The sequence below is a fragment of the Apteryx mantelli genome, chromosome 9 (assembly GCF_036417845.1).
Source record: "Apteryx mantelli isolate bAptMan1 chromosome 9, bAptMan1.hap1, whole genome shotgun sequence".
Lineage (NCBI taxonomy): Eukaryota > Metazoa > Chordata > Aves > Apterygiformes > Apterygidae > Apteryx > Apteryx mantelli.
Window position 1 is genome coordinate 16,144,522 of NC_089986.1, and position 70,743 is coordinate 16,215,264.

General features: G+C 48.2%; 2 protein-coding genes across 2 annotated transcripts; one reads left to right on the forward strand and one right to left on the reverse strand.

The window, feature by feature from the left end:
• Positions 1-509: 509 nt before the first annotated feature.
• Positions 510-24,174, reverse strand: LOC106485917 (D-beta-hydroxybutyrate dehydrogenase, mitochondrial-like). Its single transcript, XM_067302185.1, has 5 exons — positions 24,070-24,174; positions 18,936-19,046; positions 9,353-9,494; positions 4,583-4,735; positions 510-2,830 (listed from the first exon to the last, which is right to left on the reverse strand). Exons 1-5 carry the CDS (start codon positions 24,172-24,174, stop codon positions 2,349-2,351), a joined length of 993 nt encoding a protein of 330 aa, XP_067158286.1. The 3' UTR covers positions 510-2,348.
• Positions 24,175-24,246: 72 nt separating this feature from the next.
• On the forward strand, positions 24,247-43,008 carry BDH1 (3-hydroxybutyrate dehydrogenase 1). Its single transcript, XM_067301826.1, has 7 exons — positions 24,247-24,331; positions 25,742-25,873; positions 28,744-28,816; positions 30,278-30,388; positions 37,065-37,206; positions 39,959-40,111; positions 40,719-43,008. Exons 2-7 carry the CDS (start codon positions 25,791-25,793, stop codon positions 41,186-41,188), a joined length of 1,032 nt encoding a protein of 343 aa, XP_067157927.1. The 5' UTR covers positions 24,247-24,331; positions 25,742-25,790; the 3' UTR covers positions 41,189-43,008.
• The last annotated feature ends 27,735 nt before the right edge of the window (positions 43,009-70,743 follow it).

The window sequence follows — 70,743 nt, forward strand, 5'->3', positions numbered from 1 at the left end:
TGAATTAAGCACTCACCTTGGATATCAGCTTCAATATCCTTTGCCCTTACCTCCATGTGAACACCTGAGGAACTCCCTTGCCCTCTCTCTTCCTCAGTTCTTGTCCTAAAAATGGGAATAATACCCTCTCCTTTCTCAGTCAAAACTATTTGCACTCATCAGTGCCCCAAAACAGCCAACACAAAACAGCTCAGGTCACTCTGATATTACTGGTGCTAAGCACAGTGAGTTAAACTGGCTAGCACACACACGAACCACCTCCCATGTCAGGGCCCACAAGAAGCTTTGGCATTTGTGAGTGTGTGGCAGACAGCAGCTGTGTTATCCCTGCAGAGCCTGGGTCATGCTGTCCGTTCTGCTCTAGGCTGCTCTCACTGAACTTCCACAATCCCACCACACGCAGAGCCCACTGCCACACTCCTTAATCACTGAGCCCAATTAATTCTGAAGTCAGATTCAGAGGGAGAAAAAGAAAAAGAATGTAGAAATGAGCACTGGAAACATGGACATGTGCTTGACAAATCTCAGTTTATTTTTCTCTTTGTGCAAATCAGTGCTACTTAACTTTACTCACATTTTACAGTGCAGGGGACAGAAGCGATTACAACATTGTTCAAACAAACTGCAGTTCAGTGGGAGAGTGGGATCGTTCCGAGTCCTGAATCCCAGATAGTCTCCATGTGTTGACGATTTGCAATAAAAAAAGAACTGCACAGCCAGCATTTCCAGTAGTTATTTGTAATACATGCTATCTCCACAGCATCTCCAAGGGAAGCCTGCTTTCCTCCCCAGGCATCACAGCATTCACAGCTGCATCCAGATGCCAAGCAGTCACAGTCAGTGGCATATAAAAAGTTTATAAGACACAATTCCAAGTTAGAGCTAGCTGAGATAGACAAGAAAAGAGCAAATGATAAGCTCTTTTAAGTCACTTAATCTCATTTAGAACAAGATCTAAACAAAGCTTAGCAGTGGAACGGGAAGCTGGTCCTAGAGTGAGAAGGTAGATTCCTGGTCTGGCCAGCAGCGCCTGGAGTCAGTTTGCAACCACACCAGCAATCATCACTCGGAAAGAGGAAACAGGATGTGAAGCCAGGCAGTCCCAGCCCTTGGCAAAATGACTGAAAATCCTGGTTACGGCCAACAGGAGAAACCCTTGGGGATACTGTGCAAAACCAGCTCATATCAGTTGCCACAGTTGTCAGGAAGCTCTGTGAGGAGACAATCATGCGTGACATGGAAATTTCATTGTGTGATACTAAGAAAACGAAAGGGAGTCACTTAAAGCATCCACCCAGAGCACATAGTCACACCACACTGGCTGCACAGTGCCCGTCACTGTTCAAACGCAGAGCAGATGAATCCAAAAATATGGTCTGGGAACGCAAAAGCAGCTCCCCCATCAACAAGTGGGCATCTAGCAGTAGGCACCAATTTGGGGGCAGCTGGGGGGCTGCTGGACAGTGTCCGTACCACTGCTGAATGGTTCAGGAACTGGTCCCTAATGTAGCACCAAAGGACCAAATCTCCATTTGCTACATCGGATTCAAGTCTGCCCCACAAAGCTCATCCACAGGGGATGGAGAGAGGCTGCAAGTCCAGCATCCACAGGGAATAACAGAAGGAAAGTTCAGACTCGCTCACTATTAGAAGGGCTTTTTCCTGCCCAGTCTGTCTGCAGTTGCTGACTGCGGCTGCTCCTGGTCACAGTGCTGGGAGGGAAAAACCCTTCCCTGCAGAGATCCTGAACCTCCCCAGAGCTAGGTAATGAGGCTGTTTAGAGGCAGTGTTGCTGTTTTCTTAGAAAGAGCAGACAGACAAAGAGCAGCCAAACTTCCTAGCAGTATCAGGAAAACAAAGGAAGGCTGTGACTGACCCATTTTCAACAAATGAAAAACTCCGCTCTTGCTTCCCTTTTTAGCTTCTCCCTTTGAGACATCTCTTAGCAACAGCTTTGCTTTGCCATCACGAGGCTGTCCTTGTAAGGAAAAGTAAGAGTCCATTAATGAGCCAAATTTATCACTGGGGAAACTCTGCTGACCTAATTACACCAGCCACGTATTTGACCCATTATGTTAACCTTCCTCTGCTTCCTCCACAGTTAAAAGGAAAACACCTTTCAACTTTAATCAGAGCAGCAGAGAATACAAGGAGCAAGAATTAAGAAGGAGCCAGAAATGCCATACCTTTATCTATATCCCACAATACAAGACTTGAAGCCATAACCCAAAGTGAAAACACATGCACCTACAGGGGAGATGTATAAGTACTGGGTGCAGAGCAGCCCTGACTAAGCCAGCTTTAATCCATGCGTATGAGCACCAGAAGGATGCCTGAAGGACGTCCATTTATAGTGTGGCTCCGGGAATGTAAAGCCAGTCAGCAATGGCAGTGGGCAGGTGTGTCATGGCTTGCAGCCTCACCCACCAGTAGGTCTCCATGGGATTGTAGCGGTTGTTCGGGTGCGTGGAAGTGAGTGCATCAGTGATGTCATTCAAAACCAGAGACATGTCCTTCAGGCCACTGTTAACGAAGGACTTCATCAGGGCCACGTGGCGAGTGAAATATGCCCTCCCATAGTCCTCCCGCACAGTGTCACTGGCCCCGTTCCATAGCACCTCAGCCTCCACGTCGATGCTGTCCGCTGTCAGGATGCCCGTCGCTGCCACAAAGTTACTGGGCTCAATGAGGATGACTCTGACACCCCAGCGGTACATCTCCTGCCGGAGGCAGTCGGAGAAGGCCTCTACCCCGAACTTGGAAATGCAATAGCAGGAGCGAGACGGACTCACCATCCGCCCTAACATGCTCGTGACATTCACCACACGGCCTGGAGTGGGAAGAGCAGGGAGAGAAGATCAGTTGGCTGTTTTCAGCTAGGAGGTCAGGACTGGCTGCAGGGGAGCTAGCCGAAATGTCCCAATAAAAGCTGTTTTGTTGGATGATGCTGATTTGTAAAATCCGAATCTTCTGAGGGGTGTCCAAATCCCCTCTCAAGGAGCCCCTATGTCCTGATTCAAGCAAGCCTAGCTCCTGCTCTGACCTTCTACATGGATGGCACACATGCCTGCCTCCATGTCAAAAAGAATTTACAAAGTGTACAAGACATCCCCATCTTCCTAACTTCCAAGTAGGGCAGTACCCAGATCTTCTGATGCTATTAGCTGTGTACTCTTATCTCAGTGTGCCCCACTCCTCCATCTCACTGGGGAAGGGTTCAAGCTCACAACTAGCAGGGTTACAAGCTGGAAAGTGCATGACACAGCGTGATGCCATGCAAGCTTCCCGACTGTTTCTGTAAGCACGACAGCTCAGCTGCAGCCACTCTGCCTAACGTAGCTACACTGCTTCTTGACCCAAGCTGGATGGCAGAGGGCCAGCAGAGGTTTCCCTGAACCTGCAGCATCAGCAGTGCCATTTGTTCACCTATCCGGCCAGCCAGAAGTGCCTACAGAGTTATGTGGCTGGCACAAAAGGATAGGAGACGTAACATGCCGCTGGCTATGGGACAGCAAAAAGCAAGGTGTCCTGACTCCTGACAGTAGCCCATGTCAATCCAACTGCAAAGCTCTGGCAGCTCATGACAGATCATGCCCTCTCCAGGGGCAGTGACAGTAGTGGTTGCTCCTCTGTGGACACTCTGTCCTCCCCCAAGCCCAAGATATCTACAATTACAGTTTCAGCTGCATTTACAAACATGCCCTTGAAATCCCATCAGCTATTTTTGCAGAGAGGATTTTCACAGCCATGAGCACACCACTCTTCTAGAGCTTGAAATTTTAGCTGAGAAACAAGTGGGCGGCTCTGCTCTCTCATCCCAGACCTCTTAAGTGCAGCTCAGAGGAACTGTAAGAACCACATATTGACCTGATGGGTAAGTTGCCTTTTGTGCAACTTACCCATAGGGCTTATTTAACAGGTACTTACTTTCTGGAAATAGTATCTTGGAAATCCTCTCAGTGTAACCCCTTTCTGTCCTCACAGAACACACAGCTGTGCCAACATTCTCCTACACATGCTAAATAAAGAAGCCCTTCAGAGTTCTGCTCATACATGTCACATTTTTTATAAAACAAAGACTTGATAATACTGTCTTTCTGTAAGACAGCTAAAATGGCTCTGTTATTGACTCATTTATTCCACCACTACAGCTTGGCAATCAACTGCAAAATGAGTAACATGAAGTGAGTTGTCCAAATATAAGCACCTGGTGCCACTTTGGAGGCCAAAGGTATCATATGCCTGGCCTCCAATTACTGTTCCTAAAGGTCTAGGTGTCCCACAGGTCCTGTGTCATAGCTGCCAGCACTGCACAAATATTTCTGAGACCCTGGGATGTTTAAGACATCACCTGCTGTGTAGGTGCCTGGACTGCCCCCGAAGGTGACCATTAGCTCCACTGAATTCTTACACAGCATGTCAAACCTTGCTGTCTGCTTTGCTTGCATGACTCAGATACCAAACCCTCCCACACTGGGCTGCACAGGCATTCCCCAAAGTAGAATTTGATCCATAATTTTTAACCACTTCTTTGTTGCACTGCAAAAGCTCTCTGGCTCTTGCCACGCTGCCCAACATGTACCTTTAGCTCTGCGAATAAGGGGCAGGAAAGCCTTCGTCACTCTCACGGTGCCCCACAGGTTGATCTCTGCCACTTCCTTGTACTTGTCTAAACTTGTGAATTCCACCTCTCCAAAGGTTGAGACACCAGCATTGTTCACCAGGCCCCAGAGTCCTGCCAACAAACACATGGTTAAAGAGTGGAACAAGGAAGAACAGTGTCAGAGAGAAGCAGCTTTCCTAGTTGCTCCTAGTAACCCAACTCCTTGACAAAGAACTGGGCACTTTTGTAGAAAAAAGTAGAAGAGAAAAACCCAGCAAGCAGAGGAAATGGGCTCTGGGACACCAGAAGTGAAGCCAGCAGGGCTCATTTGGAGCTCCAGTGGTAGTAAGGGGGTCACATCAGCATTGCCTCCATGAATGCCTCTGGCCCTCAGGCCAGATGCTGTGCCGGTGCTTTGTATGGTTGAATCTGGCTGACCCTCTCCTATCCCTCCTGCAGGTCCTGGGTTTATCTTCATTCAGTGACTGCCATGGCTCTTACAATTCAGAGGTGTCTGGATTTTCCCTCAATTTCAAAAAACAGAAGGAAAACAGTTTTGAAACATCTTGAATTTCTAAGTCCATTTCACAGCTCTGGAGAGCGCATGAGGTTGATCCATAGGTTCACAGTCCAGTGAAGCCACTGCATGCCTCATCATTCACTCCCCAAATGGTCCCACAGGCATTTGCAGAAGTCAACAAAGGAGAAGTAACAAGGCGCCTGCACACCCCAGGACTAACCTTACGAACGGCTCCAGCTCAAGGCCAACCGTGCCAGAGACTATGCCTCCTAGCTTCGATCCCTTTAACAAGCAGCAGAGATAGAATAAAGGCACTCCTCTTGGGATGCCCATCAAGCTGAGGTAAGCTGTCTTCCTTAAAATAGAAAAGGTAAGAATAGTACTTTTTGGAAAGGCTTTCAACCTAGAAGTCTAACCTGGAAAACAACTCTGAAAATACCTCTGAAGTAGCAAGTCATGTCCTGATTTAAGAGCACCAGGTTAGGGAATTGGTCACCTCAGCAGCTCCTGGCTTAGCCCAGATAGTTGACTTCTCTCAGCCCTAACTATAGAAGAACACGGCAAACATACCAACCCTTAAAACTACTAGAATTTAAAAATGAACCTCTATTGTGCATGCAGTCCTGTCAAGATTAAATTGGCTGTACTTAGCAAGAGCTTCTGCACTGAGCCCTTTACACGCCTAGAACGCAGCAGGCCACTGAGGATTTTTTTTAATCACGTTAAAAGTGACTACTGCATGAGTCCCAGCAACAAATGCTTGTAGGACCGAGTCCATACTTTGTTGAAGCTGAGGACTATACAGCCATGAACAGCAGTAGGACCAAACAACAGAAGAACCAGAACAAGATATCAGAGTTGCTCCTCATTAGATGTCCAACCATACACCTTTGTTGTTCTGACTGTGCAAGTACTCAGTCAGAATCAGGTCCCTTTCTACTCTGTGACCTTCTTCTTACCACTGAGAACATACAAACACAGGACTGGGAAGGAGTCTTCAGGGAGTTCTGATGCTGCTATCACAAGTACCCACGTCATGCCATCCTGTTGATAAACTTATCAAGCTCTCTCTTGAAGTTTCTTGGGCTGTTTGCCCTGCCTCTGCTTCATAGCCTCCCTGCTCTGATGTCTGGAAACCTTTTAATAACTTCCAACCTAAATTTATTTGTGATCAAATAATAACCATATAGTATACCAAACACGGTCCTATAGGCAAACTGCAGCTTTCCACAATGGCCAAATAAATACCAATGGAATTTAACCTCCTGGTGCATTTAAAAACACCCATGTGCCCTTGCTAGACTGGCTGTCCACTCTCATGATGGCCCTAGTAACCCTGCTCTGCCCTGTTCCCAGATGAGTTCATTTTCCCTGAATGCTGGTGGCAAGCAGTGTATAATGGTCTGGAGAAGGTCATGCCCTACCCAGTGACAACAGTAAATTAACCATTCCTTCCTGGTCTATCCCAGAATGGATTTTCCTGTTCACCTGTCATAGCTGCCACCATGCCAGCTTTTTCCAGCTATTATGTGGTTGGCCCAGCCCCACTTTTTCCCTGCATTTCTATCTCTAACAGTCAGTGGTGAATATTACTTCCCTAGCTCAGTTCATTGGCCTGCAGCTCTATTCTCCTCCAGATCCATCGTTTCTCAATCCCAGCCAGGCCACGATGGCCCCAGAGGCTGTTTAGGATAACAGCTAAGTGGTGACCTGTAGCAAAAGCCAAGAAAACATTTTGCTCACCTACCCTTATTTCTATTTTTATTAATTATGGTTTCTAAATGCTGCAGTTGGGTGCTGCTGCTTCCATCCAACATCTCCTGCCTGTCACTGCTGCACTTACTGAAACTGCCAGCTTTAAGAGGTCAGGATCACTCTGAAATCCATGCTCTAGTAGCTGGCACAGCATCTCAGCCTGAATTGGGTCCCCTGTACTGCTTCAAAGCAGGCTCTAATCTCTAGCAGGATCATGAAAACAGGCATCTGATGGTGTAATTTCACTGGTAACAAGAAGCTATGCAGAGTAAATTTGGCAGGGATCTACCAAAGACCACAGAGACCTACACTGATAGTCCCAAACTGAGTCTGCAGACTAGTTCCTGGTTCCAAGTTTTTCTACAACCATTCTTGGGTAATCAGGTTAGATTTAGGAACACTTATGAAAAAGTGATTTAAAATGGTTCATTCTTCTTGGGATTTCATTACTAGCTGATCAGGTCATGTTACATACAGTACAAAGTGCTGATAGTTACCCGGTCACTGGACTGTTTGCAGGACAGTGATGTATTTATAGAGCAGAGCCTTATCATTATTATTTCTTTACTGTGAACAATACAGTAGGAACTGGATAAGATAAAAGCAAACAGTGGCACTCCCATCAAAATGAGTTTAGACTCTAAGGTTGTACGCACATAGCAAAGCAAAAAGAGGTATGAACGTGTGACACAAGACCTGTTCTGCACTAACTCCCCTGGGGCCATACTTGGTGTGTAACAAGAGCCTCTGCGCAAGGCACTTCAGTCTGCATACAGAGCACTTTCCTGCACCTATTTATTGGGCACTGTTTATTGGCAAGCCCCAAATACCAGTCACACTTACACTCCTGAAAAGAAGTGTTTGCTGTGTTGCACAGTGTTGCAGCAAATAACGAGAAAATAAGGCCCTCAGAGCAGGAGGGACCGGCCCAACTTGCTGATCAAGGATGCAAAATTTCTGGGTCCCTGCTAGGCACAAGGTTTTGCAAACACTGCTGCATTTATAGAAGCAACAGAGCTGCTCCCTTACAAGCTATCAGTCAGTGGGAAACAGCTCTGCGCTGCTGCTGTTGTTGGGCTCTTCAGGAAAAGCTTGAGAAGCTATGAAATGTGTGACGAGGGTTGGATGACTATGTAGGAAGAAGAGTCATGCAGAACGAGCATGTGTGGGAAAGAGAGCCTTGGTTACACTTCATAAGCTTGTTTTAGGAGGAAGGGTGTGCTCACATACTTTGTGTGAAGGTTAGAGCTACTGTTACTTACTAGCTTTACACTTGCTGTGAACAAGGACAGGCCCATGGCAGCCTCATCCATGCCTTAAGAGGAGCAACCACCCCTCCAACCACACAACCTGTAAGCCCTGGAGCCACAGATATGAAATTCAAGTCCACCCTCAGCCAGGGTCTGCAGCCACTGTTCAGCCTGCTACTTGCACACAGGCTGCAGAGAAACCCACATGAGGCAAAGAGCCTCACAAACTCAGCACATGGGAAGAGGGGAGGAAGCACGCCAGGCTCTGGCTGTAAGCTCCCATGCCACTGCTTGACCATGCACAGGAGGAGCTGCCTGAAGCCCAACATAGGAGCCAAGCCATGATGCAGCAGGTATATGACCAGCCACCCCTTCCTGGGCACCTCTGCGCCCCTCACGCATGGAAGTCAGCAGAGGGGTGGGCATGGGACACACAGCACGAGCAGCACTTGGGGCTGCCTGTGCTCTCATGGGCTGGCCCTACAACAGGTACTCTTCTGCCCTCCCAGCCCCATATACATTGCCAAAAAGGAAGAAAGCAGGCAAAAGGGACTCCTGTCTTCTTTTACATGTTCCTAGGGCCCTTGGGCTGGTGGCATGTGCTTTAAGGTGGTCTAGGCTGAGCCTATCCTTGCTGCTGCCTCATACCACCATTGGACAGTTGCATGGCAAACTGAAAACAGGGATTGACCTGGCTGAAGAATGATCCAGGTTTGGGGGCAGGTCAGGTTTCTAGTCCAGCTCATCACTCAGTTACACAAACAGGTTGTGCCAGCACACCAGAAGGGACAATAGTGAGCAACCAAGGCCTGTGACTTCATTAGCCAGAAGGGTCACCACAGAAAGGTCTGTGGGATCCAGACCCCAAAAGGAAGATCAGAAGGGGATCAGGCTCTAGCCACCACATGCCCTTCACAGATGCTCTAGGACAGACACATGCTCTTGTGGGCTTGTTGCCCACGGTAACAGCCTTAAGCTCTAGTGAGTCCTGGTCTCTTCCCACATGGCTGGCATGTCAATGGTAAGCCAATTCTCCCCACTGACCTGAGTACTGCACTGCCTGATAGCCAGTCACACACTGTCCCAGGCCTCCAGGCTTGTTAATCATGTTCGGGCAGTGCAGAGAAGGAACAGCCTGGCCAGAGCAAGGCCTGCTCCAGAGGAAGGTTTCTGTGAGCACACCAAAGAGCCAGCTGGCTCAGGGAGACGGAGATCCCCACAGACCTTTCTCTGGCTCCTTAAGGTTCCTCTTCACAAAATCCACAGCTTGAGCCACTTCCTGGTCACTGCACACATTGATCTGCAGCACCTTCATGCGATCCGACTTCATATTCTTCAACTCCCTGGCTCCATCTCCGTTCTTATCCTGCTCACCAAAAACAGAAGAGGTCCTGGTAAGAGGGATTAGTAGCAGTAATGCACCTCGGGGCCAAGCATATTCACGTAGATAAGAAATAGGAGCTATTAAAATTGCACTTGGAGGTACGCAAAGAGGCAAACAAACAGGCACAGGAGCCACATTAACCAGTGTGCAGCCCATGGTTAACTTCCTATTCCCTCCAGCACAATTCCTACATCTCTATTGCTGACCTGCTGCTTTGAAATGGCAGCAGAACTCCTCCTGTTTGCTCCTCACGTGTAGGGTTACACAGCTGTAACAGTGCCAGGTACTGTGTCAGCCTGGGACAACCCTGGGGGAACTTTCCGCTGCCCCAGTCCCCATGCTCTGCAGGTAACACAAACACTTTTACACAAATCAGGGTCAGATTTTCTAGTCTTAAAGCAAAAGGCTGAGTACCTTGCTCATCTCATTCCAAAATATTTCTTGGTTTCTGATGAAATACTACTGTCAGACTACTCTGAAAGCAAGACATTAGGGACACCTTTGGCATGACTGACAGCAAACAGTCTGATGCTACAGGATACAACAGAAAACATTTACAGCTTAACCTGGGAAATAATATTTTGCACGATGCACAGGAATGCACACACAGTGGAGAGCAACCACACAAGGACAAGGTGACAGACAAGTGGCATGAAAGGAGGAACCTCTGGCTGAGGAAGCAAAGACACATCCTTCCTCCCCACCAAAGATGATGAGAACACGATGGCTCCCCTTTCTCTCCTCTGTTCTATCAGGTCCTTCACTGTCAGGGTTTCATGTTGTAAGATATATGTGCAAACGTTTAGGTTTCGGGAAAGGAAATGAAAATCAAAAAATTTCAGCCATTAATTTAAATTAGAATAGTGAAGAACAGAGCAGAGCAGAGATTAGCTATGTGGTTCTGCCATAGGCTCAAGATTTAATTCACCAAATTATTCCCTGCATCACAGGCTCTGTTTTACTAGGGAGGAGGAAGTTATGAATTGGTGAGTCACCGTGCCTGGCTGCCACTCTTCCTTTAACACTTGATACTACCTCCCACAGAGCAAGGGCAAACAAGGCAAGCAACACTCCCACCTGCTCAGCTGCCTCTACAGCAAGGCTGATGTGAAAACTGTGCAACTGCTTAGCTTTTCTAAATGTATCTCTGATTGCCTAGCTAATGAATATGGTATACAAGTTCTTCCCTCCATCTTCAGTCCAGGAAACAATGATTTGTGATGAAGGAAGAGAGCCAAAATTCCTGTCTCAACCTTAAGCAAAACAGGGTAACTCTGCTACATCAATATATAATTAATCCAGAGTTATGACAATAGGAATGAATTTCTGCCCCCCAGCTGCATATCATTTCAAACTGAACTATTTCCAAATATCACAAAACCAGAAAATATAGATTTGAAGTTTTCTAATGCACATCACAGACAGTTCTCATCTAGCCATGGAATGAATCTCTAAAATTAGCATTACAAGTAGTGAATGATGTAACCATCAAAATAATACATTCCTTTTGAAATGGGTGAGGGTTGTATGATGCCTCCCTCAACATATTTCTGGAAGATGCTCTTGCAGCTTAGCTGTGAGCTACACAAAGTGCCTTTCAGCTACTTAACAGTGAATAAAGTGGAGCGATCCAGCTTGTAAAGAGAGATTTACTGTATCTATATGGGGGCAGGGGGGAACTGTCTGCACTCAAATATTGCTTCTTATTTCAGAGCCCTGAAACCACCTTTCCTTATTGTTTCCTCTTTCATGATCCTCAAAACAAACATTTCCACTATTTTTTGCGAAACAAAGTCATAGACCAGTAACTTAAAAATCCGGTATAAACTGTTAGTATTATTCATATCAAAGCAAGTTTTCCCCTTTGACCAATGCAACCCAATCTGCAAAGTTACTTTCTCAGCTACAGATGACTATTGACAAAACACATTGATTTTGGAAGGCTGACTTCAACACAAAATATTAACTGGAAACATTTTTCGCAGTCACAGGAACCACCTCAGCCACTTCTTAAGAAGTTTTCTGGACATAACGGTAAAGCAATTTGTTTCATAACTAACAGATGAAGGGGCCATATATTTCACAGAAAGAAGCCAACGCCTTTTTATTTTCTGGGGGCTTCAGGAGCTATAAGTGCATTCACTGGTCAGATATCCATGTAGTACTTCCTCCTTGTTTTTTAAATGGTAGTTTTGTTGGCTGGGGCAGTTTCCCTGAGAACAACAGGACACAAGATTGTGACCAGACACTATTATTACATTTCTTCCTCACACACGGGCCAGTTCCTCTGTCTTTACCCTTGCAAGCAATCCCATACAAGCTGCCACTAGAATAAGGTAGTAAGATTTTAGGCCTGCTCTGTTTGCGGTTTTCTCTCTGCAACCTTGAAGCACTATGCAAGTGACAGGACTGCAAGAACCAGACAAATCTGAGTGGAAACTCAGGACAGGGTTAGCAGAAGAAAGAGCCAGCCCTGCAGGAAGTACTGGGAGGTTGGCATTCAGGGCCACCCTAGTGACACTATCATTTAAACTCTCCTGGAGTCAAGTTGGACTATGGCATATGGCCCCTAGCACCAAATGGGGAATAGAGTGTAGCACACCCTTTTCATAAAAGCACTTTGTGCCTGAGGTCTGTGTTGAGACTAATCGAACTATTAGATCCCAAGGGTAGACTCTTGCCAGCCCTGGGCCAGGCAATCCTCTATGAGGACTTTTCCAACTCTTCATGCTTTGATTCAGCATGGCAGCACTCAGACCTTCATTTGTCCTTAGGTACAACCATTTCTGCTACCCTTATTACAGCGGAGCATGTGAACAGCTCAGTTCCCCACTGGATTTCTGCCTGCCCACCCCACAGATGCCTATTGCATGAGGGCACGGCTGGCTTGTGGCCCTGGGTCTTTGCCATCTCTTTGGGAATAGGAACATCTCAAGAGAGGACAGCTTGGGGATGCTTCTGGCACAGGTGCCCCAGGGAGCCAAGTCTGCAGCAGTATGTCCACCTCAGGACGCTGCGGGCAGGGAGGCTGCACAGCTCCCAGACCGACACGTCCACAGACCTGAGCCAGGCTTGGTGTTTGCATCTCACTGCCTGTCTGCATGCAGAAGGGAAACATGCTGGGGATCCATTGCTTCTGCTGGTGAGTCCCAAGGCAACGAACAACATCCCATGGATCGCCAGTCATGCAGCAGGGTGAGCCAAGTGGGATCCCAGCAGCACCGGCCCTATTGCTTCTGCAAAAACTCTCTCCCCATCCTTTTGTACCTTTTTCTTCCGTTTTTGCTCTCTCTGAGCAACTCCCAGCCTCCCCTCCCCAGTTTCATTAGAGTTGAAAGCTGTCCTGATCCACTCCAGCATACTGCTACTCTCCAGAGACACCTTTAGTGGAACTTTACTATTTCCTGCCCAGTTATCTCATTTCCCTCTGTTACCCTGCCCTTGCAGCCCTGCAGTAGGCTCTGGCTGCTCAAACCCACCCTGTATAGCCTAGTAGGGGCTGCTTCTGGGCTGGGAGGCTAGCAGCAAAACAAGTTCCCTCCACCCAGCAGAGAAGTCTCACTCAGGCTTTCTGCTGCCTTCCTTTCCCTTCACTTGTTTTCTTCTGTGCTGATTCTGAGGATCTTGATGCAGCTTGAGCTAAGGGACAGGCAGACCACACAGGGCTCTGCTACAGGCAGAGTGCCCTACTGTAATGGCCTGAGCTGTGGCTTTTTTCCAAGGAAGCTTGTGGGATTCAGCAGTAGATCCCAGCAAGAATTTGGGCACCTGCAGTGAGATTTCAGTGGTAATCAAGAAGCCATAAATACAGTGCTGAAAAACCTCACCGAGCAGTTGCTTATCCTGAAGGCAACCCCACAGGCACCTTGTCATTGTGCTCAGACTTTCCCTTTTGGTTGTGTCTCAGCACATATCGAGCTGGCCCAGCACCTCACACCCATGTCCACCTCCACGCCTGAAAATGGGGTCCCTCCACCCAAGATTTCTGAGGAGCGCAGTCTCATGGGCTCACACAGACCAAGATCAGGCACAGTACAGTTGAAGGCGATGCTCTCATTTGGAGGAGGAAACAGAGCCCATTATTACAGGCTTCTAGCCTTAACTGATCACACCACCCTCAGCCAGAGGGAGTGCTCCGGCAGGGGCAGGCACGCTCCCAGCCTCTGCAGAGGAGTCACACTGCTAGGCAGCAAACACTTCAGAACAGCAGGGCCACAAAGACTGCAAAAGAAAGCAAGACTGTGCAGCCTCGTGGTTAGGGCACTCACTGAAACCCAACCTAAATTTTTTCTGCTGCAGATTAATCTGATTTCTGCATGCCCTTCCTGTTGTAGCCAGAGTGAATGATTAACTATCCTTCTTTTGATAACAACCTTCTCATCTCCTTACTCCGTCTTCTCTTTTTCAGTTTAAATAATCTCATTTTCTTCCGATGTCTTCTCACAGGTCTTATTTTCTAAACCTCTCATTATTCATCTTATTTGAGTTTACACATACCTTTCCTAAAACATGGTGTCCAGAACTAGACACAGTGTCCCAGCTGAGGTCTTACCAGCACTGCACAATGACTTAGACACAACTTTCCTGTGACTGCTTCCCAGGGTAAGATCTGCACCGTTTTGCCCGTGTCTCAGACTAACTCATTCAGTTTGCGTTCCACTATCAGCACCAGTTTCCTCTCAGTCTTGCTGTTGCCTAACCACCTGTTCCCGTTTTGCATTTCCTAAGCAGAACACTTCACACTTGTCATTACTAGATTCCATCCAGTTGATTTCAGACTTTATCTGATCTGTAAAGATCATTTTGAATCCTAACCTATTCCCCAAAAGGCCTGCAAGCCTCCCTGCTTGGCACCATGCCCATTTTTTTGCAAGTAAATTTTCTATTCCAGGGGCACTCCCAGGGAAATTTGACTACTTTTTAGTGCAAGGACCGGACAGCAGTTCCAGGCCCCCTCACAAAGCCTTTGGTGGTGGCTCAAAGTCCTTGGTGGGTCCAAAAGGAGCGGTGTCACTGATTTCAGACCAGGTTGGGGACTACTTCAATCTAGTTCATTAATGAGTACTGGACTGCCAGGGCCAGGGCTGAGCCTTCCAGGCTTCCCCTTCAAATACCCTCCAAGTAGGAGCACAACTTTTCAAGGACCTATTGGTGATAGCTACACTTAGGCATTACACCATAAGTTTGCTCATGAGAATATCATGAGCTACTGTGTCAAAACCCTTATTCAAGATAAACATTTACTCCTTCCCCTTTAATCCCTCTGCTGCTTAGTTTATCACAGAATGAAATTAGACTGATATGGCACAGTCTGTTCCTGGTAAACCTATAGAGGCAGTTTGTATCACACCATGATCTAGATATGTATGAAAATTACTGCTCAGTGTGCTGCAACTTCATCCAGAGAACTGAAGGTGAGTTGCCTCATTGGTAATTCTAGAGGTCTGCCTCTCTTTAAAAGGCAGATATATCTGTCCTCTTCCCGTCTTCTGGAAAACCCCTGGCCTCCATAGTTTCCTGAAGATATCACCTGTAGCGCAGAGATCACTTTGGCTCACCCTTTAAATGCTCTCCAGCACATTTAATCAGGTTTGGTAGCTTGAACATGTCTATTCATGTAAACATCCTCTTTTCTTCTCCATCCTGTAGAACAGAAAAAACCTACCTCCCTATGAAAACCATTAGCATTAAACATCTGAACACAATTTACTCTTTTTTCAGTAAGATTAAAGAAAATAAAACATTGACTGTTTCAGATTTTTCTACACTTTATATTCTTCAGTTTATTTTGTAAATCATCTATGTGCTCCTCCCCTGCTTTTAATTCTAATAATTAATAGAAACTACCCTTTGGGCTCACTTGTCCTTGTGAAATGAAATACTCTTTGTACTTCATCCTCTTGAGTTCTGTCTCTGCCCGCTTGCAGTATTCTTATTATCCCTGTGACTTTGTTTTTTATTTGATGGTCATTAAAAAGCTTCTGATGCACTTGACAGGGTACCAGCTTGCATTCAGTGTAAGAGCTTTCTATGACTGCTAGTACTCCAGGGATCCTTCAACTCTCAGCATAAAAGCATGCAAGTAAGTGATGACAGAGTAACTATGTGTGAACTTACAGCCTGGCATCTGCTCTGTGACAGCTAGCTTCATACCTGCTCTGACCCTGCAGTGAAACTACAGCAGCTCATTCTTCTTTCCTGACAGGGTAAGTTTCCTTGCATTTGCCATGAGCAGTTATATGCTGCATTCTTAGCTACATGTGCACCCCTTCATTTATCAGCAATAATCACTCAGGTGCTCATAACTTATTCTTTGCAATAAGAACTCCCTGCCTTTATTGTTGTTTCCTGCTTCTTTTGGAGCCCATTAGTCTTTTCTGCAGTTACTGTATGCTTCCTTTTCTTGCAACAGACAGCTCCAGATTTGAAATAGTTTATCTGAAGTGCATTCTACTGTTAGGCTTTTAGTAAGTTCCTCCTCATAAAAATTTAGATTTTCTTGCTAGTATCTCCCTCAACCACCTAAAACATAAGGCTGTTCCATGGGGACATTGGCCATCCCAAGAACCACGGAGAGCATTCTGCTGTATCACTTTTACACTGTGTTACCACCAGATCCTGTCCCTCAGATGCACCTAACAGCAACTAAAAAAAACTGTTAACAATCCCAGAGGAAACCAGGCCTGCAAGTGAAATCCTGGGACACTGAGTCCAGGTCTTCTGTTCCCAAGACCAAACAAGCCCAGAAGAAGTTATGAAAGGCAAAACAGATGGGGAACAGTGCAGAGAGAGAAGTATATTAAATATCTGCCAGGTAGCACAGCACAGAACAAGAGTCATATCCTCCCACTCTCTACCCCTTCAGGATAAAGTGGTTAGTCAATCTCCTGAAAGCTACCTGTGAATCAACTAGGACTGCTGATGCATTTTCCACTTCAACGCAGAATTTAAGTAGGGATCACAAAATCTTTGGCTCTGAATTAAGATGCCACCAGATCAGATGAGGGGATGCTGAGGGCTGCCATGGCATTCTGGGACAGGTAATCCTATGATGAAGAGGTAATCTGTTTCTTTGTTAAAATGAGCAAATGAAGCTCATTTAGGGTACACTTAGTTCCTTTGTGTGGTTTTAAACAGTCTGGCCCTCTTTGATCAGCACTAGTGTGCTGCCTTCTGAAATAGTGGTCTCAGAATCATTCCAACCCCTTTTCTTTCTATCCCTTACACCTGCTGCTCTGCAATGTCAGCGTCTGACTTGCTATCACCACAGATACAGACATCCCAATGCAGTGTATGACGTGATCACAGAAGGATTTACAGAACGTCCATATGGAAATTTCCAAAGAGTGGCAACTTTCCAACAGGACTCTTTTGCTCTCAAGTTACACAATATGTCAGCTGATAATAATTTTCCCTGCTGGTATGGTGGAAGAACGTAACCTCTGCTGAGATCAGGCAGGCAAGGAGCGTTACCCTTCATGCACCTTCATTGTTCTTCCCCGCTACACTACTCTAAAATCTGTAGTCACTGCTCTCTGAGCACCTGTGCTAGAATAGCCATCTTCAAATAGCTTCTATTCCATTTTAAAAGTAAAAAAGGTAAAGCAAAAAGATTCAAAATACATTTTTTTTCTTGTCATTTGTTAGCACTAAAACCCATGATTATTATGCTGCCAGCTGAATTCACTCACTAATCTTCATTTATTTTCCCTTTATCTTGGTTTAGGGAAATAAGTCACTTTCCCTCCCCAGCTCTCCTGTGTTTGTGCTGCTGCCTTAGGTCCTTTACAAGCTTAAGTCAGAGCAGAAAGCAGTATTCAACTGCAGGGGCAGATAATCTATATCCCAGAGTTTTGGAAGAACTGGCGTATCAAAACACAAGCTTAAGATATTTAAAAAAAAAATCTAGCAGATGGGTGCCCAATCCCTGCAGAACTGCAAAAGCAGCACCTGCCCTGAAGGAGAAGAAAAAAGGTCTGAGAAATGAGATGCTAGTTAGTCTAACACTGATAATGCATGCAGCTCTGGAACCAGTGTTGAAGAAAAGAATAATGAAAGATACAGGGAATGTAAGCAAGCTGGATTCCTCTGAAGTATATAATGAGCTGGGCAATTAGGGTAAGAACGAGGATGTAAAGTCTCCAGCAAGACAGATGGCAACTGGTAGTACTGGAAAGGAAATACTCTTGCTGGTGTAAAGTCACTACTGGACTTCCTTGAAGGACCAATCTCATTCAGTATTTTATTTATATTTTATTTATATTACTGCCCTCCCTAACATGGGAGTGTTGATGAAATCTGCTGGTGAAAACGCTGGAGGCAAGGAGGAGTACTGGCACATCATGCAAAAAGAACTGGATGGTCATGAAGACTGGACTAACATAAGATTAAAATTAGTACCTCAGAGTATGAAGTAATCCAACTATGATGATAAGAAAAATCAGCTATGAGCCTGACAGTCATTTAGATAGGAGTAACTAAGGAAAAGGAGGACCTGGACAAAAGTGATTAGGGAAACTTGTTTAGGCTAGTAAAACAAATGCTGAGAGAAGATCTGAACACTCTGCCATTATCACAGGGACAGGCACCAGAAGAGTGCCAAAATATTTAAGGTCATTTGACAGAGGAACAAGTGGGTATGAAGTGACTTTGAACAATTCGGGTTGGAAATGTATGTGAGTTTTGACTATCAAAACAGTGGGGGGGGGGATATATATTAAGGGTAAAACCCCAGCTGAGATGAAAATGGATTTTGCCCAGATTACAAAGAGGCTCACACAGCATGGTTACCTGCAAAAGCAGATACTCGGATAATGGGCCAGCAAGCCTCTTCTGGTTTAGTGCACCTACACTGATCTCTCCCAACAAGTAAATGCCACTGGGCAAATGCAGGTGATAAGAGGGTAACACCCACAGATATCAGAGAGGTACAGTTAATTCCTTCATTCAGCTATCCATTTCCTATAGAAGTACAGCTGGAAGAAGACACATTGGAGACAGAACCTGACCGAGGCAGGAGAGAGGGCTTTGAGATGAGTTTGAGGAGAATGTCCCCAAAGGCAAGCGACAGAATGGAAGACAGCAGTAGAGATGCCTGAGGAGAGAGGAGCCCATAGTGTCATAGCAATCTTGCACTATTAGATTTATCAAGTGCGTTGCAGAGAGGCCTCAGTGAACAGTGCCCTACTGTGTGAGCTATTGTACAGACATGTAGCTGATAATTCTGAGCTCTTCAGAGCAGAAACTACAGTAATAACAAGATGTAACAGGCAGATGAAGCAATAGAAAATATAAAGATCCTCACCCACTGCACCTCCCACAGGTCTTTGACAGTGGGAGAGGGAAGCCGCAGATGAAGTGGTTGTTACTTGACAAGCACTTTTCTCCAGTCACAGAAGAATTTTGATCATTATTACCACTCACCGCTAGCAAGCATCCAGCAAAAACAGTGAATCCCTTTGCGTGAAGCCGTTTTGCCAAGGCATGTCCGAAACCTTTGTCACAGCCTGTTATTAGCACTGCCTTCCCTTCAGCCTGTGTGGGGAAAGGCAGAAATATATCATCAGATACTGCAATGTTGCAGGCACCACCATGCAATGGAGCAACTTATAGTCCTGCAGTCAGGGCCAGACAGTGTTTAGAAGGTACCATTAGTGACTGAGTGGTGATACAGCTGATATCTGGGCTCTCCGTAGGACTGAGCTCGCCTGACCTGAGCTATCTGAAGGATGACTGCTTAATCCAGGTTCCCTGTAAAATCTGCAGAGAGTGAAAAGCACCTCCTAAAAACAGGAATTATCCTGCACAGATGGATGTCTAGAGAAAGCAGAGACAGCTAGCTCAGACCTGATGCATAATTTTGGACAAGCATCACTCTGTATGCAGCAAAATCCTAAATGCAATGAAGCCAGGTCATAATCCTCTGTAGCTCCGCTCCCTGCCCCGTTCATGGTGGTGGGTACAGGCACAAAAGACAATTCCAGGTGCAAGTCACAATGGGCATGTACCTGTCTGCATGCTAACTTCATTGCAACCTAAACCCAGCAATTTCAGTGGAGCTACTGCCGATTTGACCAGTGTAAACAAGATGACAAGATTCCTGTGTAAAAACGCAACCAGCTCACAACTACTGCGAAATTCAAAATTTAGTCAATTGTTGATTTGTAACAATTTGCATTGCCTTGATACAGTAGCTAGAACAGAACCTCTCTCTTGCAAGTATCAGTGGCCAAAACTGAACAGAAACATTTCAAAAGTCAGTGATCTACCAGCTTCGATGCACTGTAAGAGTAGCACAGAAAACATCAAAATGACAGTATGTTGTTTGTTTGAACTGCACAGAAGATCTTTTAACTGCAGAGTGACTCTCTATTGTCTGTTCTATATCCACTCCCACTCTATGCAGTACTTTCCAATCTATATTTTAGTGATTCAACAGAGCATGCAGGAATGTGACTATAGAGTCCTTCTGAAAATACTGCAGTCTAACAGGAAAAAACATATTTAATCCTACAGTTCTCTCCTACATTATTATCTTTTGACTGATGGATAAATTGAGAAACAACTTGATACCACATCTGGTATGACACAACAGGCTTGGGATAGCTCTGGGAACAGAATCCAAAATCCTGAAGAGAATCCTCTACTGCAAACCACTGCACATTTGCCCTCTTTCTTTGCTTGAGGGCCCTCTCTCCCCTGCTCTGTTCACCACAGCTGGGAGGCAATAAACTTGTAACGTTTAACTGAGCTAGCAGACATCCACCTGCAGGGTTCTAGACCTCTCCAAACTGAAACCATTACACGTCAGACAATAACACAAGGTAGTAATAAAGATTTTGAGAATGCAATAAGGAAGTGAGGTCACTTCCTTCTCTGTGGAGACATCTGCAATTAATATTCTCTTTTACTGCACTAACAATGTCTACAATATGAACATTCATATTTTATGCTACTCATGCATTAATTGCCCATTTTTATCTGAAAAGGTGGCTGGACAAACAGGTGCAGTCTCCAGTGCTCTAATTTCTTGTTTTGCTGACATAGGCAGTAGTGAAAGGGCAATATGGAATAATTGCAGGGTGATAGTGATCAGAAGAGTTACTGCACAAATACAGGGAGTTTAAGCAGACAGCAACAAGCAAATAAGCTACACCCTGTCCTGTCCTCCATCTCGTGCTGAAGTTACTGCTTTCACAGGAGAGTCATGATTTGAAATTGAAACTGACTGACTGAAAGTATATCCTGAATTTAGCATATGATCACCCACATAAATTCTGATTCCTACATTCAGACAAAAAGCACCCATCTACAGGCTAATTCTACTAACACTGTAAAGGTAGCTACAGGTACTAAAGGATATATGATAAGTGAGAATTAAATATACACTACTCAGTACTAATCTAATTTACAGTGACACAACTCCAAGAGACGAGGATCAAGTATGGACCGGATCACAGAATTTGCCAGTTTACCTCCTCCCACATCTATTCAGCAACCTGGCCCCTTAGAAATGAAAGGATTTGACTTGTTCTCTGCCTCCTCTCCCTTGTACCCTCTGGTTCTGAAACCTGAAGACAGCTGACTTCCAGGAAGTACAGGAACTGAGCATAAGACAGTGAGTTGTGATTATTTCCAAAGACCAAGACAGGCAAGTGGAAAAGATGCACCACCATCACTATAGTCAGCTCCCTCATCAGCCAGGCTGATCAGGACAGAGCTCAGCTGAGAGAAGTAAAGGAAGATCTATTTACAAACGGCTGAGCTGCGTTCTCATGTGCACCTAATTTTAGATCTCAGCAGCTGGTTTGCTGCCTCTGATTGAAAAAGAAAACCGCACACACATACACACAACAGCAAAACAAACAAAAAGGAGGTGCTTGGAAAATCCTCTCAGGTGTCTATAATGGGCAGAAAAGTGAGGAACAATTTACAGTATGAGAACATTCCCAGGATTGCTTGCTATTATCCTAATTACTGGTAATGAAACATTTGACTGCAGAGGCACACTTCATAACAACAGACTGAAGTCCCAACAGCAGTAACATGCATGCAAAGAAAACTCAAGGGGTGTAACAGATCTCAGACCACTAGCTACCTTTATCTTTGTGAGATGCTTGGTGGGGAGAGAACAGCCGAGGATGAGAGCGGGGAGTCATCCCATTTCCAGAATATGCATCAGCAGAGATCCTATCCTAAAAGTCTGTAAACATGGAGAAATCTGATCATCCTCACCTTTTGAAAACGCCCCAAAAGAGGCCTCACAGGTCTTATTCCTAGAATTTTGTAAGGGTCACCCTCTTACAGCTTACAGTTAGACACAGCAGTGAGACAGACACAAAAGGCTGCCTATGCAGGCAGAGAGGACCAGATATCACAGTGATATTAATAAGCTTCTGGGGGAGAGTTGCAGGTGCTTCACTCATTACTGGTCAAACAGTGCTCTCAGGAGATACTACAGGAGAAACTGTACATACACACAGTGTGGCCAGGGCACCTGAGACCCGATGACAGTGCAGAATAAATTCTTGCATTGGAAGTGCTGGTATGATATCTCAGTGGGGTAATACAGTCTGTGTCACTGCTACGGGATCCATGGCACTTGAACAGCAATACATGCTCCATGTAGTTCCAATAGTTCAATAGCTCCAATGAGATCAATTAATTTTAACTTGCAAACAGCTCAGATGTATAAATGTCACTAATTTTCCTAATGGGATATGATTGCCTTGTTAAACTGTAGAATTTATTTTACTCATGCAGATGCTCTATCAAAATTAGCCTCTTTTGCAGCTGAAGTGTATAAGTTAAGCAAGACTACTTTGATTGCCTCTTTGCCAGCCTTTCTGGGCAATTTGGGAACCCACCATGCTTGCCTAAATTCCATGTTCTTCCACTGTGTATCACTTGTTTTTGAGATCCTGTTTCCTTTGATACCCTCCCCAACCATCTTCTTGTTATCAAGTAGATCAATTTTAAAGAGCAAGCAGTTACATAGTACACTTTGCTGGTTCCTTATTTCCACAGTCAGGAATCTGAGGTTTTTAATCCCAGGAAAAGGAACTGAAAATAAACACTAAAAAGAAGGTAATTTCCTACCTAAAATCCCCCATCTATAGAGCATCCTCTAGACACAAGATTCCCTTTTTAAAATTTGGACCACCTCTGAATTACTGACTTTTCTGTAACTCTGGATAGCACAGAACGCCTGGTTATAATGCAGCATGGCTCTGAGAAGCGCATTGCCTCCATTTCAGTATAATAAATACTCACAGGGAAACACAGCAGAGAAAAGTTAAAGCACAAGGAGCTAGGTGCCAAACTACTCCTGAAAAGCTGAGTCATCACAGCTGAAGGGTTTCCTAAACCAGAGGCTAGTGGCCAGATACTGTACTTCTTCAAGAGGTTGAAGCCACAGATGACCGCTCCTTGAAGCTCTGGAGAAGGTGGTAAGGCTACACTTACTCAGGTAGCCCCATCTCCAGCCATTCCTCATGACACCAAAGGCAGGCCACCCTTGGGAAGCACCAGGCGTGACAAAAATGGGTAATGCTGGAGGAGCAGAAAGGATGGGGAAGCAGCAAAGTAGGAGAACGCAAACAGTACAAAACTGATCTGGCCATTTCAGAGGGGGCTGGATCCAGCTGGGAGCTGGAGGCCCTGGAACAAGAACATGCTCATTTGCAAATTCCTTCTGGGGCCTGCAGAAAGGTTGTCTGGAGCATAAGCAAGAACTAAGCTTACTCCAACCCTGTGAGAGAACCCCAGACATTTTATTTTTAAGAGACTTATGGAAGGAAACTGGTTATACAATTCCTTTCTGTTCACTTTTTTTTTTTCCTCCCTTACACTCATTTCCAAGTTTAGAATCCTGGAACAAAAGCCATGTCTCCATTGTTTCATGAATCTTGTGAAGAAAAACCATGGGTTTCACAGCAGCAGGGCGGTCAGCATTGCAGCCTCACTCAAACTCCTTCAAGAAGAACTGACAGACTTCTGAACGCCATTTCAAATGCCAGCGTTGCGTCTCCCTCGGCAGCTTCGCTCTCCGTCCCCAGCAGTGTTTATATTAAACCTTCGCTAGCCCAGCTGCGATACAGGAGCGCAGCCCTTTGCGTGTTGTATGCGTGTACCTGTTGCAGGTACGCGGGCAGGCAGGTGCTAGGGCTGAAACACCTCCAGCCTCCCCGCCTGAGACCCTGCACCTGCCCGTTTAACGGCCGCCCGTTTAAACCACAACGGCCGCCGCACGCGGCCAGGCGAGGCGAGCACCGCGCCGCGCGCCATTTTGTGCCCCCGGGCGCTGCTGCCGCCCGCGGGCGTCTCGCCCACAAGCCCCAGGCAGGGGGCACCGGGCGGGCCGCGCCCTGACCGAGCCGAGCCCGGCCCGCGGGGCCCGCTCCGAGCCCCGCCACCGCCGGGGAGGTCTGTGCCCGCCGGGTCGCGCCGCGTCGGGCGCCCCTCACCGAGCGCCCAGTGAAGCGGGGGCGAGGGCGGCCGCCCGGCGCCGCGGACCCGCTGCCCCGCGCCCTCCCCGGCTCTTCGCCGCGGTACTCACGGGCAGGGCGCGGCGGAGCCGCGGCAGGAGGCGGCGGGCCAGGCGCCGCCCGCCGCCCGCCAGCAGCGCGGCGCCCAGCGCCAGCAGCACGGCGACGCCGCGCATGGCCGCGGCCTATCGCCGCCGCCGCCCGCACACGCCCCCCTCCCGGCCCCCGGCCCTCCCCCCGCCCGCCCTCGCCGCGCCCAGCCGCCAGGGCACCGGCCCAGCCCCATTCAAAGCGCAGGCAGCGCCCAGCGCCCGGGACGCCCGCCGGCTCCAGGTAAAGCGCGGGCGGCCGCGCCGGGCCACGCTGGCGGGGGGCGGGAGGCGGCAGCGCGGCGGCCGGGGCCGCGATGGCGGGCGGCGGCGGCGCGCGGCCTCTGCGGGAGCCGCGCGGCGCGGAGGAGCCGGCCCCGCGGCAAGAGCCGGCCGCGGCAGCCCCGCGGCGCCCGCCCGCCCGGCGAGCCGGCCCTGGCGTGGCGAGGGCGCGGTGCCGCGCCTGGCCCGGGGCGCGCCGCCCGCGCGAGGCGGCGAGAGCCGCGGACATCTTCCTCGGCGCCTCCCTCCGCCGTGCCGCGGCCTGCGCCCGCCTCGCCTCGCCTCGCCCGCCCGGGGCGGGGACCATGGCACCGCGCTGCCGCCGGCCCCGCGGCCGCGGACGGAGCCCTAAGACGTTCGCAGCTTCTTCAGGAATGCGAGCTGTGGTGAGCTGCACACCATCCAGCGGATGGGGGCCTGTGCGTGGCGGTTTCATCCAGTCACAACCCCCCCCCCCCCCCCCAAAAAAAAAAAAGGCACCTGAGATGAGTTATTCAATTTGACCAGCAACACTAAATTTCAGATAATTACTGGAACCAGCCAGTCTTCTGAGTTGATTAAATGGGACTAACATAGATATGCGTTTTTCAAGTTTTCTAGACCTTTCTCTTCTGAGCTGACAACAGCTCCTTTCATGACAATTTTGCATTTTTTAGTCTAGGCCTGTTTCCAGGCAGGCCCCCAAAGTGCAACACAGAATTCAATAGAGATATAAATAAACCTTAACAATCAGATACCATTTTTCTGCTTTAATGAAAGAGACTGTACTTCGAGTTCTTTTTTGTGCTGGATCTGTTTTATTCAAAATGAATACTACTGAAACTGACTCTCTGTTCTTAACTCCTGGTTTTGAGCCATTTTTTTCCCATAATAATTCTAACAGTGATACTCTGTGCATAGTCCAATATTGCCAACTACTTAATTTCAAAGAGCTGCATATATTTTTAACCACATGGCTGTACTAGCAGTAAAGCTGAAGGATTGCTTTGAAAACATGTAACATAATGTCACCCTTGGCTTGAATTTACATTTTATTTGCAAAATATTTCATGTAAATTACTTAAAGGAGTATATTCCATACGTAAGTAACCTAATTTTTAGCTGTTTTAGAGAATACTGTTTAAGGTACAGTAAACAAAGGGAAATGAGGATTTTCTTTAAATGACTCCCTGCTTGTCAGTTTACTTGTAATCTTCTGTATTTAAAAGCAGTTTGAGGTGGTTGAAGGTTGAGCTGTTTATCTCCCTGTGAGGGACTACAAGGAGAGGAGATGAGTTCCTTTGGACTTTATTTGCTTGTTAAATTACAAGGAGTCAGCATGACTTACAAAATACCTGAGCAAGTAAAAGAGAGGTGCTGTCTTGTATTGCAGAGCTAAGAAAGAGCAGTCTTGCTGTTGGTAGAGTGAGTTAATTGAAAGAATGTTGGCAACCAGACTGTCCCGGCCTCTCCTGAACCTCTCTGTGAAAGCCCTGAATGTCAAGGACCTAGGGAATGGCTTCAGGTAAGAAACTTGATGGAGAAGAAGAAAGACGGAGATCTTGAGTAAAGCACATATTGAGGTCTCGTTTGATTTCTGTGGGACTGTTTATTTATAGGAGGTGGATTCTATATGCAAGTAGGGTTTGGCAACATGTTTTTTAACACCTGTGCAGTCATCTGCAGTCAAATGGTTAAGCAGAGTGTTAATTCAATGTCTAGCAAGGATTTATTCCTCAATATCAGCAGGTAGGCCTTGCTGCACTGCAAGGAACAGTCATGTATTTCTATGACTCCGTTAAAGAGATAATGAACCATGTAAAATGAAGAGAGAAAGTTGAGAGGGAGGGTTTTTGTGAGAAAGGGAGGTGGATTGAGTAATGAAGCTGATTTTTTTTCTGAACTTGAACAGAAAATTACCCACCTGATTCTAATTCCTAGCTCTGAAAAAAATACCCTTTCTACTTGTATTTGAAGGGAACCCTACTAGTCTGAATTCAGAGTAAGCTGAGTGCTTTCACTGTCTTTGTTTCAAAGCAGGGTTCCCAAACAGTACTGCGTGCACCACTAATTATACAGAAGCCGTTTAAAAATGGCTCGTGGCCTGCTGAGCAAGAACTGCCACCATCAGTGTGGTTCCATTTCTGTTGATGGTGGTGTCCAGCACCATCACTCTCAAGGATGACTCCTGTAACAGGGAGTTGTAAAGATCAAAGATAGAAAAGGCTAAGCTATTAGAGATTTCTCATGAAAACAGGTTGACCCTTTTATCTGCTACACAAGAGACCAAAGCTGTACCAGAGGGAAACTTCTGTGTCCTTAAAAATACAAATGAATATTTTATAAACTTGAGAAAAGAATTTTCAGCATATTCTTTTCTTTGCTTACTATGCATTTCTGCTTCTGGCACTCAGGTCTTGATACAATGTTTTACATTTTTTGACATACACTCAAACTGTTAAATCTGAAATGGAAATCCAACTGTTCATCTGAAAGGCAGTGCTGTCACTGTACCAATATCTTAATGCAGTGAGGTAACATTTGTATACTTGATTGCTCAAGCTGAGAATTGCCTTTACTGGTATAACTGAATCAAAAGAAAATGCTTGGTTACAAGGACAGATTCAATTCCAATGACTATCTGTGCATTTTAAAGGTCTCAATGGTGGTATCTAGAATTCAGTCATGTAGAATGACCAAAAAATGGTTCATGCTATGTTAATGTACTGTGTGGGGGCTAACATCACATACATCTCTTAGGAGTTTCCTCTGATGACATTTCTGCTGATCAGTAGCCAGCATATATTTTGTTCCCTTATCTTCAGGTCAAGGTAGACAGAATGTCAAGTAGTTATTCTCTACAGGTTACTGTGATTAGAGAGCAACAAATCAGTCTGCTATAGTGAAATAACAGGACCAGAGAGGACACTGAAAAATAAAAATTAACTTTGTGCAACTAAAATGCATGTTATGAACATTTCTAGACACTTTGAGACGCGCAAAGGAACTTAGCGTTGAGATGAAAGTTTGAAGCCAGGATAGCAGGTCAGTAATGTTATACACAGCCAGGGGACTGACCTCTGCAGCGATTACCTTGGCCGTTGCTATTTCAAGAGTAGATAGGGCTTGTGACACTCAAAATTAGGTAGAAGAAGAGATGGACTGATGCAGGATACAGGGTGAGTGGACTGCATTGACTGAACGTAAATCATCTCCTTTCAACAAGGAGGGCATTTGTATTTTTCCCATCTGGTTCAAAGCTTCTGCCCTATCTGACCCTTTCAGCCTTGTTGTCCCAAGATGCAGCTCAGAGGCCAGATTGCCTTCAGATTGCTGTTCAATGTGGCTCAGGTCACCCTGGGAGCACCTCTGATGTCTGAACAGGAGATAATTGTGAGTGATTAAGAAGGTTCACTCAGAAGGCGGAAGAGCAGTCTGGAACTTAAGTTCTGTTGTCAGACAGACCAGAGGGCAGCAGAAATACAGCAAGTCTAGTGGAAAGTCATAAGGCTGTAGGGGAGTGATGGCAGTGCTCAAAGGAAAACACAAGCTGATACAGTCCAGACAGGTGGCTGGCAAGGACAGATGGTAGAGTCATTCCAATGTGTTGTCTTGGCCCAGTTTTGATGAGTGCTGGCAAGACCTGAGAGAGTGCGATGCTGGTAGCACAGCTTTTCTGAATAGGTGCTCATTTTCTGGAAAGCGCTGTTGCTTTGCTCTGGTCTGCATTTGCAAACACAGTATATTTTCCTGCGAGTCAGATGTACTGTACAGAGGAGTTTCAGATCCGTATGGCAGGAATTACTCAAAGCTATGGTGACTCTTAGTTTAAACAGTTACAAAGAGGGGATGTAAGATCTGAGTAGCTGCTGGGTACAGACTCTGCAGAGGAAGAAATGTTATCCAAGGTGACACAAGAGTGTAGCTGCACATAAAGGCAATGAGATGGATCCAAGCAAAGTAAACCTGAGACTGGGTATCAGAAACAATGCCACAGCAGTATGCTTTCATCAGAAAAATGAATAATTTCCACTAAGCCAGCTTTGTGTCACTCTAAATGAAAGTGTTGTTGCTGTTGGGAAATGAAAACATTGTACACAGCCCATTTCACAGGTGGAGACATCCCAGTGCCTTCAGACCAGGAGCTATTTTAGAGTTCTCAGTAGTATCCAGACAGCTTCTACAGCTGGAAATAGCACTGAAGTCTTTTGAGAGAGAAATGTTTTATAAGGTAGGAAACACACAGGCTCAAACTAAGGAGAACTCCACACCAGATCCTGTCTTCTCAAATGACAGCCTACACTGTGCATCAGCAACACCCTTCTTATGCATATGCTGTAGCACAAGACTGCAGACAAGATATTCCATGCCTGATTGTTCTATATTTTCTCACAGGCCTGTGCAAAGATTTTGCTTCCCTCTCTTGTCCCCATGTGGCAGCCGCTCTTATGCAAATGAAGTTGATCAGGTGAGTGTGATTGTGATTCCTTGGAACCAGTTCTGCTGAGCTGGATTTTTTAATTCCCTGAAGCCTGGTGACCAAAATACTTTTCTGATCTGCCAGAAGGATTCTGAGCTGGACCTTTTCAACATACTCCACATTCTTTCCTAGTACAGAGCTTCCATTGACGTAGCATGGTACATGCTGCTAAGGATGGAAATAAACAATCAGACTAATGGCAGAGGGGGTTCTAAATTTGGAACTCACTCAGCAGATGAAATCTGTCACCTTAGAGTGGAGGGAATTTGCATGACAAGTTCTTAATAAAGCATTCCTTCCTGAGAATGGTGGTGTAGAGATGTAAATAAATTGGCGTATCCTCACCTCTGAGTATGGAAGGTGGCCCTCTTCCTTCATAGCCCTTTCCTTGATGTCACTAGTCTGCCAGGAACAGTGCCAGGCAAAAGGAGGGGGGATTTTTTGCTATTTGCCTGTCTTGTGACACATGACTCAGTACCGAAGAAATGCTAGAGCATATACATCTCCCCCCGTAAGCCTGGGACAAAGTCTCAGAGGATTCAAGTGTGGCACTTGTGACACTCTGAGTCCCACTGTATCCTGGGGAAAGCCAAATTTCTAGTTTTAAACAGTGACAAGTTGGAGTGAATTGCAAATAGTTATTACCTAATCCCACCCACAGCAGCATCTTGCTGCTTATACAGCTGTTGCTGCTAGAATGTTTGACACACCATTGACTTTTTAACATGTCAGTTAAATGCTACTTCTCTTTGGATTGCGGTAGGATAGCAAGTCAGGGGTTTGGAGAAGGAATGAGGTGAGCTTCTCCTGTTTAAATTACAGGTTGGAAAAATAAGAAGGCAAAAATACTAATGACCAACTGGTCTTAATGCCAAATATTAAACCCACTTGACTTTGCGTAGCTTTTAAAACCCAGCACTAGAGGGTTTGTGTGCTAGAGGGACAAAGATGGGTGAGCAGTCAGATTAACCCTTATTCCTTGTTCAGCCAAGCTGATCTTCCTCACCACCTACAGGCTGTATGGCACAGGAGAGTAGACTGATGTATTCCTGGTGCTCTAATTACTCCTGTACATATTGGAACAGTTCCTACTGAAGAGGAAACGTTTCTTGGGAACTGTCTGCTGTATTTTCGGATTTTGAGATGCATATGAGCTGCCAGGGATTAGTGGTTTGCTTGGCCTCTTGGCTGTGGGAGCCTGTTGCCAGAGGTGCTGAGCTTTGTGTTGGGAGGTGAGTAATCCTGCCTCACTGGAGCACTTCCAAAAAGAAAGGTTTCTTGTCTTCAGGAGGCACTGGGTGGCAGTAGCTGGCAATGAGTGTAGAGAATGTCCCTGGAACGGACTGCTCCTGGCCAAGGACATAGTTTTGTTCTGTGTGCTGCAAATCATTCATTCCAAGCACTCAATTCCAGTGGGTTTTTTTTTGTTTGTTTTGTTTTGTTTTGCAGATTGGCAGCAGAGCTGTGCTTATAACAGGTTGTGATTCAGGGTTCGGATTTGCCTTGGCCAAGCACCTGCACACCAAAGGCTTCATTATTTATGCTGGCTGCCTGCAAAAGGTAAGGAAAGCAAAAACTTTATTCTTCACCTGTGGCACATGCATAGACACGTAACAAATCCAGTCTTTCAACTCTACTCTGCACAGCTTTTCACCGACGAGAGGGAGGGTGGTTGGTAGCCCAAGGGGAAAAATACAAGTGTTTGATTTTCATGGAGCATAAACTGGCCTGGAGCAGAACCAGATCTGCATAGTGTTTGGGGAGGTTCTCATGTGAATCTCAATGTCATGGTCTGGCCAAAGCCAATGGGCTAGAAACCCAAATCTAAGTTTATAGGCTTATCCATAAGCAAACCATAGGGTCAAGTTGAATCTGGACCTTTGGACCTGCTCTGAAATAATACGTATTTATGCAGAGCATAATTTGATTAATTGTAACAACCACCAAGCCACCAATGATTTTATGACATATGGTATGACTGTATCTCTCTATATCCCTGAGTGCAGCCATGCCCCAGTGTGCACTCAGTCTCTTGAAATTGCTGTGAAGGCAACAGAGTTCCACTAGTGCAAATGAGAGCAGAATCAGGCCACAAATAGCTTAGTGACACAGTCTTGATACATTCTCCAGGGGAGCTTTGTATGGCAGTCAGAGCTGCCTGGTAATGGAGAATAAAAGAGAGCTTTAGCCTCTCTGTCCATATGAAGCAGTCTCACTTTTTCAGCTGCATGGCCATTTCCCAAGAGAAACAAACTTAATCCTCAGGATATCCTGGGGTGGGTCAGCTATTTTGATCCTAATCTTTTAGCTCACTGATCACTGTAAAGGTACCCTTGTTATAGTCTTTGAAGAGACATTGCCAGGTATTTTTTTAACGTTATTAATACTCTTTCTGCCATTAATCTTTCCATTATTAGGAAGTATTGCTTAATTTATTAGTTTTCTTTCTGCTGCATTTTTTCAAATGAGAAGTTTGTTTCGATAGCTCTGCCCCTTGTGGTCTCTCAACTTTGGATCAAGGATTTATTTGTTAACCTGGGCTCCCTCTACAGGCTTTACAGCAGAACAAGAAACTTTTGTCTATGTAAATTGCTGCTTTTCAAAAGATTTCAAGGGCGGGGGGGGGGCGCGGAGAAGAACACTTCTTTGCAAATAGCTCTGCTCAGCTTTTGTAATTAAAGATCAACGTTACAGAATACAGTAAGTTGCAGACTTTAAAAAAAAACACTGCTTAGAATAATAGTCTGCTCAGATGTTGACAGTAGCCAAAAATTTCAGAGCAACAAAGTTGCTTCTGAGTTTCACTTCCTCTATCTGAGATATCAGAAAGACCTGATTTTCAGTAAGTGTCTGATTAATTGTCTCTGAAACCTCCCTCCATTATAGTGATTTCAGTACACATTCTACTGAATGCATGTCACCAAAAATCTTGGCCTCTGACAATTTCAGCATAAGTTGACACAAAGCTGCATGCCAAAACTCTTTTAGGCTTTGATGAGCATTTATTTCTTCATCAAAATCAGCAGAATCCTTTCCTGTATCACTGTGTAATTAAATGTTGCATTTTTAACTAGACTCACATCCCATGTTCCAAAATTTGTGCAACCATGGCAAGATTGCTAACAGCAATTGCCATCAGAAAAACACTGTAAAAATGACAAAGCTCCTTAATCATGTGTCTCCTATGTGTCTTCAAGTCATGTACTTTATGGAGAAAACCAAACTCTTAGCTCTATAGAATCAAAACAACTCCAGGAGAATGAGCTGATTTCTATTTGTGTCACAGGCTTCATTAGCAAAACCATAAGCAGAATCTCATCAAAATGTTATTATTGCTAGTGCTCACCTTAAGGACAGAAAAAAAAAAAAAACAGTGTGTCTTTAGATTCTAGACAGAAGTGCAGCTGGAAATAAGAAGCATCATCTTTTGCTTGTAAACTGAGTATATTTGATCTAGTCCTGACTGAGAGGAAACAACTATTTCATGTGGCTTTTTCAGAGTACAGCTACATGTCAGAGGCTGGCTTGGAGAGCCATTTTGTCCTCAGGGTATGCACTCTCTTCAGGAACATCCTCTCCTACTTGCAGATACAAAGTGTGCACCAGCAGTGCTGTCTCTTCCTTAGGAAAAGTTTCCTAGCATGGCCAGATTCTGAGCACCTCTGAAGGAAACCTGAGCAAACAGAGAGATACATTTAGAGTCATGACTGAGTAGAGTCCAAAGATGCATCTGTGCTTCTGGCTCCTTTTGCCTTCAGATGTGTATATTTCAGATACTGATTCTTCCTAACATTTTCACTGACAAATATATTCACACAAGAGTTGTGTTGATGCTTCATTGCTGAAGACAGTGACAGACTGGATCCAATGAACTATCACACTGCAGCTGTCTTATTTTTCCTCTTCGGTTAATAGCCGTAGGAGCCAGCTGACACAAAATGAAGAAGGTATTTTTCCATCAGTATCTGTTGCCAGTGGACATATGTGATGTTTGTCATGGCTGTCAGGATTGTCATGGAATTCCTGTTTGCTTTGCTTTGTGTGCTCAGGCCTGTTGGGGCTTGCAGGGGGATGAGAAGACAGAGGTCATCTGAGCAAGCCAGGATGCAGGCAAGTTACTACAGGGCTCAGCAAGCATGCTTAGAGCCACAGGTTAACACTTCAGGGACACAGAGACAAAGACCCAAGCTGGGCTCCAGAGGGTGACCAAGGAAAGAGGAAGATGAGGCAGCAATATGTATTTTAAATATGCAAGACCTGGATCTTCTTGCTTTGGGGTCAGTGGAGATGCCCTGGTCTCTCCATGTAGCATGAGAAGATCCTTGCACTGCTGCTGAAGGGTGCAAGGTTTGTGGGGTGGGCTCTGTCCTGTACCAGGAGAGCATGGCATGATGACAGAGTACCTTACTTAAATGTCACCCTTCTGCCCTTTCCAAAAAGGGAAGGGAAATGATCCTGTGGGTCCAGGTCAATGCCTAAAGTCCAACCCTTGGGTCAGACTTTGCAGCCGCAGGGGATCCCTGTCCAAGCACCTGGTAGCATGTGGCTGGGAGGGTAGGAGGGATGTTGGCTTGCTTAGCCAGCTGTGTGAGGGAGGAAGAGGAGGCTGTGAAGTTCCCAATAGTGCTTAAGAGGCCTCTGAGGTTGCTGTGTTGCTGTGGTCCAGAGACCTGGTCATGCAAGGAGAATTGGATACTTCAGAATCAAGCCCACTGCTACACACCTTTTGCCAAAATTTCTAACATGTCAAGCCATGTGCCTGTTCCACTCTGCCTTCCCACAGTAGCTTCTGGTTTTCTTCTCTGCAAGGTTATTTCACAGCACCTTGCAGACTTGGGATTGGGGAAGAAGCACCTTGGCCTTGCTGTCCTCTATCTTCCCTTAAGCCACAGAATCTGCTGATTCCAAGGCACTTGCACGTTTGCATTTGCTGATTCTCTCTTGGCATTCCCATATATGCCATTTGTACGCTCTTTAATCCTTTGCCATATGCACTGGCTTCAGCATCAAAGTGGATTTGAGTGAGCAACAAACTTAGCACGAAACACTACTTTCAGTCACCATAAAACCAAACACCACTAAGCTACGCATGGAACTTTTAACTGCTCCATTTTGTATGCAGTATGCTTCTGTGTGAGGAGAGTGTGGTAGATGCCTTCTGTTAAGGACAAATACTAACTGGTATTAACAGTCTGCAGCAGAATAAGAAAGGATGGAGAAGAGCATAGAGGACACATCAAGTACTTAAGTTAGTGAACTTCAGGGTACCGTCTGTGAGCCAAGTGGATAAGCCCAGGAACAAGAGGAGCTAGGAGAAGATACAGAGGTGGCACAGAGACAGTGGGATATATAGCCACCCTTGAATGGACAGAGTGGTGTATCTAAAGTGGACTCTCACTTTGCTGGGGCAATGGCATTCCAGGTTCAGACTGCAGAGACAGGCACCATCTCATTGACAACTGACTGCTGACAGTCTCACAAAGGGAGTAATGGGAGTCTTTGCTACTTGAGATAGAACTAATCAATGCCATCCAGCAGTCTGGAAACAGGCCCACCATGAAGAGCTGACCCTTTCCAGGTCAGTGGAACAAAGCTTTACATACCTTCTGTCACACCTGCCTTGTAAAAGCTCAGGCATGAAGAACACTCCAATGCTTATGTACTAAGGCTAACTAAGTAGGTAGAGCTACCCAGGAGGGATGAGGGCTGGAGGAAGGAGAGCCCAGCAGCCATCAGATGATCCTGTGGGACATGCGCCATGGCTAGCCTATTAATGGGGAGTAAAAGGCTTCTCCTTGTGAGGCATTATGTTGAGGGGACAGAGGGAGTTTTTTGCAATAAAGACAGGGATGTTTCAAAGAAGTGGTTATTTTCAGAGCCAGGCATTCACCAGTTCCTACAAAGAAGCCCTGCAAAGGCCAGAAGAGTCCAGTAGCTCATAACCATGAAAGCAATCCAAGGATATTCCCAAACTCACTAATCTTCTGTGTCTGTGTCCTGGTAGTGCTGTAGCTGGGTTAAGCTGCAGGTCCACTCGAGTGGCTGGCTCTGAGCATGACAGCCTTGTTACTAGCAGCACCAGGCCCATGTGAAAGGTAGCTCATGTGTGTGTATGTGTGTGTGTGTATATACATATAAATATGTATGTTTATGTATTATGTATTTGTATATATATACCTATATATACTGGAGGATTCTGTTGCTCTCTGCTGAAAATAAAGGAGTGGAGATAAGAACTGGGAAGGTGAAAGAGCTCATGGAGGAGGAGGGGAGGAAGAAGAAGACACTGGAAAAGACCAGTTTTCCTGGAGAAATTACTAACAGGCAAGCTGGCCAGGTACCTGACAATTGGACTCCGTAGGAGTCAGTTGGCAGCCATAGATTCACTTTCAGGCAGTGGGAGCTGCAGGCACAGATCAGCAGCAGGAAGAGAGCAGTGGGCAGGCAGTCCCTCTTATGGAACTGTCACTGCCAGCACTGGCAACGTGACTGAGAAGTACATGCAGGGTGTGCGTGCAACTACTCACCAGCTATTATATACCATCCCCCCTATCACACTATTTGTTGTGCCCCATATGCAAGGCAAAAGTGAGAATGGCACCACATTCCTTCTGCTGTGGTAGTAGGGCATAGCTTGATCTCAGAAACTTGTACTGGGCAGGAGTTACCTTGCTGGGGCAGGTTCTGCTCTAGTTGCATTTTTGCTGGTCAAAGCTGTACCAGCTGGCTCAGTGACAGAGCTGGTGGTCATATGGAGATGCAGAGGAATGATGTTCTTCTGCAGGAGCAGCCCTATCTTCTCTAAGCACATGGAGGGAAAGAAGGTGATCAGGAGTAGTCAGCATGGATTCATGAAGGGGAAATCATGCTTAACCAACCTGATAGCCTTCTATGATGGAATGACCGGCTGGGTAGGTGAGGAGAGAGCAGTGGATGTTGTCTACCTTGGCTTCAGCAAGGCTTTTGACACTGTCTCCCATAACAGCCTCATGGGTAAGCTCAGGAAGTGTGGGTTAGATGAGTGGACAGTGAGGTGGATTGAGAACTGACTGAATGGCAGAGCTCAGAGGGTTGTGATCAGCAGTGCAGGGTCTAGTTGGAGGCCTGTAGCTAGCGGTGACCCCCAGGGGTCAGTGCTGGGTCCAGCCCTGTTCAACTTATTCATCAGTGACCTGGATGAAGGAACAGAGTTTGCTGATGATACAAAACTGGGAGGAGTGGCCGATACACCAGAGGGCTGTGCTGCCATTCAGAGAGACCTGGACAGGCTGGAGAGGTGGGCGGAGAGGAACCTCATGAAGTTCAACAAAGGCAAGTGCAGGGTCCTGCACCTAGGGAGGAATAACCCCATGCACCAGTACAGGCTGGGGGCTGACCTGCTGGAAAGCAGCTCGGCGGAGAAGGACCTGCGAGTCCTGGTGGACAACAAGTCCATGAGCCAGCCATGTGCCCTTGTGGCCAAGAAGGCCAATGGTATCCTGGGGTGCATTAGGAAGAATGTTGTCAGCAGGTGGAGGGAGGTGATCCACCCCCTCTACTCAGCCCTGGTGAGGCCACATCTGGAGTACTGTGTCCAGTTCTGGGCTCCCCAGTACAAGAGGGATGTGGCACTACTGGAGCAAGTCCAGCGAAGGGCTACAAAGATGATTAGGGGACTGGGAGCATCTCCCCTATGAAGAAGGACTGAGAGAGCTGGGCCTATTCAGCTTGGAGAAGAGAAGACTGAGCGGGGATCTTATCAATGTGTACAAGTATCTGAAGGGAGGGTGTCAAGAGGATGGAGCCAGACTCTCTTCAGTGGTGCCCAGTGACAGGACGCAAGGCAACGGGCACAAACTGAAACACAGGAAGTTCCATCTGAATATGAGAAAAAAATTCTTCATTGTGAGGGTGACAGAGCACTAGAACAGGTTGCCCAGAGAGGTTGTGGAGTCTCCTTCTCTGGAGATATTCAAAACCTGCCTGGATGCGATCCTGTACAACATGCTCTAGGTGACCCTGCTTGAGCAGGGGGGTTGGACTTAGATGATCTCCAGAGGTCCCTTCCAACCTCAGCCATTCTGTGATTCTGTGATTCTATCTGTTCCCCTTCCTCTTCGAGCTGCAGGCCTGCCCTGGCTACTCTGCAACTGCCCTGTGCACTCTACTTTGCTTGATTTGGTGGTTGCTATGCATTTTTCCTCTTTTACACAAGGTCTCTTGTGCAGATTCAAACCAGCCCTCTTCTGTCATCTAGGACAAGGGAGATGGTGGCTCCAAGGATCTGGACAACATGAACAGTGATCGAATGAGAACTGTCCAGCTCAATGTCTGTGACAGCAAAGAAGTGGACCGAGCAGTGGAGCAAGTAAATAGCAGCCTGGAGGATCCCGAGAAAGGTAGGTGCATTCAGTAGACTCTAATGTCACATGAAAGTCGGTGGCAAGAGCTCCCTCAGCTGGGCCTTAAAGCATTTTCAGAGATATTTCAAAAGTTTGCCAAGTGAATGAAGGGCACAAAGCTTTGAGGAGCAGCAGTGCAGAGCAAATGGCCTGTTTACATGCTGTGTTTCATGTTTACATGTGCTGTATCAGAAAGCAGCTTCCCTCTTGCTACTTAAGAGAGCACCTACAAAAAAGCTCTGTTATCTTCTCTGCTAGCTCCTATAGGGACATAGCAGAAATCAGGTTGCTGTTTCAGAGCCCTGAGATTGATGCTCTCTTATATGACTAGAAGTTTGTTATGACTCCCTTCACTTCAGAAAACCTGGGTCATCTCTGCTGGATGGAAATGAATTCTGTGGTGTTGACACCTGTTCAAGTTTTGTCAGTGCTTCAGTGCTTTTGGGTTCTCAGCACACATATGTTAGCCCTTTTTCAGGAATTGCAGCACATTGGTCTGTACTAGCCAGGGACATGGCTCTGGAGAGTTATGGCAAATTGTGAGCAGGCAAAGCTTCCTCCTTGTGATTCCTGCTGCTGCTCAGGCCAGGGCCTGCCCAGGTGGTTGTCTCGCCTGGGCTGTGCGCCAGATGGTGCTGTCGCAGAGCCCAGCTCTGCCTGGCGCTGCAGCACAGGCAGCTGGCAGAGCCATGGAGGGCGGGCTGAGCATCAGGCTATCCCTAACTGTGTAAAACGAGCAGTCTTTCATAGTCCAGATTAGGATGGAAAAATGTCTGCATCACTAACATCACCACTACCTGCAGAGTCGCTGCTACCACTGCTGGCAGAGACCAGGATGACCTGTGTTACACTGCTGAGTTGGAAAAGGAGCTGCTGGAGGGTTTGGTTCGCACACCTGGAGCTCAGCACTGGATCAGGAGCAGGGCACTGAGCACTTGGCAAGTTCAAATATTTCATGACCAGGAGCTGTCAGTCCAAGTGCCATTAGCTTTGCTGTGTTCACCTGGGGAATTTGAGTTTGTTCTCTGCATGATACTTCATTTTGATCTGAGATTGTAGAGCAGGCTCTACTAGAGGTGACTAGAGTTTTTTAGTGTGAAACTTCTTTCTGGCACTGCTGGGAAGGTCACCATGCAGACTTTGATGTTTCCACTCCTACAAGTGCAGAGTTCAGCCTGTGCCTTTTTTTCCGTACTTATATGAAGAAGAGCAAGTTGTTGGACCTGTCTCCACATTTTCTGTGCATGCAGAACCCCTGTGGGGGCCTTCATCATTGGAGGTTCTGGCAATTCAAGGGATGTTCATAAAGCTAGTCGAAGACACAGACTAAGTATCTGACTCTTTGTTAATTGGTATCTTAGAGCTTGTCATGGGACTCTGGCATTAACGGCTCCATTTGAAGTAGCAGAAGAGGCTCTTTAATACATTTGCTGAGCAGTAGCAGCAAGAATGCAAAACTACAAACCCAAAAGGGCGGATGTAGGCATGAGAGGCCAGTGTTCAAAGATTGGGGATTAGCAACTGAAATGTGTCCCCAAACTTTCAAAAGGCAAAGGAGATGGAGTGGCCCACCATAGGCTTTATCATGAAGACAGCTGAGTACAGTTAATGCTATTTCAGATATTACCAGATGTTACAAGTCTCAGAGTTCAAGGGGCAGCTGTAACTGACTTTCTTAGCCTGCCAACCTCATTGTGGTGAGGTAAGGACAACAATTTCTGTCGTAGTACTGTGAAAATCCCAGTTGCTGATGCATTCCTGAAACCTTTCCACCCTTTGGTGAACAACAGTTTTTTTCCTCAAGAATATCATTACTTCAGCACCTGAGGATTGGGCTACCGTAGTCAAAAGCAGAACAGCTAGTAATGATTTATTTTGGATTTTGCATGATTTCTTTTACTTTTTATATATTTAACTTTTATACATGGATCTTATAAATAAATAGTCTTCTAGTCCTGTATTCTCAAGCATAGGTCAAGATGAGTTTGCCTTCTCTGGGCTGCTTCTTCAAACACAGGCCTGGACACAGTCATTCAACAGATTACAGTAAGTTTTCCTAAACAGCAGAGAAGCCATCACAGGCCTTTCTTAGCCGGTTTCCTGTGCAATTAGGAAATTAAATGAAATGAGTTTGAATTATTCCAAGTTACTTTCTAATCCTTCTTTTTATTGCCAAATGACTTGGTAGCTGCAGTTGTTGTCATCTTGGTTCCAGCAGAATAAAAGGGAGAGGCAATGGCATGCATGCCCCCCCATGTCCACCACCCTCCCACATCACCCTTCTCAGCATTGCAGTCATTCTAGTTTTTATGATGACACAAAGGATTTTACTTCAAAAGAATTGATCTTTTATTTCTTACAAGGTCTTTTCTGTTCTTATTATTTGCATTCAGAAACTGTATTTTGCTTCTTTTAAAAAAATAACTAGGGATAAAAAGAAAATGACAAGGAGAACAGCTTAGACATGGTTGAAATTCTCTGTTGGCTCAGAACTCATTGGCAGCCTTATTCACAGTACTTTGTGACTGCAGTGTTGGACAATACAGAAAAAAACCAATTGTGGTTGCATTTGCTCAATCAGGAGATTGAGGTCTGCTCTGGATTCTCTCCTGTCTGGCTTTCATCATTACAGGTCTTAATGAAAAACTCTGTTATGTGGCTCAATACTCCATTAGCAAGGCCTTTTCCAAGGCCTTGTTTTCATCAGTCTCACAGAGGTAAAGCCTTTTGTTTGATTTTTATCTTTCAGGGCTCTGGGGGCTGGTTAACAATGCTGGGATCTCCACGTTTGGGGAGGTGGAGTTCACCAGCATGGACACCTACATGGAAGTAGCTGAAGTGAACCTATGGGGGACAGTGCGAACTACCAAGGCTTTCCTTCCACTCATCCGGAGATCGAAAGGTGAGTGGCTTCTGGAGAGGAAAGAGGCCCCAGCTCTGTGCCCCCAGCCATTATCCAGCTGTCATGCAGAAGAGGATGCAGTGGACTTACACTGCTCTGCTCATCTGTGGTGCAGGAGCAGCATGCAACCTGCTGAGAGGCGGACACTATGGCCACCATTGGGCTGCTGGATCATATTGTGCCTCAGCCTTGCAAATGAACAAGCTCAGTCTTGGTGGCAGAGGTTTTCTTTGATGCTGCTCCCTCTTGTCTGGGTTCAGTCCTGATTGCTGCTGAGCAATCCTATTTCTCACCATGCAGGTTTTATCCAGCCTCTTTGTATTGTTCAGTATTCCCTGTAGCACTGAGCTTTGTGTGTCACCATGTACCTGTCCTTTCAGATATAATGAGCCAGGGTGTGCCCTGCAATGGACTTTTCTCCTGCCTGAAGGCTGTTGCACAGGACAGCAAAGCTCAGTTAGAGCCCTCAGCAGGTCTATCTGCCAGGCGGCTGTTATGGATGTGCAGCAGGCGGGTGGGTACACGTTCAAGAATCTGTTGGGTGGTATGTATCAGGCGTCTGCCCTGATCAGGTATCATGGCTGTGGTTTACCTGACCTCTGCCTAGGTCGTGTAGTGAACATCAGTAGCATGATGGGTCGGATGGGCAGTCCTGCCCGGTCACCGTACTGCATCACTAAGTTTGGTGTGGAAGCCTTCTCTGACTGCCTGCGGTACGAGATGCAGCCCCAGGGGGTGATGGTCAGCATCGTGGAGCCTGGCAACTTCATAGCTGCCACGAACCTGTACAGCCCCGAGAGAATCAAAGCCATAGCTGACAAGATGTGGGACGAGCTCCCTGAGATAGTGCGCAAGGACTATGGCAGGAAGTACTTTGATGAGCAGGTCAGCAAGATGGAGACGTACTGCAACAGTGGCTCGACAGACACCTCACCTGTCATCGAAAGTGTTGCCCACGCCCTCACCTCCACAACCCCGTACACCCGTTACCACCCCATGGATTACTACTGGTGGCTGCGCATGCAGATCATGACACACATGCCTGCTGCCATTTCGGATCGGCTCTATGTCTATTGAGGCCTCACACTCCTAGGTTATCCAGGTGGGAAATTTGTTTTAAGGAGAGCATTGTACACAGTTCCTATTAGCCATTTTTTAATTTTTCTAACCTCATTTCAGAGTACTGTATTTTAGCTCTAAAGGGTTCATTTAAACATCTGACATAACCTAAAGGGCAGTAATTTGCAGAGGATGCTTTGTAGGCAGGAATATATTATGTTTGTGCAGGGACATTGTTTCTTTGCTATTTATTTCATGTAATCCTTTTTTTTTTTCCACCTCAACTGTCAAGTTAAAATCATTATTTAAATTGCAATTGCTCCAAAGTGTTTTCAGAATAATTTTTGCTGATGGTTGTACACAGTCTTTAAAATTCCTGCCTAGGATGCAGCCTTCACACCATAAAACAGAGGCCCTCTGTTTTGTAGCAGTGAATCACTGCCTCCTGATGCCTAAGAGTGTCCAATAGACTTTTCCAGGACTGGTCACAGAAGCCCAGGGTAGGGCAGAGGCTTCTTTAATTCGAGGATCAGAACTCAAAACATTCAAAGTGCTGAAACTGAGCAACTGACCCTGTCCTTTCCTCTCTTAGACTTATACCAGTGAAGCTTAAGTGAAAAGGAACTAGTCTGCTTCTCTTGCATGCTTGCTTGTAACAGTTCAATGAACCAGGGACTCAATCCTGCAGACCTTTCTCACAGGAGTTTCTTATTCATATGAGCATTCCCATGAATGTGAGAAGTTTTACTCACAGAATTGCAGGCATCAGGATTGGCCCGTAGTAACATTTCTCTTCTCTTCAACAGTAGTTGAACATCAACTCCAGAATTAGTTTGGAATAGGGTTTCACTCCAGTTCCTATAATTTGTGAGGATCACAGCTGACCACAGGGAAGCAAAGAGTGTTACAGTCACATCAGTGAATGCCATTCTGATCAGGGACCTCAGAGTTACAGCAAAGTATTTGTACAGCACCTTGCACAGAAGGGCCTTAATCCTAAGCAGGGCCTCTAGACACTATTGCTGTGCAGGTGATAAAAACTTTCATTGAAGGAGTCATTGAGCCAAAATACATGTAACGTAATATAAATCTAACAGAATGTCCACAACACAATAAAATTAACCTCAAGAGCAGTTTAATTTCCATGATGGTTATGTTTACATGTCTGAGAAACATTTGTTTTGTACTGTAAGAAAAGAAAAGAAAAAAAAAACACAAAAGAGCCTTTCATGGGGGAATATTGAAAGAGTTAAATTTTTTAAGCTTGAAAGGCAAAAAAACAAAAAAGTAATTAAAATAACCATTGTTAGCAAAGTTGAAGAGAAGGGATTTCATGTGCTCTAGTAGCGTACTGTGGCAAGTTGAGAGTACGTGAACAAACTCCTTTGGCTTAATAAATGTGTACATGAATGTTAACAAAATTCAGAGGCTTCCTCTTTATTTTTTTAATATTTAAAGTGAAAAACTCATATTCTTTGTTGTTTTTCTAAATTTGATGAGGTTCATGCCAGTTATTACACATAAACACTTTGTTCAGAGGCTGATTTGCAGTCTTATACATCCATGTTTGATTGTGCAAAGCTTTCATGTAAATGTTGGATGAATCCTCCTGCATTTTGTGACAAATATGTCTAACCCCTGGATTCTGCGTATTCGCAACTCTTAAGTCTGTATCTGTACCAGACTCCCATGGATTACAAAGGATTATTATGGATTATTCCCACAGAACAGGAAAAGAAACTGAGTTATGAAGAGGGAAGGGGAGTGGCAGTGATTCAGCAGGGCAGGCACACAGCAGGTCACTGAAGGAACCTGAAATAAAACCTTGGGAGAGACTTTGCTGGCTTCCAGATCTTCTTGCTGTTCTCTAGAGTCCTGAAGTGACATGTATGCAAGTAGCTGCATCTTGTGGTACAGGGACAGTTGCTTCATTTTCCAATACCTGACCTCTCTAAGACAGAATGTAAGAATATGGACCACAAGAGACCTAGGAGGCACAGGGACTGATCTGCAAGGCAAAATATCTAGATAACAAGGTTTGCTGCAGATTTTACAGCAGAAAAAGAAAAGCTGTTATAAGAAAAGTTCTTGTGATCTAAAAATTTAGTCCCTAGATGCTAAGCAACACAACAAAACATGTAATTCTGCTTGGGATGCTAGTTCCCAGTGTGTCTACATATACTGTCGGATTTTAATATAGACGTCATTGAAGTTAGATATGGAAAAGACTGAGTATGCAGCTGAGTTCTGTCCACCCAAATTTAGCTCAGACCCTGGAGAGCAAATGCATCAGACATTAAACAGTACCATGTCCATTTCCAGCTAGAAGGATAAAGCGAAACAATGATACTGCACTTACACATACAAAGCCTCCCTTCTGGAGGCATCTGAAGCCCTTTACAGGCTGTGCACACCACTGCTCCCGGGCAGGCACTCCTGGGCTGGAGGAGAGATGACAATACCTCTGCGCTGCAGCGCGGTTCAGAGGGGATGGCAAGGCCAAATGCGATGGGCTGAGGGAGGCGATGGCCAGGATGTTCCTGCACATCATGGCCATTCCTAGATTCTTTATGCAAGTTTCCCTGAGGCTGGGAGTGTGTGGTAGCTGATTTATGGTCAGGAGGGCAGCAAGCTGGTTAGTTCTGCTAGAATCTGGGCAATCTTGCAATTTCGGGGTTTGTCTTGAGAGTTGTACTGCAAGATAATCCCCTCTGGTTGCTTGACTGCCCTAGCAACTCAGTGCACTCTAGCCCCTGCATGCATGGTGCCACAGGGGCTCCCAGAATATCTTCAGCCCACCAAATTTATTTGAAAACTAGAAAGAACAGAAGCATAAAAAAGGAGAATTCTGCTGGGCACCTGATCCTCTGCATTCTCAAAGCTGCCTCAGTGGGGACTGCCCCATCTGAAAGCACAGGAGAGGCTGGGGGAGTCAGTTTGTGGCCATGCCCACCGTGGGGCTTTAGTCTGTGATCACAGACGGCTCGAGGGAGGTGTCTGTCTAAGACCTGCCAACTCTCCTCACAAATCCCTTGCCAGGACCAAGGCCATTGGTGCGGATGCAACAGCTCTCACCATGCAGCAGCCCTTGGGCAACCTGGAGTTGCCTTTGTGCCTAGCAGTTGGCTCCCCGACAGCAGCGGTAGAGGAAGTGGCATTTGTCCAGCCTTCACCTGAAGGTGGGGAGGGACCTTCAGAGCATGTTGGGATGAGACCACACTGACTGCAGTTGCAGGCTGCTGGTGGAGTAACATCCCACTGCTTGCTGTTTGTTAGAAATACAGGCAGATCTGCTGCGCTCCTTCTGCTTAGCAAATCAAATGGGAAAATAATGACTCGCTGCATAAATGACTGAAGTCACTGACCGATTTGCATCACAGCTCTCCATGCAGTAGCGTGGCTGAGATCTGCTTCAGTTCCCTGGAAGATGAGAAGATTGTCACCAGTGCTTTCCATGGTAAGACTATGTTAACCTAAAAATAGCTTTCCCTGGTGTGGTGGGAGGCGGCAAAGATGGGGTAATTTTAACTACAGCTGTTACATCTTGTTCTAAGCCTTAATGAGGAAATCATGAAGTTCTACCCACTTCCAGAACTTTTTGTTCCTATTTTTGAGGATAATGAATGTTGCATTTGAGACAAGTGTTTAGTGACCCGCTATCACCACATTACCTAGATGCAGTGCAGGGGTTTCCCAGTTACACAGAAAATGATGCCATAGCCAGGAGAGCTGGTCCCAAGTCTGTGCCTCAGCTCGAGCATCCCACCAGAGGTTTGATTCAGGCTCCCCTTGTGTCAGGCCTGGGAGCTTGATTGAGATTCTGCTTTCCAGCCTCGCTGGAGAGACGTGCTGTCCTGGGCTGGCAGTACAGAAACAGGACTGCTCTGGAAAGACAAGAGTGAAGGGAGCCACACCAGTTCAGGCAGTGTCTAATAGTTGAGCCCAGGATGCCTGGTCCAACTGAATTAAATGTAAGAATTAAACAGATGTTGAATTAAATATAAGAATGGTTCAGCTGTTGAGCCACAATGTCAAATCCCTGCCTGGACTGACATTTGACCAAAGCCAGGGGACCTCGCTCCAAAGCATATATGTAGCTGCTGGTGCTTCAGGGACTGTGACTGAAAAGAGAGTGGCTTCCAGCTTGGTCCGAGGAAACAAGGAGGCTGGGAATCATATGCACAACTCAAAGAAGACCTGATAACACTTCCCCTGGTGAGATGCTGCTCAGGAACAGGTTTATGGCTTGCTGTGCAGCCTTGTGATGGTGCAAGTTTAAAGTCATACTTCCCTGCAAGAGATAAAGTGCTGGCCTGGTGTTACCAAAGCAGCAAACAGAATCTGGCTTTTGTGCCAACTGGTGCACAACCTCACAAAGCAGCACCCGGCAGTAGGCGGCAGCAGCAGCAGCTCTCGCGGGGGTGTTTCTTCCTCTCCTGCATGAATGCAAGAAGGGGGAGATGCCAGAGCATGACAGGCACGTTCCTTTTCAAGGAAAAACCTTTGCTCCCCTGCTGGTCACTGGCTGTGTGATCTTCAGCAGGGGCTGTGCGGGGATGAAGTGAGCAGGAGCAAAGCACTCAAAGGACCGTGAATTGTGAACAGGGCTATTGTAAACAACAGAGAGGCTAGAGGAGCTTGGCCATCCCACCTACTTCTCCCTTTCTGAGACAGGGCTTTCTTTGACCATGTTTCTAACTCAGTGCCACAAAGCACTTGCGCTATGTTTTTCTACAGAAAGACCATAAGAGGCATCAGGTGATATAAAGAGTTGACCCTGAATATCAGAGGTGTTAGCTGTGTATGTAGCTCGCAGCTGTTAACGGCCGCTCCTCTGAGCTGTTTGCTGTCCCCAGCCTGGACGGTCAGGGCCAGGAGCAGGGCAACAGCTGGCCAGCCTGTGCTCACTTCACAGGGATGCCGCAGCATGGCCCCGAGGCCACAGCACCCATGGCAGGCAGGGCTGGCTGCGCCCTGCTTGTCACCACCTGTCACCTGGGCATCGTCACCTTCACAGTGCAGTGGATGGAAGGGATACTGTGACTGTGCCCTAATTCACTTTTGGCAGTCAGCTGGGGTACTGCCTGCTTTATCAGCCTGTCAAACTAACTGCCTGGAGCAGACGCTCACCCTAAACCCCCTCCAGCAAAGCAGAGGAGGTGACAATGGCAAACAGGGATGTCCCAGACAACACAGCCTGTGTTATTGGGGGCATTCACCCCCAAGCACGCGGTGAGGGACATGCAGTGACGGATGCACTTCTGCAGCTCTGCAACCGGTGGAGGGACAGGCTGAGATAGTTGTCTACTACCTCTGCATTTCACCTCGAAAGGGCTCAAGGACTTCAGGACTGGCTAACAAATTGTAAATCAGGCTCCTCTGTTCCTGTTCTCCAGAAGGCAGCTCACTGCAGTCTGTGGGAAGCGTGGGGGTGTGGAGTCTCGATAAGACGTAGGTTGCTATTTTAAAGTAATTTTTGCTAACGCTGTGTTTTGTGTGCTACCGAATGTGGCTGTTCAAAGATGACTTTTTGTCAGTCTGTCCCTGATCACAAATGAGTCTCGCTGTCCTGCTGGGGCTCTGCCACTTTGTACAAATACTAAACCGGAGCAGGGACTAGGACCCATATCTGCCGTGTGACTGCCCTCCCTGTAGGCTGAGCTAGTCTTTCTCTCTCTTTCCCTCTCTAGCACAACATTATGTAATTATTTATGTGATGTGGGACAGCTTTAGCACAAAAGCTTGAGAGAGCTGTCATCACCTACCACATAAGTCTTGGAGAAACAGTGCTCTTCTGAGGTGGGGGAGGTCCGGTTTCACAGCCCTACCTAAATCTGGCAGAGAGTCTCTGCTTTGCTTTTCTCTCCACAGAGGAGGTCACAGCTGAGGGTACAGTTTCACAATACGCTTTATCTGATTTATCTCTGACTCCATCAAGGATCTGTTGCCTACTGTCTTCCCTGTCCAGCTGCGCGTTCCCTCCACAGTGCTTGCCTTGGAGACTATGCAGCCATGGGGCAAGTGGTCATCTCACCAGCTGCAAAACGGTTATGACTGTAGAGGGGTTGTTTTCAAGGCTGGGTAAATCTGACAGGGCATGTGCAGAGCACAGGAACGTCTTCTTCAGCAACACTTAGATCAGATTATGGTGCTGAGAAACTGCACCCTGGGAACCATGGCCAGGACATTACTGCAGCCACTTGAGATGTTTGCTGCTTATGGCATGGATTTCAGCAAGTCCTACTTCTTCATTTCTGACCCACTGTTTTGGGGACCTCAACCTTTCCCTCACTGTTTACCTCCCCCATCAGCATATGGGGCCGGACACCCAACTAGGGGTCATGGCTTCCCCCGGGAAAAAGAGGACATGGAAGCCAAAAACGTCCAAATCCCACTCCTGGGTTTGCCACAAGTGCTCATCCCTGAGCACAACCTTTTTTTCCCAGCCAGAATAACAAGTTAGGAAGTAACAGGACCCCGCTCTCAAGCTCCTGAATACCTACCCACCAAACCCCAGAAAAACTCCTTGGAGGAGTCTGGGGTGAAAGTGTAAATACTCCTTCATTATTTCTCACTCAGCTGTGAATGTCAGAACAGCAGCCTAAAAATGTGGTAATATCCGGAGAGATCACTCTGGTGGTATTTCCAGCTTTGCCTGGAGCAGGATGGACCATAAATCTTGTGAGATAACATGTCACCACAGAGACTTCCTAGCAGTTTTTCAGGCCTTGAAAGTTTGAATGCTACAAGTAAGCAGTTTGTGGAAGCTCATCTGAACCAATCAAGCGCGGTTTTGTGCGTCATTAATGTAGGAAAGAGCAGAAATCTGTTGTACCGATGAACACAGAATGATTATTTGCTACTTCTCATATCATGAGAACTAAGAGGAATTGTATGAAACCATATTGGGCTGCAACACGTGGCTAAGCTGTGGAATTCGTTGTCATGAGAGACTGAAAGTATAGCTGGTCTGAAAGAGACTCGAAAAAATTACAGATTGGTTCAATAGAGACAGTGGGTTACCGTCATTTGTACATCACCGCTGGATCTGCAGTTAGTTTAAAGACAACGAAGATCTTATCCCTGGGATCCAGAAGGACCCTGAGGACACTGACAGGCCTTGCTGCCTCGGGGAGCTCCCAGCCCGCACGGCGCCCTGACAAGACCAGGGGACTTTTAGCTGTAGGGGGAGACTAGCTCTGCTCTCGGTGTCTCTGCATGACTCACGTCATGAAACCTTTTGGGGGTTGCCAGAGCCGCCGATCTCCCAGGATCCGTGAACTGAACGCGGGGGTCCGCGGGGGTCCCTGCACAGCCAGCTCCATAGCAGGACAGACTCACCTGGGAACAACCGTGGCGTTAGCAGGAAGGTGACCCCCTCCCTCCTCACCCTTCCCTGTGCTTCTTCCCCTCCTTTCGCTCTCTGCTGCCGAGAGGTCCCTCCTGTCCCCGGCAGCTCATCCATCCAGCTGATCGATGTGCATCCAGCTGAGCTCTGCCATTAAGCAGAAGGGGCTGGGAGGAAACTCGCACTGATCAGCACAAGCAGGCAGTGCCACGGGGAGCCTCTTCCCTCCCTGCTGCCCAGCACTGACCCCTGAGCTCCACTGGATGCCACCCTGCCCCCAGCGCGTGTCTCCAAGCCCACTCCATAGCAATTAGCCACGCTTTGGCAGAGGTGTTTGCAGAGCAGTGAGGAGGCAACAGCCCCCACCCCACGGAGACGAGAACTTACGCTTTCTTTTGCTAAAGCTGTGCGCCAGCTCTGCCCCGAGACTTTTCTTAGAAATCTTCTACAACACTGAATGCCTCCCTAGGGAGGAGCGTGCCATCCCGCCAGCTCACCCCAACCGGCAGCGGAGCAGCACTTCTCACTAACACCACTGCCACTATGTCTGGAAAAAGGGCTCTATCAGGAGAGGGGGGAGCCAAGCACCCAGCGCATCCCAGCTCTGTTTGTGTTACTGCTTCCGGGCCATTTTTCCCCAGGAATGCAACTCCTCCTCATCATCATCCTTCGCAAACTTCATTCTTCCTCTGTTTCTCAGCTACTGAGAGCTCCCTCCTGTCCCCTCAGGTTAATTGCTCGGCCTGATCAAAGTGCTTCCGGCTGAGTTCTGGTATTAATCAGCAAGGCGCTTGGAGGTAAACGCCCCTGGGGAGAGACAGCAAGCGGCATTAGACGTTCCTGCTGGCAGTGTCTGGGCCTCGGTGCTAGCTGTGCACGTGGCTATGTGCCTGGCCAGTTTCCCGTTTCTCTGTGTCAGTGTGATTGCTGGTGTAAAAAGATAATTGATATGCAGAAAGTCCTGGCTGGCACGGGGAGAGGAGAAGCGACTTCCTTTACATGGGAGGACGCATTTAAGGTGGTGAATGCGGCGAGGCCTGTGCTGCGTGTGCGGGCTCCTGGTGCTCCGGTGGCTCGGGAGATGGGCGTTCTGCGTTTCTTCGCGAAAGAGGAGACAGAAACGCACAGCGGGTGCTGCATGCTTTCTGGACATGCATATGCTCCTTCGAAAGGTTTTGCTTAATTATTTGCAGTCGGAAATTACAGCTGTTTGCTGTGCTCCTGGGGGAACAGAGACCACCCCGGCTGTGCTTGCTGACCGCTCCGCACCGATACCGGCGACAAGCCCGCGGTAGCCTCTGCGCCCGGGAAGGTGAGCTGCTGGCACGGAAATACATACAGCACCCAAGGACATTTGTAGATTATTTTTCTTCTGCTGTTCTTCAAAGCCAGTTTCCCTCACCGGATCAGCGAGGCCAGGGGCTACGTTTTGATAGAGGCGTGCGCAGGTCCCCCTCAGCTGCCCTGAAGTAAATCAGGGAGCAAGAGCTGGTCGGGGCCGCCCGCGGGACACGGCTGAGCCGGGCGGTCGCCAGCACCGCAGCGAGGCCGGACGCGCGGCGTCGCGGGGCGGTGCGAGGAGGGCAAGGGGCCGTGCCGGGCCGGGCAGCACGCGGTGCCGGGCACGGGTGCATGGGCGGGAGCACGGGGCAGGGCCGTGCCCTCCCCGGGGCCGGGGGGCCGCGGTCGCCCTGCCCGTAGCCCTGCCAGCCGTGGCACGGAGCCGCTCGCCCCGGGAATTCGCTCTGCTGGGAGTTTTCCTCTCCCCAGCGAGGCCCAGGGAGGCTCCAGGGCCACGTCCCGCTGACACCAGAGCCTCCCACCTTGGCACATCAGAAGTCGCTTAGCTCTAGCCCACTGCCGAAAATAACGGCGCGGCGACCTGAGCAGGTTGGCTGCGCCGCCTCCAGCCAGCTCCCACGCTGCCAGCCTCGGGGCGCCGTGACCCGCGGTGCCGAGGGGGCGGGTGGGCTCTCCGCGAGGAGCCGGGCCCTGCTCCGGCCCCGGCCCCCGGAGCAGCCTGAGGGCACCGGCGCCGGGGCGCTCCCGGCCGCCCCCACGCTCCGCACTGGGACGGGCACGGAGGGGAGCCAGCTCCGCGGCACGGGCAGCGCCAGCGCCCAGCAAAGCCCCCGTGCCCCAGCGCAGCCTCCTGCCTGCACAGGGCTGCGGGAAGGGGAGCGCGGTGGGCAGAAGGCTCTGAAGGTTCAGGCACTGCTTATCGCGCTCCTCCGCACGGCCCTGGGTGCGTTTGGCCTCTCTGCAAACCAAGGCAGCTGCTGGCGCCTCCGGGACCGGGATTTACTGCTCTGCAGGTTCTCTGCTCTCCCCCCACGGACGCGATGCGGGTGCTAGTACCGCGAGTGGCCGGGCACCTGGGACGGCGGTGAGCCGCCAGCGCTGACAAGCTGCCTTTCAGCGCCGGGGAGGGAGAACAAGGGGAGACACATCCGCAAGGGATGATTCAGCCGCCCGCACAAAGAGCAGCCAAAGCGCGCGGTGCTGCCCAGCACGCGCCGGCTGGTACCGCGCCGCGGGGACGAGCCGCAGCGGCCTCCTGCCCGCCCGGCGCCCTCAATGGCCCTTTGTGGCCGAGGACTCGGCGTCGCCCTCCCCGGGCCCGGCCGGACGGCTGTGACCATGCCCGGCGCAAGCGAGGCTCTCCCAGGACACCGCTGCCCCAGGCTGGGCGCCCGCCGTGTTCGTGTCCCCTCTGTCCACCACGCGTGCCTGGGGCACCGACGGTCGCTGGCTCTGCTGCCCAAGGATGACCTGTGCCAGAGCCACTTGCGGTGCCTTGAGCTGCCCTTGGCTCTCCCAGATCCGTGATCCCACGTGAACGTGGCGCTGGCCCGGGTGCATGCCGGCACACAGCTCTGCGCCATGGCATCAGGTCTTTGCTTTGCCGGTCTCGTTTTCCTCCATGGGACAGGGGATTTGTCAGTAATGTTGCTACCTGTGAGTATAATGGGCCTTAAACTGCTCTAAACTGGGCTCAAGTGGTATCGTATGATGGGGGGGGGGGGGGGAGGATTGCATCCAGGAAGTGTGAGTGGGGCAGATGTCCTAGTATCTAAGAAAAATGCTGGGTATTTTTCTGTCCCACTTCAGGGAATTGCTGGTGACCTGGAGGATTTTGCTTTCTGGCTGTTGTTTTCCCATCTTTTCTAATAATCCGGGCATGCTACTTTATTCCCAGAGATGGAAAAAATGTGCGCGAATCCCCAAACCATCTGATAGCCAAGTCTCCAAAGAGGTGGGATATATGATACAACCTTTGTGTTCAGTCTTCTCTAGGGGACGATGGCCAGGCTGAGCTTGCACCGGAGCAGCGCTCCAGGAAAACACAGCTCCAGTGCTGCATCCAAGCCACGCTGCTCCCAGCCAGCAGAGACAAGGCTGCAAAGATCATTAAGATCTTTGAAATACACTTTTCAATATGATTCATCCCAGTTTGATACAGCAGATAGAAAGGAAATCCACAAGGAATTACCACGGGGCCTGTAAATGTCTGTTAAACTGCAGCGAGGATGAAAGCAGATGAGCTTTCTCTAGGACTCAGCTGAAACGGTCTGCAATCTGCTCTCAGCAGTGATTCCAGCTAAGCCGGCCGGCTTTGATCTGAAATGCAATGGGAGAATTCACAGGAGCTCTTGCAGCGTTTCAGCTTGTGGGGTGGCAACTGCAGTAATGAGCAGCGGGCAGACACGAGATTTTAACCTAATACTAAGATCTTCAACTGTTTGGGTGGATTTCTCTAAGCGAAGGCAGTGAATGGACAACTCCTGATTTTTAGCTAATTGTTGTAACCCCGTGCCAAGTGACTGCTGGTGAATGTGTCTTCAGCTGTAATTATGCCGGCAGGCACCGCACGCCTGTCCAGTGCACGCTGACAAGAGCTGCATATAGACACACCCAAAGGAACCACTTTAATTGAACAGAAATTTCAAAACATCTGATTCCTTAAAATAATCTAACTTTGGAGCTCTTAGGAGCGGTGTCAGTGGCAAAACCCACTAAAATGTCCTCAGTAGCAGCATCAGTCCCCAAGCAGCCTGGGTGAGATGCAGATGTTGCTGTTTAGAGATGCGCCCCTCAGCCCAGGGGGAGATGAGCTGTGGGTCCCCGGCTCGGGCTGTGACCCCTCTGGCAGCAGGATCCTGGTCACCCTCCCGCCCTTAGGAGACCAGCCTTTCCAGCCTGATTACAGGCCTGGCTGGAAATGCAGACAACTCATGGTTTTAGTGTGAGTCACAAAGGGTTTGGTGGCTTTCCTTCCTTCAAGCTCCAGCTTCTGGGGTCAAGTGGTTAGCTGGTAATGTCAGCCTTCTCTGTGCAGGGAAATGGATCTGCAGCCCTTGTACTTGTGCAGGAAAGTCTGGATGTGTCCGGAGGAGTTTGCCTGACCCCAGAAATGTGGAAGCCAGTAGGACTCCCAAACGTTATTTGGAAGCCACGAGTTGGGTGTCCAACTCGGCTTGGGCTGGGGATGCTTGCGTGAGGGGACCCCAACCTCTCTCCCTTTCTGGCTCTGGAGCACACTTATGTGGGAAGCGCATGTTCAGACCGAGTTTGGGGAGCTGACAGTTGCTCTCGAACTGAAGCAGACCCCCTGCAAGTGCTTCGGGGAGCTGGAGAGCTCTTGTTCTAGAAATGGCCTCGGATGAGCGCTGTGGAGCATTACTGCTCCGGCCTTCACCGAGGCACCTTTTCGTGCAGGAGGGCGTTTGGGAGGGCCTCTGTCTTGCTCCCCGCAAAGGACGTCCCTACAGGCACTAACCTGTGAATCGGGTAGGAGGACAGCAGCAGAGATCCTGGCAGCTGCAAGGAGAAACTCTGGGGAAAAGAAACCCCCTGCAAAGCCCTGGGGCAGGCGGAGGGAGGGCAGGGCCAGGAGCAGCCCCGGCTTCCCCCCGCGAGCGCCGTCTCGCCTCTGTGGCTGCAGAAGCAGCGGCACCAGCGCTTCGGGGGCTCCTCCCGAGTTCACGGGCATCTGGGAGGCGAGAGGAAGGCTAATGGGATTATGGCTGGAAAGCACTTCAAAGAGGAAATGTCTTATCTGCGTGCTGCCTGCCACTGCCAGTTATTTAGCACGCTCCCGGTTCAGGGAGAGCACGGGGCTGCACGCCGAGGTGCATGCTGCAGCTCCGGTCCCGGCTCACGCACAGGCGCTGCGGGCAGACGTGTCCTTTAATCCTGCCCATCCTAACCAGGCGCCCCAACTGCGAGCGCCACCGCGATGCTGGGATGGACCCGGCGCTCGTGCGGGTGAGCCATGCTGGACATTGTCTCTCCAGCACGGCTTGCTCTGGGGTGACCGTGCCCGGGGCCCGCAGCAGCTGCAGCCTCTCCCAGCCGCACAGCAGGATGCGAGCGCGCAGGTGTGGACCCTCCTCCGCTCTCACCTTTCCAACCCATCCGCTCTTTCTTCTGCCCCTCGCCCTGCTGCAAACCTTCTCCTGGTCCTGACCCCAGCAGGAACGGGCTCCCTCAGGCCTCAAGCTCCGCCGGCGCCCCTGAGCTCCCCACTCTGACGTGGGCAACCTTCCCCAGGGCCTTCGTGTCCTCCAAGACCAGCCCCTGTCTTCAAAATGCTGATGATGCCGCTTAGCCCTGCAAAGCTTAACGAGGCTTGCAGCATCTGGAAGCTGTGGGGCTGCCTTGTGTGCAAAACATTATTATTTTATTTTGTTTGTATTAAAAATAACTTGGGAATGCTGTCAATGAACAGCTAAGGAAATGCATCTGGAAGCAGTATGAAACATCTCAAGGTGAACCTCTGCAGTTAACACCATTTAAGACCTGCTTGAGTCTAATGACTTCAGAGCCACTCTTCCAGCTTCAGCATCACGGTTTGTAATGTCAACATGACCCTTTGGTATAATAGCAACCTTATTATCTGTGCTTATTTATTAGTCTATTTATAATCTCTCTAAGCAAGCCCACTATTTAACGGGATAAAATTGCCCATCCGGAGTGGTTCATTTAAGTCCGAACAGGGTCAGAAGGAACACGAATACCCGTTTTTCTAATTTTGATGGGAAGGCTGTCAGTACTATCAGCAGACGTTACTGTGCAACGGGAACACAATTACCGCGACGGAGCCATTTCTCCTGGGCTTAATGATTCACCCGCGCACGTGAGCGCCATTAAACGCCAAGGGAGCGGGGGCAGATGGTCTCACGAACGCTCCATTCCCTGCCGGAGCGTCGCAGCGTTACGGGGAATGACGTAGAAAAGCGCTGTCCTTGCCTGGAGAGCTCAGAAAACACTCCACGAGGGTGCAGATCGGCTCCGCAGCTCACCGGGGGGCTGGCAGGCAGATGGACCGTGATCTGGGCTTTTCCGGGGATGCCTGCTGCAGAAGATCCTTGCTTGCCTGGCAGGGTCTTTGCAGGCATAACTGAGCTGCCCAGCGTCAGCCACGAAGCTCGGTGTGGTCCATCGCCTTCCAAACGTTCGCCGCTCCGTAAGGGAGCACCAAGCCCCGGGAGGACCACAGCTGGGCGCCCCAGGGAAAGCCTCTCCCGGCTGCTGCACTCGCTGCATCCCGGCCCCGCGCACGGGAAGCTGCGCTGGCCGCCGGGCCCTGTGCACCTCCTCGGGCAGGCCTCCGGCTGAAAGGCCGGGCACTTACTGCACCTAAATATTCCGGATGTCCGAACCTTCCTGCTGGCCGCGGCGGTCCAGCACCCTTCCCCACGCCCCGCACTTTCTGCTCTGAACCCCCAGGAGCCAACGCGCCCCGCACGAGCGAGCGCCGCCGGGGTTTGCCCCTGCAGACGCTTACAGGACGAAGCACGGCGCCGGTCGCCCCGTCCTGCACGGTCCGGTGCCCGGGGCCGCGGGGACAGCTCGGCTGGCGCGGGGCTCCTCTCCGCCTTCGCCGCCGCGGCAGCGGGACCCCGCGTCACCCGCTCTGCACCCGAAACTGCTCCGCCTTGCGTTGTACGGTTTGTACGAAATCACAGATGATTTCGGAGCATGACAGACACAATTAAAGGTATAATAGTATGCAGAGGCGCTTATACTAGTGCCACAAAATGAAGAGATTCTCCTTCCCGGCAGTGGCTGGCACAGTATGACTTACTGACTGCCTTTGCAGAGGGGTCGTTTGTAAGGAAAATAAAACGTGAAAGGACCTTCTTTTCCCCCAAGCTCAAAAAGCCTGGTAAAAATCTGCGTTCGTCTGTTATTTGTTGCCACAGAGTATTTGTCTGACCGTTGCAGTCACTGCTGGTTCCTCCAGCGCGGCTTAAAGCTTAATTGCCTGAACTCTTCTGCTGGCGGTGAGGTAACGCCACGACCTTTTCCTTGCACCCACGACTCGTGGGTAACACAGCCGCTCGCGCGCCGCCGCCGCCTCCTGCCCCTCCCGGCCTCCGCTGCCTGCTCGGCTCAGCCCCGCGACGCGGCGCCCGCCGGAGCAGCCTGCGCTCAGCGTGCCGGGGGAGCAGCTGGGCGACCCGACGGGAGCGAGCCGCGGAAAGCCCCAGCGGGGCCTCCGCCCGGGCGCCCTCGACCCTGGTCGCGGGAGCTGCGCTGCGGCCCGGACCCCGTGCCGAGGCGCCCTCCGGAGCTGCAGGGATGAGGGAGGCCAGGCGCCGCGCTACCTGCCAAGCAGCCGGCGCTCCGCGGGCGCTGTGCAAAGCGGTCCCCGGAGCTCCTCCGCAGGAAGGCGGAGGGCACGCTGCCGCGTACGCGGGACCTCTGCTAAGCGAGGGAAGAAAAGCGCGTGTGTGTCTTTTTGCTTTGCTTTGGGGTTCTTTGTTTTGTTTTGTTTTGTGGGGGGGTTTTATGTTGTTTTTAATGCATCGCATGGGCACCAGCAGAGCAAGCCGAAAAGCAAGCCGAAAAGCAAGCCAGCCCCTGTGAGCGGCTCCAGATCCAGGCAAACCACAGCGCGCCCAGGGTTGCCTGCGCGCCGGCTGGGACGCTCCTCCTGGGCCTGGCCACGGCCCCCTGCCCGCGGCACCCCGCTCACCCAGAGCCCTTGGGGTCAAGGAGCCGGTGGAGGGGAGGCGGTGACGCCTGCCTCCCCCCCGCGCCCCGTTCCCCCATGAGTCACGCGGGAAGAGGGAGCTGAGCAGCAGGCGGGAGGACGATTTGCCGTGTGACGGTGATTCAGCCGCTGCGGGAGCGGTGACGGAGCCGGCAGAGCTATTGTTCCTCCCCGGCACTTGATGACAGAAGGGTTTTGCCCCTCCTACGGCATTTCACTGCAGAAGAAGAAATATGAACGGGGCGATACGTAAGACAGCGATGAGTGATGGCGCCGCTCCGGGGAACACCCTCCGCGTCCCTCGGTCTAAGCGGCCTGCCGGGGCAAGCCGCTCGCAGCAGCAGCCGGCCCGTCTCCGCGTCGGGGTGCTCAGGAAGGGCGCAGGTGCGGGAGCCGGGGCCCGGCTCGGCGCAGGCCGACGGAGGAGGCCACGGACGAACCCGCTCAGCACCGCGGCAGCCGCTCGTGCAGACCGCCATCGCCCCGTCCCCCCAGCTGTGTTTCACCCCACCATCCTAACCGCAGGCGCCAGCAGCAGCTCAGCCGAGCGGTTTGCGAGGGCCCTGGCCCAGTCACCGGGTTGCGCTGCTGAACGAGCAGCAGAGGAGATTCTTCTGACTGCTAGAGATCAGCAAGCACCCAAAGTGGGAAAGGACATGAGCGTATGCACGGGGATCTGTAAAGCCACCTGCACACTCGATTTCTGTTCAAACCATCCCTCTACACTGAGCCTTTCCTCCGTTTCTAACCAGGGAGTCTGCCAGAAGCGAGGACTCGCCTTACTGCCCCCTCCAGAGGGGGGGCGCTGAGGCCAGGGTAGTGGTGCAGCCGTCCCTGGCAGAGGCAGACGCGATGCTCTTCCGACATCCAGAATGTCAAAATCCATATGAATGGAACTGGGAAACTCTAAACTGGCATTTACTGACTTTAGCTGTTTCTTCTCCCTCCCCCTCCTTTTTTTTTTCTTTTTACATTTTAAATATTTTACATTTACATTTTTGCTGAAGTCCTTGGAGCTGCATGCAAGATTAATGCATGACTGATAGCAGCTTCAGGATATTCAGGCAGTGGTGATAAGTGCATTGTTGACAGTGAATATTCATAGGGACAGATCAGCTTGCAGGATTAAAAGACACATCCTAGAGGGGTGGATTTAATGAAAATGGGGGCAATCAAGTAAATGAAGCAGAAAAGGTGTTGCCTTACTGGCACTTTACAGCCATTCTCTCTGAGTCTCAGTCAGTTCATAATTACTGCCGCCAGAAGATAACAGCTTTTAGCAGTGGCTACGGGATCCCTGGACTCTTTGAAGTCCTTAACAATAAGCCACAGGAGGTGCAAAGGAAGCTGCTTCATCTTCTCCCTGCTCTACCCCCATCCCTGGGTCATGCAAACCACCAGCAGCTCTTCCCACCAGCAGCTTTCCCAGTTGTCTTTGATCACAGCTGCCCTTATAAGAGCTTCAAGGACCAGGCTTAAGTTTGGTAGAATAAAAATCACCTGTTGCCTGATCATATCAAAACAACCACAAGGAAGGCAGTCTCGATATCTGCCTGGGCAGAAAAGAAAGATTAGTAAGTTTGCACAGTGCCAAGGTCCTCACCGTGTGCTCAAGCCTGCCGTGGGAACTTTCTCTGCTCCAGAGCCTGCTTCGTCCGAGCAACAGCAGAACCCCAAAGTCCAAATGGGGTTTGCCTTGGCCATAGCTGTGTATAGGTGTGCAATAAAACATCACACCCACCCTCAAATCTAACAGTCCCAGTGACAGGCAAAGGGCACAAAAGGTCAGCACTTATCTCTCAATTAAACCTTCAATCTGATAAAATTTCAAAGTAAAACCAACATGGTCCTTAAATTCCAGTATGTTTTTCTTAATTACTAGCGACTTATATAGAGAGTCATCCTGTACATAACAAGAGCCATAGCTGTGTTTTAATTTCTCCACAAGATAAAAACATTTTAACTGTACACCATTTGGGTTTGCTCTGATTTCCTTGCATTAAGAAGTTAGAACATTGCAGCACCGTTTTAGTATGCTGCAGGGGTACAAGCAGATGTTTTGCCTGACTGTCTACTGCCAGTTATTTCATCTGTTTCATGTAGGACTTTGTAGTGACAGTAATAAATGACTCAAACTGAGCATGGGGTTTTTATGCTTTCCACGTGCAGCAGGCAAAGGGAGGACAGAGCTCTTGCTTCCTATGTCCCTGGCGCCTGCCAGGTGCTAGTCAGGACTTTCTGCACCATTTTTACCCTCTGCACCCTCGTTCAAGACTGGGAGCATGCATCACTGCCTCTGGGGACTCGGAGTTTGCTTTGGTCCCGTTGCAGGTGTTATCCTAATTAGCCAGCTCTGAATGTGAAGACAAAACCATCCTCTCATGTATCGCAAAATACAGACCAGGAGGAAATCCCTGGGTCCTCAAATCTGATCCCTTGTTATCTCAGGCAACCATATCATGTAAACCCTTTCATAAACAGTGGGGTTTTGCCTGCACTATTTCTGTATGGAAGCTGCCACAGACACCCACAGTTCAGATGGACAGAAACCTTTTTTTTTTTTTTTTTTTTTAATAAATAATTTTTTTAAAAAAATTATAGCCTGATTTTTAATTGTGGACAGATGATACCAATTTGTTCCTGTGGCAACACTAACCTAAACAGCTCTGCTCACTCCCAGCTACTCATGTGCCCATTAGAAACAGCCCCCTCTCCTTTCTGCCTTGGTTTCACAAGTGAAGGAGTAAGGCTGGCTTGGGTCCTGCCTGGATCAGCAGTTTGCTGCTGGGGTGAGTAAGCAATGGGAGCGACAGCAATATTGTACAGTGCTGTGACTACTGTGGGCTGCGACAGGGGACCCAGATGGCTGGGAGGGGAACTGCCCTGTCTTTTCCTAAGGATGAGACAGCAGAAGGTTTCTGACCTCTAAAATTGTGCTTTGCTAAGAGCAAAGTAGCCCTTGAGCAAAGCGAACACACATCTCTTGTACAAGTGAATTGGTTTTAGCCTTTGCTATGTGATTTACCTCCTCTCCATGTGTCCTGAGTCCCTGTGTCCCTTCCCTCCTGGCCCCCTGTGCCGTCCCCCTGCTCCTCCAGTGCCCATCCTGGGGGCTGCTGGTGTGGCCTCTCTGCCCTGGCCTGCTGAAGAGTAGGGGCTTAAGGAGGGAAAAAAAGTCCCCTGGCCATGTAGCCCAAAATCTTGAAAACTGAGGGACATCACAACCCTTTGAGGTCATTGGAGGGCACCGATTCACCATAGGCTTGAACCTACCCGCGTTCAGCCTGGGAAAGCATTTGGAGGCAGGGCTGTCCATTAACCATGTGGTCTGGTTTGACAGCTCTGCTGGAAATCCTTGCCGTCAGGCTTGCTATTTAATATGGTGGTGGTTATCTGCCCTCCTCCATTTCAGCAGACTGAACTCCTGAGTTTTGCTTTTGTCTCAAATGTGGTTGTTTCCTTGCCTAAATGTTCATTCCCTCCCCTGCCTTCTTCTCATGGCCATCGCATATCTCATAGCAGCAAGCTTTCAGAGGAAAGTAATTAAAACTATCTCGTTGTTGTGGACCTCAAAGATCTCTAGCTTTGCCCCAGTGTCGTTGCACAGCAGCCTCACTTCTTTCCAGCTCTTGTTTGTTCATGTGGCCAAAAGTCCTTGCGTTATTTACGGATTAACTCTTGCCTGTGAGCCCAGTGCTGCCTTCTGCTGCCCCTCTCCATCTGGCCCTGCTCGTGGTGCTCGGAGCAGTCTTCCTCCCCACCAGCTAGAGAAGGCACAGATTTCTCTCACGCTACCAGCAAGTCAGCTTTCCTCTTTATTTTGAGTTTAGTTTCTGCTGGGCTGTATGGCACAGAGAGCTGCTTGGCTCTGTCGGTGCTGCAAACCAGCCCTGTGGTCTGGAGCCGCCTGTGAATCTGCTGTGTAAGAGGTTTCTTCACGTCCGCGTTTCTCGGTGACTTTGCCCCGCTCCTGTTGCTTTGCCAAAAGCCTGCCTTGCCTGAGAAAGCAGCAATTCCCCCCCTTGTCCCAGGAGGCAGGGCACGCCAGGGCCCCGGTGACCTTGCCCGCCTCTGTGCTGCATCCAGCTTGGGGAAGGGGCTGCATGTGGCCTGCAAAACTATCCGAGTATGGCCAGGTCTGTGCGTGAAATGCTTGCAGGGGGTGGATAGGTGTTGGAGCGGGGTCTGGGCTGTGATACGGTTTATTGCTGGGTAGCAGCTGGTCTGCCAGGCCTGTTCTGGCAGCTCCCTAATCGAGGCAGGAGCTCTCCCCTTTGGCAGCCCACGCTAGTTGGCATTTTATTACTATTATTATTATTATTTATTATTATTTTAACTCCATGTGCATCAAGACTTCTAGGTCTTTCCTTGGATTTTTCTGCCATAGATCTGTACTTCAGTCTCCTATGAGCAGTAAAAGACTTAGCTGAGGTATCTGGAAGCTTTCAGAAGCATCAAATATTCCCACTGCACACGCGCGAGGTACGACTATACCAGCAAGTGGGAAGAGCTGCCCCGGATCTGGACCTCCACTGTGGCTCCATCAGAAAGCCAACTCATAGCAAAAGATATTGATCACGTGATAGCATGTGTGTTGGAGAGCAGAACTAGAGTTCAAAATAATCCTGACATATTGATGAAATGGCCTGAGAAAAATAGGGTCAAGTTCAGCAGAGAGAAATACACAGCAGGAACACTTTGCATGGCAGCAGTTCTTCAGGAGAGGATCATAAGCTAGCAGAAAAGACACATGACTCAGTGGGGGCATGAACAGCAGTGCAGCCCCCAAGGTCTGTGGAGAAATCTCACTGTTCCCCTCCACTTAGGGGGGGCTGCAGCTGGAGGGCTCTGTCCTGTCCTGGGTTGGGCCCTTCAGAGATGTGGACTGATGGGAGAGCATCATCCACAGGAGACCAACTACACGGAACAGGGACCTAGAAATGGGGTTCGCAAGGAAAGAATAGAGATAACAGTTGTGCAGAGCAGGAGATGATGAGGGAGGCTGAAACTGAGGTTGATAGAGGGTCCAAGGGCAAAGAGTGACACATTTGCTTGGTTTTCTTGCCTATGGGCAGCTGAAGGTTATGGCCTATGAACATAAAGGGTTGTTATGATTTTTACAGATAATAGTTATCAGATGTGACCACCAGAGCAATTTTGGAATGAGTGATGTTCTTAGGTACATGCAAATCTACACTATATTTCTGCAATTGACTGCTCTGAAAATAGAGAAACTTTACTTAGAGACTTTGCTGATGTCCATTGCTGGAAAATGCCTTTTTGTCCCCTCTCCTGCACTCCTGTGTTGGTTGAGACGCTGCCTGCAGGCAGGGAAACCCATACCTGAGGCTGGCATGAGAACTGCCTGGGAGAGGACGCAGTAGAGGGTTGCTTTTCCTGCAACTCCTGTGAGGGCTTTCTGCAGATGGCACAGGTAATGCCTCCTGCACAGCTTTTGATTTTGCTTTTTTCACTGCCCTGACAAAGATCCTTGCGTTTCTTGACACAGTTATGGCTTTGCTATATTTCTCCAAAACTCTGTCTATCCACGTTGCCCATCACCTCCCAGCTTGGTGAATCAGGCCTTCATTAGTTCCTCTTCCCTGCTGCTTTTTCCAACTCTACCTCTTTAATACGTCTCACCAAGATGACAAGCAAAGTACATTGAAACAACAGCTAGGATATGCTTAGGAAACAGTGTTTTCCTTTTAAACCTTTGGCAATTCTTTTCTTTCTGGTCATCCCCCCCAAAACTACGGTTTATCTTAGTCTAGTTGTGAGGCCACAGTCTTCCTCATATTGACTGCTAATATTTACTGCTAGAAACTTCCACATTAAAACCATTGGTGCTTATATCCTCCGTTCTGCATAACTCAGGAACATAATGAAAATGAACATATATTCTGATTGCAGTCAAACTGGAGGGGGGGTATTTCTGACATAAGGCGATTATGTACCATGTAGACTGTGAACTCCTTAGCACACCCATCCACAGGTGTGCAACCAGGAAACATGATGTTCTTGTTCTGTGGAGGCAGGGTGCTACAGGCCAAAGGGTCACGTGTGGAGTTGGTGGCATATGCTGAGTTGCCTCTACATTCTTTTTCATTTCCATATGGTCTGGGAAAGAGTCTTTTGTGATCCTTCTGGCTTACATCCCTTTGACCAAGTGCCACTTCTGATGGCCCCCAGCAAGGGGCCTGCTTGCTAGGTCGGTTTTGGCCAGAAAAGTTAATGATATCATTTCAACTATAATGATATATTTCCTGGCAGGGCCTGTGGGGGTGCCTGAGCCTATTAATTCTTGAGTGAGTGGAAAAGTAAGGAATATCTGAGGTTAATGGTAGCTGGTGTGATAGGTGAGCTGAGCTTGTCCATTCTCCTGGACTTGTCCATTCTCCTGGATGCGTTGGAGCAGCCCAAACCAACCACCCTACCCTTTAGAAAAGCCCTTATCCATATTAAATCTTCATAACCTATCAGCTTTGAGTTTACCCTGAACCCCAGATGTAATTGCTTCCACATTTCTACAGATCTGTTAGTATGCAGTTGTATGTTGTTTAGAAAAATTCATTACAGAAATCAGCATGTGAATTTCTCAGCTCAGAAGCCTCGTCTCATTCGAAAGCTATGTGCACTGATGGATGTCAACAGGCACGCAGAGCGGAGCAGAGACCTAGGGAGCCCCAATTTGTTACAGATGGGGGCCTGGAGGCAAAGGAGGGCTAGTCTGCACTGGAGGTGAGCCTGTCTTAGGATCCTAAAACTGAGCAGCCTGAGGGAGTGAGGGGAAAATGAAATGCCATACCTAGACGTGAATTTGGTACACCAGGTCTATCTTTGATTTTTTTTTTTCATATAGTCATTGATTTCTGCTCTGTCACTTTGAATCTTAAAGGATGTTGCAAAAGCAAATTACGTGGAGTGCTGCTTTGCCTATAATATAATCCTAGGTATTGATGTCATGTCGACAATTTTTTTTCTTTAAAAAAAAAAAAAAAATCCTCCAGCATTTCCTTACATATATTGGTCCAGAAATGTCCTTTATCACATAGAGAATCCAGGGATGGTGCCTCTGCCATGTGGCTTCTTGTTCCTGCACATTCATTATTTTTGTGCTTTTGCATTCTCATTCTCCTCAATGTCTGATACATGAGGTAGGAGAGAAAAGGGAGAAACAAATAATTCAGAATAATGAGAAAGAAAATCTACACTATTTGCATTCAGGGTTTTGAACAGCCTATATGAAAAACCTTTTGATGAAACCCAGATTGTATGAGCACTAGTTGTCAGCAAGAAAAGGTATTAATAGATAATTGCAAAATTTTCTTTCCACAGGAAAGGGCCTTGCAGCCTGAGGTAATATTTCTGCAGTTTTCAGATGGCTCTGGTCACTTATAACGGGTTTTCTCTATTTTACGCAGCTGTGGTCTGGCACATGGTGTGACAGGGAAAAATTTTCAAGTTGTGGTTTGCAGACACTGGGTTATTAAATAAGTCCCATACAGACAGAATAATAGCAGCCTGTGTCTTTTTTTTTTTTTTTTTTTTTTCCCTTTTGGACAATTTCCTTCTCAAAACAACAGACTTTGACTGTCTTTGATAGTTCTTCTAAATGTGGGATGATTCTGGCTTCTCTTTCTGACATGTGAAAACCTACGTTTGATCTTTTGACCTCTGGTCTTAGCACACAGGGCAAAACATAAAGGATCCTGGATTTTCATCTTGGTTGTCTTCAGCAGAGTTTGTGCAGTCAACTCTTCTCGTCTTTGTGCCTCTCTAGATGCCTGGGATACTTACCTGCTTCCCAGATGGCACTCAAAATTAAAGTAAACACGGCGGGAACTGTGATTGCGGTGTTATAAAGGACAAACAGCTGCTCCATTCCCGCTGCGCTGGCGGGAGCGAACACAGCACCCGCGGAGGGCGGACTTGTGTGCAGAGCGGAGGGGCTCCAGTGCCGGTGATGCATATACCGGTCATCATCAGGGCGCTTCTGCTGCTTAGCACTGGCACTTTATTTTACACTTTGATTAACAGAACTAACTCTGTACCTGGCACTGTAGCTGTCTGACAACGCCTGCGGGCAGCCTGGTCGTGGCCGGGTGACGGCTAAGGTCACAAAGAGCGGGTATAGCTTCTATAAGACATAGACTGCGCTGGTAATTCCTTGATAGACGGGATATAACTACCTTCTTCAGAGTGCGTCCCTTCCTAACAGGGCAAAGCACCAGGCAGGAATGAGAAGCCCGTGGAGCTGCCCGAGGGGAAGGTCACCTGCTGGCAGGCGGCTTCTGCCAGCGCTTTGTGACGGCAGCTATTAGTTCTGTTCCTCACTCACTTGTGCCAGGTTCTCCGATCACATCTGCAGAAGCCACCCAGGCATGGTAGCATGAGAGTCACGTGTAGAAGGGACTCCAATGAATGGATTAAAGCAGCAGGAATTCCACTACGACCTGATACCAGCATTTTCCAGGGGATAACATTTATATTCCAGGGGCTTTTATTTAAACTGACAGGAAAACTCCTGCTGCCTTCAGTGGAGCTGACATCTCTCACTAGGACTGTCTTGAGCTGTTTTTCCTAGGTACTAGAAATCTAGGTCCTGTGCCTTTACCAGCAGTGCTGGGGTATGCAATGGAAGTAGCACACACCATCCATCTGTAGTGCAGCATTAACATGCAATGAATGACAAACAATGCACTAAAAACACTGAAAATCCCAAAGGAAACATCCTCAAGGATGTACAGTTCCAGCTGGTCCCACAAAGGGCATTTCTACGCCAACACCAGTGCTTCGCATGTAGAAAAAGAGTTAATTATTCCCTGCATGACACAGAACTGGTTTTGCACGATTTGCAGATTCTGATCCTTGTCGTCTTAATCTGCCTTTTTTCTTTCTCTCACCACCCACACAAAGCTTCTCTTCCTACTTTCTTCTAGCTCCTGCCTGATGGTACTAGTCATTACCTCCATTTGCGGTGCCAGCCTCCACACAGTCTCTGCTGACACGGGGCTCGCGGCGCAGCGAGGGAGGCAGCCCCGTCCCACGGGATGCCGGGGCAGAGCAGCCCACGACCCACTGCTTTCCCACTCACCGTGTGTCCACGGGTGCCAGCAGCCCGTGAGGTCTGTCCAGCCAGCAGCGCCACGTCCCGCGTGCTACCCAATGTGTTTGGCAGTCAGCACGGCCCTATTTCCTGAGATGGGCAGAGCTTTCCAAAATAAGGCTCGCTGACTAGTGGCCCAGAGAGCCTCGTGCTGTGGATTCTGTTCAGACCGGATCCCAGACCACCCTCCAGACTCCCAGGAAAGTCTTACTACTGTAAAACCCTTCTTTAAATGCCCCAAGGCATTGCTCCTCTGTGTATCGTCACCTCGAGGAGTGCATTGGCATCTCTGCCCAAATATGCCCAGATACGCTGGCAACAAATTTCAATATGAATGAATGCATAAACTTGGGTGTACATGAATTTTTGCTGACATTATTTTCCAGTCAAAGGGCCATACTACAGGCCATGGCTCGTGCAGACCAGAAACAGAAAGCAGATCTCAACAGAAAGCCCTTACAGTGGATTACATACAGGCATTTTCCCCCCAAAAAGCGATGTTAGAGAGGAATATTTCTAACCAGCAGATCATTCTGCAGCCTCTTTCTGTGCTTACAACAGCTGAGTCCAGTGTTTTATGTACTACCTGCAGCAACCCAGAAAATACATATCACCTGCAAAACAAAATCTTAGAGATGTGGGATGGCCAGGCTGAATTCCAAGACAAAACGCAGATGGAGCTGTAAAAGAGAATTTTGTTGGAACAGCTGTGTCCATCGCCTTGCTCCCAGAGAAGAGGTCTGACATTTTTGAGCTTTTGCTAAAGAATAGCCTGTTCCCAGACAGCCTTACATTAGGAGCCCCCTTAACCTGCAAGTGTCGGAAGGAAAGGAGGGGGAGGTGGAAAGCAGACAGGCAACAAATGAAGTCCAGGTCTACGATTTTTACTACTGCTGTTTGCTCCAAAGAGCCGTGTTTGGATATGGGAATAATGTTCTTGCATAATAAAAGACTAGGTTAGATCGAGCTATGGAGTGAAGCCAGGTCTTGAAGCGTTGACTTGAATTTGTCTGTGTTTAGAGGTGTCCAAATTGCAGAGGGTCTCCCCTCTCTGGGTCCCGAGGTGAGTTCCTAAAGCCACTCATCGATCTCTTAAATTAAAACATTGCTCTTCAGAGGTGATGAACTCCTTCAGCTCCTGTTAGCTTAACAAATAGCTGAGTGTTTCTTTTTTCCTTTTTTTTCTTTTTTTAAGAGCTAGGACACTCGTCCTCAGTGTTTCAAATGTTATAACCATGTGCCTAACGAAACAGATTTTCAAAGGTGTTGCTTTTATCATTTACTCCAGTGTGATCCTGTTTGACCTTTTAAAGGATCATTTGGTAGAAAAGCTTTTGTGTGTATTCATGAGGTTCTCACCATTTTAAATCTCTTTCTGGCAGGAAGTAAATCAGGAAGCTTTTTGGTGATCTGATTTAATACTGTATTTCTACCTTTTAACTTCTTGTGTGTGCTAGAGACCAGAGCAGAGTCAGACCGATTTTTACCAAGGAACTGCTTCTACAGACAAAAATAAAAATGAAAATTAGGGCTAGGACTTGAAGTCACTTAAAAACAAGTTTTCGTATGTAAATTCCCTTAAATAACTCTTCACCTCACAAAAATTTCTCCCTAGAGAAATAGGTCAGTTGATGAAATCACCTATTTGAATATTTTTCTGGTTCTGCAGCAGACTTAACAATCTGACATTGTACAAATATTTTGATATTAATTCAGCTGGCACTGCAGTGAGTTGTAACTATTGTTGGAATAAGCGCACAAGAAGGGGAATAAAAGAACAGAGATGCCTTGATGAAATATGCTATTTTGTGAATAAAATTACCAAAGGAAAAATGTAACATAAAACTAAGTAAACTTCTTCATAAAGTGAGTTGTTAGCTCTTTGCAAGAGTGTTCCCTTAGCAGAAGGAAGAGGATAAACGCAATTGGTTCTTGTTCCCCAGCTGTTTCCAGGCAATTCTTGCTGAATTGAGACAAGCTGTACAAGGAATTAATGGGCAGCAAAACTGATAACTGCCAACTAGTAAATCGTGGAACTAAACCATTAAGAGACATGTACTGAAGGCATGAACTAGCAAGTACTGTACATCCATTAAGCACAAGCGGTTGGTGCGGTAGGTAATTAGAAGGGCTGTAGATCCAAAAGAGCAGCCCGGGAGGGAGCTGCAGAAATGACCACTGGCTCGGCACTGAGCCTCCAGCAAACTATTTCCATGCCCTGGCTGCCCTTCGCTGCCAAAGTGGTTTTAATGCAGAGCACTTACCCAATATACGTGCCCTTACGTCACGGTGTACGATGCTCTGCGAGTGTCAGGGGCTGCGTGAGTGCGGTGCAGGTGGTGCTGCAGGGAGATGGTCCCGCTCGGCAGAGGGTCCTGGCACGGCGGCTCTCCACAGGCGGATGACCGCAGCGCCGGGTGACTCTTCGCCCATCTAGGGAATGTCACTGTCTTTAAGGGCATACGAACCGATGAGGCAGATCCAGTGCGCGAAGCTTTGGGGGAACAGCTGGACTTAGTTGACAAATTATCCTTCAGCCACGCTTGCTGTATCCTGTTTTCCTGTAAAAAGGAGCCTTGCCTGACCCCTTCAGGGAACAGGCTTTACCACTTCCCTTTGAGATGTTCTAAGAACTGAGAGCTTTTATTATTTAAAAACAAACAAAAAAACCCTTTCCCTGGTAATGGAGCATTTTTATACTTGGCCTAAGGATTTCAGAGCTCTACAACAGGCACAGATCTGGTATTTCCAGCTGTGGCTGAAAGGAGGCTGGGTTGCTCATAATTCATAATAGACACCAGTCTCATGTTTCAGTAGTTCCACTGGATGAATTTTCCCTTCTGCAATGGTATCTCGGTGTCTCTCTCTCTCTCTCTTTCTTTTTTTTTTTTCTTTTCTTTGCCATTTGTTTGGCTGGGGGTTTTTTTGTCCTCCTTCTGCCTTCCAGTGAAGTCAGGAGATAGGCTGAAGCTGGAGAGAGGCGATGGGACAGGAGGAGCTGGTGCTCCAAGATGGGAACTCGTTCTCAAAGGCACCATGTCCTGCTTGTGCTCGCTGGGCTTGCTGTAGTCAGTGCATGAGGGAAGACCTTTTTTTCTTTTTTTTTTTCCCTCAGGTCAGACTAGCAGAGACTGTTTGAGCTTTTTGCCTTTCTTTGATGTGGGGGAGACACTCGGCTTTCTGGCAGCACCTGGGAGTTTTATTAAATAAAATTGTCTGCTATCGCAGTGTCCAAGGGCGTTCACAATGCCCTCAAATTCTCCTCTCTTCCCATGGCACTTAGCAAGAGATCAAAAGCCGTGGCTATTTTGGGTCTCCAGCTAGTTCCAGAGCGCTGGCGAAGGTTTTGTAGCCCTTGGCTTGCTGGGGAAGTGGGGTGGCTTTTCTGAATTACCCACTTGTGTGGTTCCTACAGCTGCAAAGGCTGGATCTGGTGGTCTAGGTTTTCCTTTTCAGTCCCAGTTTTCTAAATTTTCCAAGGCTTTTTTTCATTCCACTGTGCCCTTAGTTATGCTGTCTGGGTGGAGCAGGTATCGCTGCTTGGTCGGGCTGCTTTCATCTTTGAAAGTCTGAAAGGGATGTAATTTGGAAAGGATCAGAGGCAAAGCAATGCTGAGAGTTGAACCGTTTGAGTGTGACACGGCTTCCCGAGGAGAAAGCAACAAGGTATTAGATGTCTTTTTGCTTAAGCTATGAGGAAAGGGGGGGGGGGGAGGATTTTCTGTGTTTTCCTCACACAGGAGCGTTAGGAAAGCAGCAGGAAGCTTCACTTTCTCTCCCACCTGAGCTCCTCCGCAACTTCACTGTACCTGGGAGGGATGGAGACCGTTAACCACCAGGAATGAAGGGCACAACCAAGGGACATTGCGCTAAGTTAGGAAATGGGAAACTTGGACTAGATCACTGGAAATGTTTATAAATTGGGAGTAGAATTAATCTAAGGATTTCAGCATTACTTTATCCTTTCACCTGGGAGGGTTAACCCTATGCGTGGTGCTGCGGCACAGCCAGCGCTAGCAGATGTGGAAGGATGTGGGGGACAGCTCGGGGCTGACCCGAAGGGGTTTAAGATGGAGAATGACTGCGGTCCTAGTCCTACAGCCAGGCCCAGACCAGTGACCAGAGCTCCCCACCGCGACTGCAGAATCGCTCGCTGCCCGGGTTCTGCAGATACATAAACCTGGAGCAGCCTCTTCGTCCCTGCCCTGTGCAAATGAGACCTGAACGGACCTGTTGTGGGCGACACCAGAAAAGGCCGGGGAAGGCTCAGGTCCTCCTTCCTGAGCAGGACAGCAGTGCCGGTATTAGCAATACTTGGTGGAGAGGTTGTTGAGCTCTGCAGCTTGTGACGCTGCTAGCTCCTGATTGCAGGAACAGTGCGAGATCCCTGTGCTGTCTTGACAGAAAAACAACCTGCTTGTCCTTGTAGCTGTCTGAATAATAAGCACAGGTGCTGATTATTTAATTGTTGTTATTATTTAGTGAAGTGTTACAATGTTCAGCCTCCACAAGCACTGCTGCTGGTGGAGCCTGTGGAACAAAACGTGAAGGGGATGCTCCTGCTCTCGCTGTTGCCTTGGCACTGCAGAGACAGACCTGCAGGACTGTGTGGGGACACACAAAACGATCCCAATTAATATCCCAAAAGAGAATTGCTCTGAATGTCCTTTGAACTGGGGACTCTGCTTTTTAGGTTCAGTTCTGTATTTCTGAATTGCAAAGGCATATCCAAGACTAACCACACTGCTGCGTAGGGCTAAATCAGAAAAATAAAACGGGTGTTTAAAAAAAAAAAAAAGACAGAAAAGAGGATTTTCAGTTATTAGGCTGTTGCAACACCTTGACACAAAACACTATACCACTAGCAGGCAGCAGCAGGTTTAAATGAGCTCTGCAGGCTTGGTGAGACAAGATGGCTATCCAGGATACAGAGCGGATACAGCTGTGGCATGAGGAGTGGACCGTCTATATGACCACAGCAGTCAGGCAGTGAAGGGAAGCAGCAGGCAAGTATCCATCGCAAGCCATGTTTGGGGAGCTGCGGGGGGAGGACTCGGCGGGCTGAGGCCCTGCAAAGTTCGGTCTCTAAAGCAGATGCAGAGATGTCTGCAAAG

Excerpts from the sequence above, each read along its gene's own strand:
- BDH1 (XM_067301826.1), top strand. The coding sequence starts at position 25,791 with ATGTTGGCAACCAGACTGTCCCGGCCTCTCCTGAACCTCTCTGTGAAA. Across the intron at positions 25,874-28,743 it reads GACCTAGGGAATGGCTTCAG|GCCTGTGCAAAGATTTTGCT; the intron begins GTAAGAAACTTG and ends ATTTTCTCACAG. Across the intron at positions 30,389-37,064 it reads ATGCTGGCTGCCTGCAAAAG|GACAAGGGAGATGGTGGCTC; the intron begins GTAAGGAAAGCA and ends TCTGTCATCTAG.
- LOC106485917 (XM_067302185.1), bottom strand. The coding sequence starts at position 24,174 with ATGCGCGGCGTCGCCGTGCTGCTGGCGCTGGGCGCCGCGCTGCTGGCG. Across the intron at positions 4,736-9,352 it reads CCTTAAGGAGCCAGAGAAAG|GACTCTGGGGCCTGGTGAAC; the intron begins GTCTGTGGGGAT and ends GTTTGTTGGCAG. Across the intron at positions 2,831-4,582 it reads CCTTATTCGCAGAGCTAAAG|GCCGTGTGGTGAATGTCACG; the intron begins GTACATGTTGGG and ends TTCCCACTCCAG.